This window comes from Boleophthalmus pectinirostris, unplaced genomic scaffold (assembly GCF_026225935.1).
Source record: "Boleophthalmus pectinirostris isolate CB_2022bp ecotype Guang Dong unplaced genomic scaffold, ASM2622593v1 HiC_scaffold_2, whole genome shotgun sequence".
Taxonomy (NCBI): Eukaryota; Metazoa; Chordata; class Actinopteri; order Gobiiformes; family Gobiidae; genus Boleophthalmus; species Boleophthalmus pectinirostris.
The window spans coordinates 18712338-18784426 of record NW_026571152.1 but is presented as its reverse complement, the minus strand read 5'-3'; the positions used below and the strand labels follow the sequence as shown (position 1 = coordinate 18784426).

At 42.3% G+C, this 72089-nt stretch overlaps 4 protein-coding genes and 1 pseudogene across 4 annotated transcripts in view; 2 read left to right on the top strand and 3 right to left on the bottom strand.

Annotated features, from left to right (window-relative positions):
* Nucleotides 1–18462, bottom strand: part of LOC110166779 (cytochrome P450 2F3-like) — a 24339-nt pseudogene extending 5877 nt beyond the window's left edge.
* A 21225-nt stretch (nt 18463–39687) lies between these two features.
* LOC129409512 (cytochrome P450 2D17-like) lies at nt 39688–42060 on the top strand. Its single transcript, XM_055155861.1, is given in 6 exon segments — nt 39688–39717; nt 39812–39950; nt 40441–40526; nt 41468–41569; nt 41656–41797; nt 41882–42060. Coding segments are annotated over 6 exon segments (678 nt in total).
* A 1641-nt stretch (nt 42061–43701) lies between these two features.
* LOC110166752 (uncharacterized) lies at nt 43702–61172 on the top strand. The gene is made up of 22 exons (XM_020932046.2): nt 43702–43865; nt 44816–44978; nt 45089–45241; nt 45840–46000; nt 46073–46141; nt 46291–46395; nt 46489–46627; nt 52050–52135; nt 52202–52303; nt 52390–52531; nt 52616–52779; nt 54820–55017; nt 57800–57962; nt 58378–58530; nt 58640–58800; nt 58878–58946; nt 59061–59165; nt 59232–59370; nt 59666–59751; nt 60036–60137; nt 60444–60585; nt 60680–61172. The coding sequence occupies exons 1-22, from the start codon at nt 43704–43706 to the stop codon at nt 60865–60867; spliced, it is 2952 nt and encodes a 983-aa protein (XP_020787705.2). The 5' UTR covers nt 43702–43703; the 3' UTR covers nt 60868–61172.
* A 242-nt stretch (nt 61173–61414) lies between these two features.
* myod1 (myogenic differentiation 1) lies at nt 61415–64902 on the bottom strand. Its single transcript, XM_020932114.2, has 3 exons — nt 64101–64902; nt 63145–63226; nt 61415–62637 (listed from the first exon to the last, which is right to left on the bottom strand). Exons 1-3 carry the CDS (start codon nt 64695–64697, stop codon nt 62417–62419), a joined length of 900 nt encoding a protein of 299 aa, XP_020787773.1. The 5' UTR covers nt 64698–64902; the 3' UTR covers nt 61415–62416.
* Nucleotides 64903–67570: 2668 nt separating this feature from the next.
* Nucleotides 67571–72089, bottom strand: part of zgc:172145 (Ferritin light chain, oocyte isoform-like) — a 9575-nt gene continuing 5056 nt past the window's right edge. The window contains exon 3 of the mRNA XM_020932083.2: nt 67571–68976. Coding sequence (XP_020787742.2) covers nt 68686–68976 — 291 coding nt within the window. The 3' untranslated portion in view covers nt 67571–68685. The remainder of the gene's footprint in view (nt 68977–72089) is intronic.

Genomic DNA, 72089 nt, shown 5'->3' with positions numbered 1-72089 from the left:
CCCTAAACCTAAGGGGAAGGGACATTTAGCCTTCCCCGCGCAAACTTAACTGAACAAAAGGAAATACACTGGTTATTACTGATCCGACCCCAACAGTCCAACTGGGACTTTGGACTAGAGAGGACAGATAAACATGGAGACAGAGCAGCTCCTTATGTTCTCTGCTGGGCAAAGAACATTCCAGAGACAATGCCCAAGAATTTAAAACTTCCGGTTCTCTTTTCCAGATTTGTGCCTGTCTTTTGATGTGTTTTTATCCAAATTTCTGTATCTGATCTGTTTGAAAGCAAAGCTTTCACATTTTTCCAAATTTAAATATTTGCAATTTTGTAGTCAATAGTAGTGGAGCTGTTAAGGACCAAAATAGTGCCCAGTTGTTCACTTTAATGGTACAAGTATGAAACTTTGCCAGATTATTAACAGGACCATCATTTTTGGATATGGAACCAAGCCCAAGTTGACCCTGGAACCGAGTACTGCGCATGTCACAAAATGGCTGACATGTAAATGAGGCTGGGAGCTAAATTACTGCTTAAACTGCCTTTTTTGGAAAATAATGTTAAAATTATCATATAGGTTATAAAGAAGAATATGTATTCTCAAGATACTATAGCTACTGCAAATCAGTTTTCTTTTCTGGTCTCCATGGAGATGTTATTGCAAGGGTGCTCACACTTTTTCAGCATACGAGCTACTTACAAAATGACCAAGTCATAAAGATCTACCTAATACAAAGCCAAGCAAACTGCACTGAAACACTCTGTGCCCCTTTTTTGGACCCTCACCCACACTTTGAGAACCCCTTCTTTAACCTGTTACCATCCACCTAATTTGATGTATGCACAATAGCATTACATACCCAAATGCCCGAGCTTATTAAAAGAAAACCTTAGAACCCACATGCTTGTGTGAGGCACCATTTTAAAGCTTAGGCCTTCTAGTTTCTGTAGATATGCATATGACTGTGAGTGCTGCCTAACCTACAGTACAGTCAATTAAAAATTGTATTTTTTTTGCTTCAAAAAAACAATTGAAAAAAATAAAGGTCTTAGCTCGGGCATACTTCATGCTAGGCATTTGTGACTCACTACACTCATTGTTCAAGTTGTTGGCAACAACTGTGTAGAATTTCAGATCTCTAGGACAAAGGGTTTTGATGCTGTGAGCCTTTGTGTATACAAAATGACAATTCGGCACAAGATTGCCAAAATAATAATAATAATAATATAATAATAATAATTATTATTATTATAGTACTAATTCTTCTGAGCTTTAGGCGTGTTTTCTCAAGAAAAAAACCTAAAAGTAACCAAAATTGTCTTCCAAGTGCCAGGTGTGCCCTTTATGGCCCCTCCCGAACCGCTTGTCTGTGTCTCTCCTGTTGCGCTTGTAAACACAGCGCCCGTTTCAAAGACTGTCTGCATGTCCCACCCACTGTTTGAAAGCTCTGGTGATAGGCTAAAACAATATGTCAATCACTTTCTGGAAGATCCAATGACTGAAGAGATTTCCCGTAAACAAACTGATGACGCGTGCGGAAAGCCAGGAAGTACGTGAGTGCGTTAGCTTCTTCAGCGGCTTGTCCCAGCCGCCGGCACCGACAACAGCGGGGAGGGTCTCATTTTGAAGCTAAGAGTGTGAGGAAAACAAGCGTACCCAAGAGCGCCAAGAGAAACAGAACCCAGAGAGGGAGAAGGCTCGGAAAGGCAACATATATTTTGATTCATCCATTCATACTGATGAGGATTTTCTGGATTATTTACCCACATGGAATTATTTTATGGAAAAAACAACTTGATATTCTTTTTCTGTGGATTATTACAGACTTATTGAGTACAACCTTTCATGGATTGAACGCGTTTTGGACCAACAAAACCGGCTCAAAGGTAAGAAACGCGTATCTTATTCTTTGATTATGATGTGAATTTTTAAGTTATTGTGTTTTAGGCTCGTTGTACGGCATAAAATGAATGATATGCTTGTTTTATTGGGAAATTAAGCTTTCAAACGATGTATGGCATGCCAGTAGTGAAAACAATAATGATGGTGAATATACAGAGTGAAAATTTTTTATTGGAAAATCGCCCGCCGGCGGGCGAGTGGATGGTAAGTGGTTTTAAGAGAACTTCCTCTGGCACTTTACACAAAACTGTGAAAAAAGTGAAGGAAGATTTTTAAACCTGTTTTTTAAAGTTCCAAACTGGAGTTGCATTTTTTTTCTGGTTTTGCAATGATATTTACCAGCCTCTGCACGTTTACCAAACCAAACGCACATCGTGACAAACACAGATGCATTTGTACACTTTTGTTAGGCAAACTTCAGCCAAATGTGGCAGTAGGTCTGTTCTGTAGGTCTGCTCTATGCTGTAGGCCTGCTTTGTGCCAACACTGTAACACAATTTAGGCTGCGTTCAGACTGTGTGACGGAGCAGACTCCTCCCTAAGAACGGCGTCCCTGGGGAGGGCACGTGAAGACGCGCGCACCACTCACCGTACCATTTCATACCTAAATCACTGTTTATAATTAAAAAATTCCCAACACCTCCTGCGTGTCTTGCCGCGACTAAGGGTGCACTCTTAGAAGTGTTCAATTCATCTAAAGCACGCTTAACCAGACATTTACTTACCCTTGCGCCGCTGCCTTCGCCCTCCTACCGTGGGGTGTTCCGGCAAACCCGGACACATCCGCGCTGGGAGCTTAAATCCTGTCGTTGCGCGGGTTCAGGGGATCAGGTGAGCAACAATTCATTTGCATGGCCAATTAAATGTATTGTCTGTCTCACAGACCTCATATACAAAACCTATTCATTCTGGGCGCAAGCTATTACCCGATCTTTTAATGACGGCACAGATCCGATTTTTTTCAAATGCGACCCAGGCCACTTGGATATGTGGTCCTGAAACCGATACATATCCGATCTTTTGACATGCGACTTCAGTCTGAACGGCCAAAGCGCATCCATCCGACCTACACGTCATCAACAAGCAACAAACGTCACTATTCTGCGCTGAAGCAGGCGGAAACCGGAACTGTAAAATCACCAGGTGCTCAATGCTTGCGTCCATGTTTGGACAACTTCCGTAAACACAGAGCATGCTCGCTGCGGTTGACGCATGGGGTTGACGTCATCGTGTCCTCCAGTGCGCATGTGGGACACTTTCGGGCCATTTACTGTTCACACTGGAGTCACAGACAAGTCGCATTTAATTGGAAATGTGAACGACCTCGCAAAAACATCGGATTTCACAAAAAAATCGGAATTGAGCATTAAGCCCTGCAGTCTGAACGTAGACTTGGACCCGTTATTGCTTCACGTTTCGTCTTGCTCTTCTAATGGAAGGGGCTTGTACGAAGGAGGGAGAGCGTGAAAAAGCGAGGGGCGGCGTGCTGACGTGAGGCAGATGGACAGGTAGGATGTTTAGGAAGTTTAATCTGCCCTGTGATGCAGGCTGGTACACGAGGGCACACGCTGTGCATAGGGAGCGTGTGTATTTGCGATGTGCCGTAGAGTCTCCGCTGCACTGAGACGCCCCACATGCTCCTGCACCCCGGTACAAGTTTATTGCCAACAGCAGCGGCCGTAATGAAATATGATCGCACTTGTTGAGTGTCAGACCTTGAGTGAAAGACAAGACCGAGTCCAAACGCGAGTCCGAGACGAGACACGGCGATCTACCCACATGACCTTGGCGATCGACTGGTAGATCGCGATCGACGTATTGAGCACCCCTGTGTTATTGCTTCATCTGGAATATTTCACAGTATGGCCCTAAACTTTTCTATCTTCATAGATACTAAATCAGACTAAGTTACAGGTCAGATCTGTGGAGAGGCGACCCCAGTCATAGTCAGAATGCCTGTTTTTCTAGGTATTTTTGAGCTATAGAATCACCTGTAATTGAATACATGTAAAGTGGAGCTGTTTAATTTCACACAGTGGCAAATGTTTTGGCAATTTTAGAGCAAACTAGGTACATTTGCAAAATATGTGTGTGTGTGTGTGTGTGTGTGTGTGAACTTCAGTAGCCTCTGATTACAGCCAGGTGTTTCTGTTTATAAATCCCTGGCTATAGGGGCAGAGTTTGTAGTGTGGATACCTGTTAGATCAATCACACTGTTCCTTATACCCCCTAGCCCCGCCCCTCTCTCTTTTCACCCTTTAGTCCTCCAGGTAACACTCAGTTTATCAGCTCGATTTGAAATGTGTTTGTGGGCAGAGTTTAGGTGTTTAGTTCGACTTTAAGGCAAATGTAAAACTTCATGAAAATGGTTTTGTGTAGGTTTGATTTTCTATCTTCATTTCTCTGTCCTCCTCCTCTTTCTTTAGTCTATATTTTCAATGGTTAAATCAGCTCTTCGGTCTTCCTTTAAGTTTCCTGGTTCAAATGGTGAGAAGACAACTGAAAATCTGTGAGTTAAAGTACAGTTACATAGCAAAACATCTACACATATACATGTACTACTGCAAAACTTGTACTTAAAGTAAAAGTAGTAAAAGTATAAACTCGTGCATATAAAAACTACTAACTACACAGGTGATTAGCATTTTATATAAAGCTTTGTATATAAAACCTGAAGCTGACTTAATTTTCTTTAATGCATTCTTGTTATGGACATTACGCCTGCTTGCTACCATGGAGATTTCATTGCTTTGCCTGAAATATTTGTCAGTATATCATTAAACATATTTATATAACCTTGATTTTATTTTGGGTGTTTTTGTTGCTCAAAAATACCTTGAAATGAACATGAATTCTTATTGTGAGTGGAATCACCTCTCCATTTATCTGACCTGTAAACATGGCCTGGTGGCACCACTGTCTCCAAGGAGATAAACAAGTTTAATGCCATACTGATCTGATACTTATCGCTGCCAGCAAAAAAGTTACATAGCACATCTTTAATACTATTAACAAATGTATGCACAAAAAATCTCTATGCAGTAATATTCGGATTGCCAATGTGTAAATGATCTTGCATTTTATTATCCTTACCATAATAAATTAATGTTAGATTAGCAGCATCTGCTCTTACCTTGTCTTTTAAGGGGTCACGGTGACAGATTTAAATTTGGCGTGTACCACAAATAAACCACAACCATCACCAAATTAATTTACCCCCCTAAAACACATCACATTATCATAATAATAACAACAACAGCAGAGTTGGACTGCTCATTCCAGTAATCCCACACCAGATTGAGAACACCTTTGAAACTGTGGAGATGGTGATTTGGGATTATTACCAAATTAAGGCGAGATTTGACCAGGTTTTGTGATGGTGTCATATTTTCATTGTGATCTCTCAGTCTGGAATGACCTGTAGATGTTCAGACTATAATCTACAACCCCAATTCCAATGAAGTTGGGACACTGTGTAAAACTAAAAAAATACAGAATACCATGATTTGCAAATCCTTTTCAACTTATATTGAACTGAATAAACTACAAAGACATGATATTTAATGTTCAAACTGATAAACTTTATTGTTTTTATGCAAATATTCACTCATTTTCAATTTGATGCCTGCAACATGTTCCAATAAAGATGGGACAGGGGCAACAAAAGAAAGGGAAAGTTGAGGAATGTTTAAAATCCACCTGTTTGGAACATTCCACAGGTGAACAGGTTCATTGGAAACAGGTGAGTGTCATGATTGGGTATAAAAGGAATTTCCCTGAAGGGCTCAGTCATTCTCGCCAGCAAGGACAGTGCGAGGTTCACCACTTTCTTCTTTTATTTATTTTTTCAATTATTTGTTTATTCATTTTCCAAGACAATAATTACACTTACACATATGCAAATATTGTTTAAGGATCAAACATTATCTTAAATTTAATCTTAAAAAAACAAAAACAAAAAAAAACTGATTTTTACTATTATATTGAAAAGAGAGAAAGGAGAAAAAAAAATAAAAAAAATAAAAATAAAAAAACAAACCTAAAACTCAATCTGGTAGCGAACAGAACATTGGGGAAATGAGCACTCAAATAAAATCCAAACCTATCGTTTTAACAAAACTCAGCCTACCCTTCCATATCTTTTCAAATTTCTCTGTTTCTAATCTTAGAGCATAAGTTAATTTCTCCAGAACATAAATATTATGAATTACATCAACCCAGTTGTCTTTTGTCGGTGCTTCAGCTTTTAACCATTTCCTTGTAATACCTTTTTTTTGCTGCTAGCATCATGACTTTAAATATCTTAAAATTAATTTTGTTTTTAACTTTTGCCTCTAATTTGCCAAATAAAAGACTTCACAGGTAAAAGGGAGGTCAATATGTAGAACCTCGTCCATAACGTTCTTCGGTTCTTTCCAATAACATTGTATTAGGGGACATGTCCAGAAAATATGTATATGGCTTGCCACCATTTCCCCGCACTATCTCCAACATCTTGTGTCTCGATATTTTGTCTGAGCTGGTGCTCTGAAAACTCTCACCAGATTTTTCCACCCATATTCCCTCCACATTAAAGATGATGTAGTTTTCCAAATATTATGAGTAATCTCTTCCCAATCTTCTTCTGTTAGGCTAATATTAGCTTCCACATTCCATTTCCTCCTTATGTATTGCATATCATCCCTTTTTAAATTTTCCAACCCAATATATATCTTTGAAATCTTTTTTTTTATTTTATTTTTTTTTACTTAGTTTAAACTTGGGAGCTATTATAAACAAATTAATAATTTCTGGTTCTCCTTCATAGTTATCCCTTATTATGTCATGCTCCAAATAATGCCTTAATTGTAAGAATCTGTAGAAATCTTGATTTGATAGCCCGAATTGTTCTTTGATCTCTTGAAAACCTTTGCATTTTTTATTCATCAATACTTCCCACCACATACGTGGACCATGTTCCCATGTTTTAAATCGCTGATCATTCCTATTGGGTATAAAATCTGAATCGTATCCCACCCATCTTAACAACTTACTAAACTGTATCAAGTTATTCTTTTTAGCTATCTCAAATCATACTTTCAATGAAATTAGCACAAATTGATTAATTTTACCACTAACTTGATTGTATAGTTTGTTATCCCCAAATAGTGCTTGAACGGATATTCCCTGTATTTTATTGCTTTCAATTTCTTTCCATCATGCACGATATGATGGATTACTCCAATTTAGCAAATATTTAATTTGAGCTGCCTGGTAATAACTTTTTAAACAGGGTAGAGCTAATCCTCCTTTTCCCTTCGACAATTGTAGTGTTCTGTATTTTATTCTCGGTATTTTCGCTTGCCAAATATACAAAGTGCGACCGACGTTTACCTGTTGTTTTGACGACGATGATAGAAACATTCAGAGCAGCAGTCGCATTTCTTCTGATCGTGCATACGAGCACTCAAAACAGCAGCATGTAGAACTTTGTACGCAACTCACCGCACATCAACCCGGAGCTGAAGCTCTGAGCTCGGGCAGCAGCACCAAACACACAGGAGCAGTCAGCGCGCAGCCCCTCAAGACGGGGCTGGGGGTCCAGTGTTGGTCAGATCGGTCCGGAGGCTTTGTCCTCCATGTCCTGGTTCCAGACGGGGGCGAGCAAGACCAGCGTCCAAAGAACTGGGTCCAAGTGCTTCAGTGCCGTCATCTGTGCGCTGGTTCCGTGCGGGAAAAGGGAGAATGCACTGTGGACCACAGGCCCGGGCGGGCTGCTCCGGTCCTCCGCGCTCGACCGCGGCTGTTTCCGAGGTGGTGCAAAGCATCCGGACAGAAGCGCGAATCCCGTTTGGTTCGTTATATGTTGTTCTGAGCGGTCCGTCTGCGCACGTGTTTTTTGGGGTTTTTTTTCGGGGAAAGCGCTCTGTGTTTGCATTTGCACACAGCTGATGGATCAGATCCATGACTAGAGATGAATGAAGGTTTTACCCCTGAAGAAACCATATTAAAACAACAACAACAAAAAATCATTCCTTTTCCATTTTCACTCATTTTTGAAAAAGCTCCAGGGAGTCACTAGAGGACGGTTCGCTCTCTGCCAGCTGCGTTATGGTGTTTAGCTCGGGCAGCTTGTTCCCTTCTTCGACGTCGTTTACTGGGTTACTTTCAGCTTTTCTTGGTCTTCTGCTATTCATATTACAGATCCCCTTGGTAAAGTTTAATCTTGAATTTAGTAAGATTCGAAAATAATTTGGTATTTGAGGGCTTTTTGACTTTTAGTCGGAGAGCTGACCCACTACACAGGTGCCATGTCTGTGTCTCAACCGGAAGTCGCGAGGTTCACCACTTTGTGAACAACTGCGTGAGCAAATAGTCCAACAGTTGAAGAACAACATTTCTCAACATACAATTGCAAGGAATTTAGGGATTTCATCATCTACGGTCCATAATATCATCAAAAGATTCAGAGAATCTGGAGAAATCTCTGCACGTAGGCAGCAAGGCCGAAAACCAACACTGAATGCCTGCGACCTTCGATCACTCAGGCGGTACTGTATTAAAAAACCGACATGAATGCGTAAAGGATATTACCACATTGGCTTAGGAACACTTCAGGAAACCATTGTCAGTTAACACAGTTGTTACATCTCCAAGTGCAAGTTAAACCTGTACCATGCAAAGCGAAAGCCATATATCAACAATGCCCAGAAACACTTCTATGGGCCCGAGCTCACCTGAGATGGACTGACGCAAAGTGGAAAAGTGTGCTGTGGTCTGATGGGTCCACATTTCAAATTGTTTTTGGAAATTATAGACGTCGTGTCCTGCGGGCCAAAGAGGAAAAGGACCATCCGGATTGTTATCAGCGGAAAGTTCAAAAGCCAACATCTGTGATGGTCTGGGGGTGTGGTAGTGCCCATGGCAGGGGTAACTTGCACATCTGTGAAGGCACCATTAATGCTGAAAGGTACATACAGATTTTGGAGCAAAATATGCTGCCATCCAAGCAACATCTTTTTCAGGGACGTCCCTGCTTATTTCAGCAAGACAATGCCAAGCCACATTCTGCACGTGTTACAACAGCGTGGCTTCGTAGAAAAAGAGTGCAGGTACTAGACTGGCCTGCCTGCAGTCCACACCTGTCTCCTACTGAAAATGTGTGGCACATTATGAAGCGCAAAATACGACAATGGAGACCCCGGAATGTTGAGCAACTGAAGTTGTACATTCAACAAGAATGGAAAAGGATTCCTCCTGCAAAGCTTCAACAATTAGTGTCCTCAGTTCCCAAACGCTTATTGACTGTTGTTAAAAGGAAAGGTGATGTAACTCAGTGGTAAACATGTCCCTGTCCCAACTTTATTGGAATGTGTTGCAGGTATCAAATTGAAAATGGGTGAATATTTGCATAAAACTATAAATTTTATCAGTTTGAACATTAAATATCATGTGTTTGTAGTTTATTTGGGTCAATATAGGTTGAAAAGGATTTGCACATCATTGTATTCTGTATTTTTTTGAGTTTTACACAGCATCCCAACTTGGAATTGGGGTTGTAAAGAGGAAGCTCTGTTCACATCGGTACTACAGTGAGACATGGATTGTAATGAAGATATAAACCCATTATTAAGACCATAAATTTACTAAGTTTTAGCTTCAAATACTAAAATTAAAGTCTAATTAAATAAATATTAGCTTAAACTGGTGAAATAATGTTTTTTTTGGAAGGTGAGATACCTGCTTGTCTCCAAGGAGATGTTATTGCTTTGCTTTAACAGTATGACATTAACTTTATCCATCTCGCTGTTGACAAGCAAGAGACCCTACTAAATGTAAGAATGTCTGCATTTTAGATATTTGAGCAATAAACACATGTTCAGTCCTTAACTGAATAAACACAAGACTGATATGTTTAATGCCATACAGTGGAACATTCCAGCCAAAGTTATAACATCTTCATGAAAGAAGCAGGTTGTGGACCCCCACCAGAAATGCTATAATGCACCATTAAGAATTTTAGTATTTTAAGACACCAGATCTACCCAGCCCCTGCAGATTGGGTATGGAAGTGTGACTGCAGTCACTGGTTACCATTGTGGACCACGCTTCCCCAGGCAAAGGACACATGCTATGAACTTACCAAGTGTGGATGCAGAGTATCGCCTGTGCTGGGTGATGCAAGTGTGCAAAGACAAATTTGGCCTGTAAAGATTTATGCAAATGTGGCAGCAGCAGCACTTAAGACCACATTGAACACATTTAACAATTTAAGGTAGATCTCTGTTCTGTGTTTTGGGGTTAAGCCTCGCTTCCATGCAGCATTTAATTATCATTATGAAATATGATATGGCACTTACAGATTTAGAGATGGTTAAGTTTTTGTTATCAAAAACCCAGTAAATATGGCTTTGAAAGATTTTATTGGATTAACTTGGATTTCAACCACAGGGAACCCACACAAGATTTACATTCTTGAGGAAAATGGTCAAAAGCGAACTATTTTAGTCCTTAACAGCTCCACTATAGTCTTGCTTTAATTGGCCTTAATCTGTGACAGTGCTGCTCTTCAGACCTCATGGACACTAGGAAGTGTCTTCTCCTCCTCTTTAAACAGAGGATACAGTGTTCCTTCAGCCTGAGCCTGGAGTTATTTTTCTTCAGACCTGACACCTGACTTCAGACCTCCAAACAATCGGACCCCTGTACCACAGCTTGAAAACATCACTGGCCGTATGTGCACACTTCACAGACTGGCTTAAATGATCAATTTAGACACAACACGTTGTAGCCCAGGCAACATAAACTAATTAACTAGCCCAAGTAACTGTATCTTCTTATCAGTTTTTGATTTTAACTAGGTACATAACTGCATTACTAAAAAGTAATCTGATCCCTACTTTAAACAAGTTACTCCACAACACTGATGGACAGTGCTCCACAAGGCCATATTACAGGTGTACATCTCCCTGGAGACAAGCAAGTAGCAGACCCTTCATCAGGAAAAGTTACAAAGTGCACAGTAACAAGCCCGATCAATAAATAACATCTTGTTGAAAATCATTATTTTGATTTGTCACTGATTTGATCCAACAGGGAGACACATAACCATTGCGCCCCCGTGCACTTTCATATGGCAGAGGACTCCAGTAGATCATAGATGATCAGTAGATCATTTAAACATGCAGGTGTTTTACCCCGAATATGTGGTCTGGCCATGAGGTAGAGGAAGCCAAACAGCAATGTATTGGATGTAGTGTCTGTCCCTGCCAAGTGTAGGAGCAGGCAGTACATCAGCAGTTCCTCAGAGGAAAATGAGGAACCGGCATTGCCTCTCTGTTGAAAGAGATCATTAAATACAAGTTCAGCATGACAGTTTTGGGGTAAATAATTTGGGGGAGTACATTTAAAAAATAATCTGGTCGCACACCTCCAGTTCATCCAGATAGCTGTCCACAAAGTCCCGAGGTTCTCCTGGCACTCTGGTCTTCTTGTGTTCCTCAATCACTGGGATAGTCATGTTTTTTAGTCTCTGAGACATAAAAAGAACAAAACACATGACTCTTAAAGAATAAGAGCTCATGTGCTAAATGTTAAATGCAACAACAACAAGATGAAATACAAGTTTGATGATGGAACAATTTTATAACTTGGTTAAAACCTCAAAAATATCTTCCAATGTAGTAGTTATTTGTCTAATCGTTGATGCTTAAATATGAATAACAGATTTACCTGCATTGCATCAAATGCTTTAGTAAAAGGCAATGGCAAGCAGCGGACCCAATGGAAACTGCTATAAAGCTAATGGGGAAAATCACATATTAAGCATTATAACAACACCTTTTACAATCAATTTATTTACAAACAGTTGCCAGCTTTAGTCACTCACCAAAGCCCAGGGTCGGTTGCCCATTTTAGTAATCTCACAGAAAGAGTTCACAAGTGTTATAATAAACTCCTCATTATGCTCATATCGTCTATTGAACAGAACTTGGCAGACCACATTTGAGGTGACTGTATGAAACATGATTTGGGGGCTCAGAATTTTTCCTAAAAAACAAAAAAGCAAGTTTACGTGGCATCTAATGGATACGTCTTTCAATACACCTGAAAGACTGGCTTGTTTTGGGTAGAATAAATAATCTACCAATGCAGTCATCGATGGGTAATAGGGCTTAACAATTTGAGAAAAATATCTAACTGCGATTTTTCTGACAAGTACTGTGATAGTATGAAGCCCCTAAAGGCCCCCTAAAATCTTATCTTTTTAAAATCTTATTTTATTTTTACCCCTCCTTGAACCGTCACCTTATCGTGGTGGAGGGGTTTGAGTGCCCGAATGATCCCGGGAGCTATGTTGTCGGGGGCTTCATGCCCCTGGTAGGGTCACCCAAGGCAAACAGGTCCGGGGGGACGGGTCAGACGAAGAACGGTTCAGAAGCCCCTATGATGAGTGTACGAGCAAGGCCAGTTACGTCGCCCGGATTGGCGTCACCGGGGCCTCACCCTGGAGCCAGGCCTGGGGTGGGTGCTCGCCAGCGAGCGCCTGGTGGCCGAGCCTCCCCCCACGGGGCTCGGCCGGGCTCAGCCCGAAGGAGCGACGTGGGGCCGTCCTCACGTGGGCCCACCACCCGCAGGAGGATCCATATGGGGCCGGTGCAGAGAGATCTGGGCAGCAGTCGACGGCGGGGGCCTCGGCGACCGGATCTCCGGACATGGAGACTAGCTCTGGGGACATGGAATGTCACCTCGCTGGGGGGGAAGGAGCCTGAGCTTGTGCGGGAGGTTGAGCGTTACCGACTAGATATAGTCGGCCTCACCTCCACGCACAGTTTGGGCTCTGGAACCCAACTCCTTGAGAGGGGCTGGACTCTCCATTTCTCTGGCGTTGGCCGCGGGGAGCGGCGGCGGGCTGGTGTGGGCCTGCTCATTGCCCCACAGCTCAGCCGCTGTGTGTTGGAGTTCACCCCGGTGAACGAGAGGGTCGCGTCCCTGCGCCTTCGGGTCGGGGACAGGTCTCTCACTGTGGTGTCGGCCTACGGGCCGAACAGCAGTGCTGAGTACCCGGCCTTCTTGGAGTCCTTGGGAGGGGTACTAGACAGTGCACCGACCGGGGACTCCGTTGTTCTCCTGGGGGACTTCAACGCCCACGTGGGCAACGACAGTGACACTTGGAGAGGGGTGATTGGGAGGAACGGCCTCCCCGATCTGAACCCGAGTGGTGTTTTGTTATTGGACTTCTGTGCTAGTCACAGTTTGTCCATAACAAACACCATGTTCGAGCACAAGGGTGTCCATAAGTGCACGTGGCACCAGGACACCCTAGGCCGGAGGTCGATGATCGACTTTGTCGTCGTGTCATCTGATCTCCGGCCGCGTGTCTTGGACACTCGGGTGAAGAGAGGGGCTGAGCTGTCAACTGATCACCACCTGGTCGTGAGTTGGGTTCGCTGGCGGAGGAGGAAGCCGGAAAGACCTGGCAGACCCAAGCGTGTAGTGAGGGTCTGTTGGGAACGTCTGGCGGAGCCCTCTGTCAGAGGGACCTTCAACTCGCACCTCCGGGAGGACTTCTCCCGGATTCCGGGGGAGGCTGGAGATATGGAGTCCGAGTGGGCTTCATTCTCGGCCTCTATTGTCAATGCAGCTGCTCGGAGCTGTGGGCGTAAGGTCTGTGGTGCCTGTCGCGGCGGCAACCCCAGAACCCGGTGGTGGACACCGGAAGTAAGGGATGCTGTCAAGCTGAAGAAGGAGTCCTATCGGGCCTTGCTGGCTCGGGGGACTCCTGAGGCAGCTGACAGGTACCGGCGGGCCAAGCGTGCTGCAGCCCGTGTGGTCGCGGAGGCAAAAACTCGGAGCTGGGAGGAGTTCGGGGAGGCCATGGAGAAGGACTATCGGACGGCCTCAAAGAGATTCTGGCAAACCGTCCGGCGCCTCAGGAGGGGAAAGCAGTTCTTCACCAACACTGTTTACAGTGCGGGGGGAGAGCTGTTGACCTCGACTGGGGACGTTGTCCGGCGGTGGAAGGAATACTTTGAGGATCTCCTCAATCCCACCGTCACGTCCTCCGAGGAGGAGGCCGAGGCTGGGGACTCGGAGGCGGACTCATCCATCACCCTGGCCGAAGTCACTGAGGTGGTTGGCAAGCTCCTTGGTGGCAAGGCTCCGGGGTTGGATGAGATCCGTCCTGAGTACCTGAAGTCTCTGGATGTTGTGGGGGCTGTCTTGGCTGACACGCCTCTTCAACATCGCGTGGCGGTCGGGGACAGTACCTCTGGACTGGCAAACCGGGGTGGTGGTCCCTCTGTATAAGAAGGGGACCGGAGGGTGTGTTCCAACTATAGGGGGATCACACTTCTCAGCCTTCCCGGTAAGGTCTATGCCAGGGTACTGGAGAGGAGAATCCGGCCGATAGTCGAACCTCGGATTCAGGAGGAGCAGTGTGGTTTTCGTCCTGGCCGTGGAACACTGGACCAGCTCTACACTCTCCATAGGGTGCTCGAGGGTTCATGGGAGTTTGCCCAACCAGTCCACATGTGTTTTGTGGATCTGGAGAAGGCATTCGACCGTGTCCCTCGTGGTGTCCTGTGGGGGGTGCTCTGGGAGTATGGGGTCCGGGGCCCTTTGCTAAGGGCTGTCCGGTCCCTGTATGACCGGAGCAGGAGCTGTGTTCGCATTGCCGGCAGTAAGTCAGACCTGTTCCCGGTGCATGTTGGACTCCGCCAGGGCTGCCCTTTGTCACCGGTTCTGTTCATTGTATTTATGGACAGAATTTCTAGGCGCAGTCAGGGGCCGGAGGGGGTCCGGTTTGGGGACCACAGGATTTCATCTCTGCTGTTTGCGGACGATGTTGTCCTGTTGGCTTCATCGAACCAGGACCTGCAATGTGCACTGGGGCGGTTTGCAGCCGAGTGTGAAGCGGCTGGGATGAAGATCAGCTCTTCCAAGTCCGAGGCCATGGTTCTCGACCGGAAAAAGGTGGCTTGCCCTCTCCGGGTGGGTGGGGAGTCTTTGCCTCAAGTGGAGGAGTTCAAGTATCTCGGGGTCTTGTTCACGAGTGAGGGAAGGACGGAACGTGAGATTGACAGGCGGATCGGTGCAGCTTCGGCAGTGATGCGGTCGCTGTATCGGACCGTTGTGGTGAAGAGGGAGCTGAGTCGAAAGGCGAAGCTCTCGATTTACCGGTCAGTCTTCGTTCCTACTCTCACCTATGGTCATGAGCTCTGGGTAGTGACCGAAAGGACGAGATCGCGGATACAAGCGCTCGAAATGAGTTTCCTCCGCAGGGTGGCTGGGCGCTCCCTTAGAGATAGGGTGAGGAGCTCAGTCACACGGGAGGAGCTCGGAGTAGAGCCGCTGCTCCTCCACGTCGAGAGGAGCCAGTTGAGGTGGCTCGGGCATCTGTTCCGGATGCCTCCTGGGCGCCTCCCTCGGGAGGTGTTCCGGGCATGTCCCGCCGGGAGGAGGCCCCGGGGAAGACCCAGGACACGCTGGAGGGACTATGTCTCTCGGCTGGCCTGGGAACGCCTCGGGGTCCCCCCGGAGGAGCTGGAGGACGTGTCTGGGGTGAAGGAAGTCTGGGAGTCCCTGCTTAGGCTGCTCCCCCCGCGACCCGGCCCCGGATAAGCGGACGAAAATGGATGGATGGATGGATGGATGGATGGATGGATTTTATTTTTAAGGGGCTACATACTATCACAACTTAATACTGAAACACGAATTGAAAATTAAAGCCACAAGTGGCGTTGAATGGCCATCGCCCAGCGCATCTGCCACACCTTGCTAACGCCACCTCCTCCCAAATGCCGCATCCCACAAATGCCACGCCTTGCAAATGCCCTGCCCCACACTAACCCGAATATCCATAAACCCTAAGCATGACTCTAACCCCTAGCCTCAACCCTAACCCTAACCCTAGCCTACATCAATCTTTTCAGAGTTGGGTGTGCACCAATGATTAAAATTTTTATCTTCTCACGGTCAGCGTGTGAACCCATGATTAAATTTTGAGTGAAATCAGGCAAAGTTTGCAAAAAATATCAGACTGCAGCAAGGGGCATGGCCAGTGATGTGTGGGTTTTTTAAAATTTAATTTAATTAAGGGGGTACGCGAGTCATCGACGACGTCCCCACTCAATTCCGAATTGAATATTTTGCCAACAATGGCCAATACAGGGAAAGTAATACACGAAGATCAGAGCAAGTACCAATGTACAAACGTTTTCGCTCCTGAACACCAAGACCTGCACACTCAGAGAGATCCCGGTGTTCCACGTTTTTACATGGCAACCAGCCTTTGTTATTTTAGGCTATTAATTAACCAAATAATATTATGGCAATAGGCAATAGCCTATTCAATTGATTCAACTTCAAAAATGCCCCCGTCTAGAACCAGCACATGGAGGACGGCGCCTCTGGACCTATCTGACGAACGCACTCGCAGGACAGCACAAGACCAAGGACTGGACCCCCAACGTCAGCAAAAATCTGAGTCAGTCAGACAATTTCAATCCAAGATGGCTCCCTTCTGGTTTGTCAGGGGGCATGGCATAATAATATTTTTTGTTTATCTTCACATGATGAACATGTGTACCAAATTTTGTGGCTTTACAACAAAGTTGATGTCGGGACATAGGCCTTGAGTTTTCAAGGTGGCGCAGTGCCCATGCATGCAACCTTTATTTTATGGAATTATCGAATTTTTCATGACTTCTCAATTTTGGGCAGAGTTTGGTGAGTTTTTGAATGCTTTTAAGGGGTCAAATTTGAAGCTCAGAGGGCATAATAATAATCATCATCATCATAATTTTTTCCAAAAACAATATATCTGTTAACATGGGAACAGCATATTATAAATTTTTTGAAAGCTCTCGACCTTTCCCATGTCACATGGGGTCATTGGTGAATAACGAATGCATCTGCACCATCTTGTTGTGACTTCCATTCATTTTAGCAGCAATAAATAAGGCCAAGGAATTGGGTGTGGTTTATTGGGATACTGCTGTTCATGCTGGGGGTGACCAAAGTTGCACGACGTCCTCTCACATTCGCCCATGCGCTCATCTTTGCCCAGGCATTCATAGTAGCGAAAATTATATACATAATTAGGCCCAAGCCCTGTTGGATAGGACAGGATATTTTGTTATTTATGGAGAAAATTATTATACTTTAAAAATTGCAGCCTTTGCCATTTCCGTCCATTCAAATTGCAGTTTAAATTTGATTGTGATTCATCTTGCAGCCCTCACTCAAACTCTGCAAAAGTATGACTGAGCTGGTGTATTTCAGACTTCATTCATGACTGAAATGGTAGATTATTCTTTTAGACTAGCAGAGGTAGAGAGCATATTCTGCTTTCTTTACTTTTATTACTCACCACTATTCTTCTCCAGATGATCAATGGTGTACTGTAGTTCTCCCAGAATCCTCTGCTCCATCAACTGTTTGCCCAAACCAAAGTTCCTCATGGTCATTATTGCAAAGCGACGATGCTCCTTCCAGGATGGACCGTAGTCAGAAAAAATTACACCTACAGCAGAGCATAATATTATTATGCTTTTGGCTAAATCTCACAAAATAGAAATAGAGACCATGCTAGGTATTGACTGAAACGTAGATTCTCAGTTCTTAGCGTTACCTCTCCTCTCAGTGACATGATGTATGAACATGTCCTGAGGTCGTCCAGCAAAGTCCACAGCCTTGTTCTCCAGAGCCTCCTTTAGAGCCTGGGTCCCACTCACCACCACAGCAGCTTTGCGCCCAAAGTACACACTGTAGATGTTCCCATAAGTTCTCCTCAACTGGAGATCAAAACAACAACCATTTATTGTACAAGACCCTCTGTGCAAATGTGTGATTCTGTTCATTGTGACAGTGTCCTAGCGAGGTTTGTAAAATAATGTATTGTATGATCTTAAAGGTGCACCATATCATGTAATATATCTAATGAGGGATTTTCCACCTGCTTGTCTCCATGGAGATGTTATTACTTTGCCTGAAATGTTCCTCATCATGACATTAAACATCTTGTGTGTTCATACCCTGATCATTTTTATTGCCCTGAAAAACATGCATTCTGGTCCTCACCTCTCCACAGATCAGGCCTGACATGCAGCTGACACCCTCAGGCAAGGTTACATTGAACATTCATGCCCATCGTTATCGTTATTTGTGCAGCACTGTTTTGTTGATGTAGTGTATTTATAGAGCACATTTATCAACCAGTAAAGTCAAATAAAAGCAAACCCATAAAATAGAATAAATAAAACCAATAGATATAAACATTTTAAAAATGGATTGGAATAATTGAGAAAAACCATTGAATAGTGACATTTCTTCTCATGATAATCTCTAAAATTTGATATCACCACATCACTAGCTACAAGTGTGCATAATCTACAAATAAAGTTGTAAAAACAGATGTCATACCTGCTCATAGTCACCCAGGGGATTGCTGGAGTATACAGAGAGCACAGTCCCCAGCAGAGGCAGCAGTCTGGGTCCAGGAGGGAAGCTTTTGGGCCTTCAAGGTGTGGCCAGTTTGAAAAACAAGCAGAGACATATCCACAGCAGCAACAGAAACATGGTGAAAGTGAGACAGGAGAATAGGGTAGTGCAGTTTCAAAGGGTGTTTAGCTCCACCCCAAATCATTTGTTTGCTTTATAAAATAAAGCATCAAAATACCGTATTTTCTGCACACTGGGGTGCACTTAAAAGCCTTTAATTTCATCAAAAAACAACTGCACGCCTTATACTCCAGAACACCTTAAATATTAATTTATTCAGGTGTCTTAGTACAACTTTAGTAAACTAAAAGCCGCACCACTTGCAGGATTAGGGCTACCATAGTCAGGAGCATAGCGAAGTAATACATACAAGAGACACACTTACAAAGTCGACTTTAAACTCAAGGCTATTATAAAGTTAAAATGTGAGCTGCGTGGGGGTAGTGGATGAGAGAAGGCAAACAAACATTCACCAAGACAGGGAGACAGCGCCGAGCGACTTCCGCCACAATCTGCCAATGGATCGTGGACGCTTGGGCTAAGGTACCAGTATCAACTGTGGTCCAAGTTTCACGAAGACCGGAATCATCACTGAACTGCCAAGGAACAGTAACGACACTGACCTGGATAATGACGAGGGGGATGCAGCCATGCTGGATGCCGTAATCGCCCAGCTGTTTGAACAATTACGAGTTATTGTGAATACGCTAACAATTTAGTGGTCTCAGACAGTATGTTTTTTACACATAACAACTGAACAAAGTTGAGAGTGAACGCGTTAAATAAGGTTTGACTGACTTATCTAACTCTTGTGTTTAGTTTAATGCGCTTTATAGTCCAGTGCGGTTTATATGTGAAAAAAGTAAAAAAATAGATCATTCAATGACAGTGCACCTTATAATCCAAAACACCCTATAGTGCGGAAAATACGGTACTGGAATTCCACTGTGACTTTAATCTATCTGTGTGAAGAGGCAAACACACTAACAGTGCATCCAAAATAGGTCAAATGCTTATCATGGCTCGTCAGCCATGATAATGTTGCTCCTCTGACCAGTGGTTCAGAGGACATATGCCTCAGTGAAGTAAGCTTGTTAATAAAAGAATAGACAGAGCACGTTTTGAGCTGCTTTACTTCACAACAGAAGATTGCTTCTTCTTCTTATGCACATAACATTACATGTAATCCAAGTGACATGAATCCCTAAATAATAACATTTGTACATATTGGTAAAACACTGTAGATACATCCTTTTAAATCTTTTTAACCATTCACAATTACATAAATGAATTACTGTTTTTATCTCTATTTATATCTAACTCATTTGAACTTCTACAGATATTTATATTTTTAACCATAACCCATGAAATACTAGATAAATGAAATCACTATGTTCAATTCAGTGAGTGTCCACAAGATGGCGCTGGTCTCTCCAAACTCACATGACCAACATGTGCTTATTACACATTTACAATAGCATTTTTGGTACTTTGTAATAAACTCAAAATGTACACTTTTAATGTGACATACATTCCAGCAAATGCACTATTGCATGAAAAATATTTCCTAAATGTCCTTAAAGAATATAATTCAAGTGGTTCCTTGCGCTTTAGACTGATTTATGTTAGCTTTAGCTTAGCCACGTTGTACTTTCCTTACTTATTATTGTTATTATATTATATACTTGTTATTTTAATAGATCCATGTCCTTACACTTGACCACTAGCTTAGCAGGTTAGCTTACAACACGATAACAACTCCCTCAGAAACCCTTTACAGACTTTGCTCCACTTTCTTCCTACTGTGCACGGAGTAACCTTTGACATCTAATAACTTTGACAATTGACATAAAACTTGTCATTTTAGTGTTACCAAAATGTTAATAAAAGAATAGACAGAGCACGTTTTGAGCTGCTTTACTTCACAAGAAGATTGCTTCTTCTTCTGCAGCGCTCAGTCTACTCTCTACCAACGTTGCGACATGCGCCATCTACTGGTCAGTAAAGGAATTGCACGTTAACTCAATAGAGATAATAGAACCACATGAATTATATACAATGAAATAAAAATAAAATACTCAAATAAGAAAGTAAAATTTGAGGGGTGTCTGATTTCTAGTTGGCATTTTTCCAGCCTCTACACCCTACTTAAAATAAATGTCTCCCGACATTTCCCGTACTAGGAAGACTGAACTTATGAGAGTGTACCAGTTATAACCATAAGGTTGGGGTTGAAAGGGGTATGGGAATGGGATAAAGTTCTGAGGTGCTTGCACATTTGTGGGGAGTAAGAGAGGTCTTACATCTGCGTTCCAAGGTTGGAATGACGGTTGTCCCAATGTATCATAAGTAAGTCTCTCTATGGGCCTTACTCTCCTTTGTGTCCTTCTCATTTCCTCCTGTTCTCCATTATTCCCATCCATTTCCATGTGTCCTTGTTCCTCCTGCAGCAAAGCTGGTCCATCCATTTGTTCCTCAATAACCTGTTGTGTGGGTACATTATCCTGTCTCTCAGGTGGGCAAAACTCTCTGGCTGTGGCATTGAGCCTGTTCTGGTTTTGAGGGGTTTGCTCTAGCCTGACAGGTACTGGTTGCTGAGTGTTTTGGTTTGAACGGATGGGTTCTGTTTGCTGGCAGTTCACAAATCTGTACACTGGACTCTCGCTGCGGAGGTTGTAACGATATGTATACTCTTCTTCATCCTCCAAGCTTTCACTTTCTGTTTTGTCTCTGTCTAGATTTGTCTCTGTTCTTTTGGGTCTGTTTTGTTGTTTTGTCTTTTTGACTAAGGGCAGATCTTCTTCTAAAGGCAAATCATTTACAGGCAACAGTAGGTTTCTGTGTAATACACGCATAACTTTATTGCCTCTCTCTGCTTGTACTTTAGAGACCGGCCCCTCTCCTACTCTCTCGACTACGCGATGTACTGCTGACTCCCAGTAAGCGCGCAATTTCCCTGGACCGCCTCTTTCAGAAAGATTTTTCACTAAGACCCTGTCACCTGGTTGGAGTGTGACACCTCTTATGCGTTTGTCGTACTGCTTTTTGCCTTTATCTGACGACTTTTGACTATTATCTGCTGCTATTTTGTAAGCTACATGCATCCTATCAGCCCACTTTTTAGCGTATGTCTGGTGGTTGTGTACTTCTGTTTCGTTTTTGTGTTCAAAAAGTAGGTCAACTGGCAACCTTGGGGTTCTGCCATTCAAGAGGAAAAATGGTGAATATCCTGTAGACTCGTGCCTTGTGCAGTTGTAGGCATGCACTATTTGAGGTAGATGATCTTTCCATTCACTTTTTTTCTCCTCCTGTAGAGTGCGGAGCATTTGGAGTAGTGTACGATTCAGGCGTTCCACAGGGTTGCACTGCGGATGATACAGAGTGGTTCGTGAGTGAGCGATACCAGACAGTTGTTGTAACCTTTGGAAAAGACTGTTCTCAAACTCACGTCCCTGATCGTGATGTAACTTTTCTGGGTAACCGAAACGTGGTATAAAGTCTTGAAAAATCTTTTCTGCAGCTGTTTTACCTGACTTATTTCTTGTAGGATATGCCTGCGCGAAACAAGTAAAATAGTCAACAAGCACTAAAATATACTCGTACCCTCCCTTACTTGGCTCAAGATGCAAGTAATCGATGGAAATTAACTCAAAAGGAGCACTAGTTGTGATATTTCCCATAGGAGCTCTCTGAGGCATGTTCGGGCGTTTTTGTTTGATGCAGAGACATTTCTTTGTTACGTAGTCTTCAATGTCTTGTTGCATATACGGCCAATAAAAACGCTCACGGGCCAAATGAATCACTGTCGTAGCCAACATGACCCATATCATTGTGCAAGCTCTTAAGCACTAGAGACCTTAACTGTTCAAGGAGAACAAGCTGCTTGTTGCGTTCCGTTTTTCTGTACAATAGTCCATTGTCAACTTCCAACTTATTCCACTCGTACAAAAGTCTCCTTGTTTGTTTACTCATTGTCCGTTTTTCTTTCTCGTTTGGTGTCCATCCTTTGAGTTTGAGTGAGATCACTTCTTTGATTGACGCATCTTTCTGTTGAGCAGTTTTAATGTCTTTGGGTGTTATGCTCAATACACTGTCTGTGTGCATATGATTTTCTTTTGAACTCAGTTGTAATGCAGCTATCCAAGGCACATCATTGTTTTGGGCTACCTTACTACCCTGCCACACTGCAAACACAACTTCCGGCAAAACTGTTTCTGTGTACTCGCCCATCTGCTGGTCAAGATCTAATGGGTGTCTGGACAACATGTCAGCATCTGCATTCCTTTTCCCTGGTCTATACTTGATATCAAAATGAAAGTTGGCTAACTCCCCAACCCACCTATGACCCACTGCGTTTAATCTGGCTGAACTGAGTACATAGATTAAGGGATTGTTATCGGTATAGACAGTAAAGGTTGGAGCGTAGTACAGATAGTCACGAAACTTATCGCAGATGGCCCATTTAAGAGCTAAGAACTCGAGTTTACCAGAATGTAAGTGATAATTTTTCTCAGCCGGTGTATAAGTTCGTGAGCCATAGCCAATAACTTTGAGTCTGTTTTCTTGTTTTTGGTATACAACTGCTCCCAAGCCACTGTTTGATGCATCGGTGTGTAAAACAAAAGGGAGGTCAAAATCGGGATAGGCTAGAATGGGCGGGTTTGTTAGGATACCCACAAACTTTGACACTATCTCCTGATGTTCACTTGTCCAGATTATTGGTGTGCAAGAAGGTAGCTGATTTTTGTCTGTTTTCTTTGTTTGTCCTTTATTCCTTTTTGGTGCGGGTTTGTTTTCACTGTTTGTGTCCTTAGAGCTCTGGAGAAGTTCAAACAAGGGCCGTGCCAGTCGTGAGAAATCTTGGATAAACGAACGGTAATAACTCAGGAATCCCAATAGTGTCCTGAGCTCTCCGACTGTGCAAGGTTTCTTATCTTTCAGAGCGATTACAGCATCCAAGTCTTTTGGGTCTATCTGTACCCCTTCACCTGAGACTAGCCTACCAAGGTAACAAATCTGCTTTTTGAATATTTCACACTTGGCTGGGTGAAGTTTTATGCCATGTTGTCTCATTCTACAGAGGACTTGTCTAAAATGCTCTACATGTTCATCAAAGGTTTTAGAGTAACACAGTACATCATCTAAGTAAGGCACGTGTAGCAGGTATCGGGCTACATATCGGGCTATATTTTAAACTGCTGGCAGTTTAAAATATTTGTGTGGGGAGAGATTGGTTCTGAAATAAACAAATGGAGACGGAGACGTTATTAGCTGTGGCCTCTGCTTTCTGCTACCGCCGAGTAACAGGAAACAGAAGCCAGAGCGCCCCCAAACCATCTCACCGCATGCTCTGCCATCTAATGGACAAAATTGAAATTGCTTCCCAAAACTAAAACACCACTATTCCTTATATACAGAATTTCATTACATTAAATAAAAACAATGTGACCACACTTTGTGGGCGTCACACGCTCCCTGACAAAAGAAAAGATGGCTCCCGACATAAAACAAAATATTACTTTCCCCCACCAGTCCACATTTCAACAATATTTTACTTTACATTTATATTTAACAGCTTTCATGAAAAATGTATTTAAAGCAGTAATAGTCTATAAGGTGAACACCATAGATTACATGAAAACAGGTGAGTGTAAAGGTGCCTGGTAAGCAAAAGGCGAGTAGGCAGCTAGAGGACTGTATGTACTAGGTGAGTATGGCATGTACATAGGTGGCACGTAGGTCAGTAACTGGTATGTACTTGGAGTGTGCATAATAGGTAAGGGCTGCAAACACGATCCTTCTCCTGATGAAATAAACAGAATGATGTTTGAACGACTAAAAGGAGCTCTTGGTTTCTTCATTAAGGCTCAGACAAGTTAACTGTTGTTCGTGAAGGCTGACCTAATGACTCATATGTGAATACCTGACGAGGTTTTCTATCACGCGTGGACCTTCTAACCTTTGTGTGCTCTACAGGGTGAGTAGGTAGTGTTTGCTCTTGGTCTGCTGGCATGTAGTCCTCAGGCGGATTGTCCTGTGGTGCCTCCCCTCTCGACGGCGTGCAAGCTGCAGCAGGTGGATCCTCTCCGGCAGGTGAGTAGGCTGGTGAAACTAGCGTGTCCTCTCTGGTAGTTGTCACAGGTAAGTATCTGGTTTGTCCATCTGCAGGCTCTCTGAAGTGCGCTGGTACTGTCTTTGGTTGAGATGGAGGCTGCTCATTACTCTGCATTGTTCTCCCAATAGGTATCCACAACCAATAGCCTGAACTGCTCCCTTCATCTGAGTCACTTTCAGAGTTGTCACTTTGATTTGTCTGTTGCTGTGTCTCTGTTAATCTATTCTTGGTCTGTTTACTCTTGGGTTTTTGTCACTTTTGGGTTTTGCAGGGCGGGTGTTGATCTCAACAGGTAAGTCATTTACTAACAGCAGAAGGTTACGATGCAGCGTCCGAGTTTTTCTTTTTTCTCCACTCTCTGGACAAACAACATACACTGGGTTTTGGCCAAGCTGTTCTTTACTATGTAAACAGTCTTTTCCCAATAGGACCTCAGCTTGCCGGGCCCTCCACGTTCACTGAGGTTTCGCACTAGGACTCGGTCTCCTGGCTGTAGTACAACACCTTTCATTTTCTTGTCATATGTCACTTTTCCTCTTGCACTGGATTTTTGACTGTTTTCACTGGCAATGCGGTAAGCCTCCGTCATGCGCTCTGCCCACTTTTCTGCATATCCCCTTGGTGAATATGTTTCTCCCTCCTCAGCTAATCCAAATAGCAAATCCACCGGGAGGCGGGGATTTCGGCCATAGAGCAGAAAAAAAAAGGAGAGTACCCAGTGGCCTCGTGACGTGTGCAGTTATATGCATGTACAATGTGTGGGAGGTGGTCTTTCCACCACAACTTTTCAGTGTCTGTCAGAGTTCTTAACATTTGCAGTATGGTTCTATTGAACCACTCGGCGGGGTTATTTTGGGGATGGTATGGGGACGTACGTGAACCAGACGTACACCAGACAAAGTCTGTAGTGTCTTAAACAGTTCATTTTCAAATTCACGCCCCTGGTCGTGATGCAGTTTTTGAGGATATCCAAACCGGGGAATGAAGTCTTGGAAGATGCGCTCAGCTGCTGTGCGCCCACTCTTGTTCTTTGTTGGATAGGCCTGAGCAAATCTAGTGAAGTGGTCGACTACCACTAGAATGTACTCATAACCTCCACGGCTGGCTTCTAAATGTAAATACAAACAAGCTCTAGAGGGGAACTGGTAGATATGCTACCCATAGGAGCTCGGACATGTGTCACAGGTTTCTTGGACATAATACAGGGACATTTCTGTGTAACATATGTCTCCACTTCTTTTGCCATAAAGGGCCAATAGAATCTTTCTCTGGCAAGATGGAGCACTCGTTCGGTACCGACATGGCCCATTTCATTGTGTAACTGCTGTAGAGCCAGGTTTCTATATTTTGCAGGGAGTACTAGCTGCTTTCTCTCTTTTGTTTTTCTGTATAGGAGGTCATTTTCAATATGAAGCTTAGTCCATTCATGTAACAGTTTGTGCGCGGCTCCACTTACAGTCTTACGTACCTCATCCGTCAGTTTTATCTGTGACTCTTTCAACTTGATGATCTGGCTGATGGCAGCATCCTCTCGTTGAGCTATGATCAGATCACTGTGGCTGATGCTCCGTAGGCTGGCATGAAGCGGCTGGTGCAAGTCTGGGGCAGTGGTATTGAGAGCAGCGACCCAGGCAATGTCTTTCTGCTTGGCTGCTTGAGTCCCGTCCCAGGTAGCTCGTACTGTCTCATCTGAAAAAGTCTCTGTACACTCAGAAACATACTTTTCAATGTCTAACGGTAGACGTGATAGTGTCTGCATCAATGTTAGTTCTCCCAGGTCTGTACTTTATGTCAGACCTAAAGTCAGAGAGCTCCCCAACCCACCTATGTCCAACTGCATTAAGTTTTGCTGTACTCATGACATATGTCAATGGGTTGTTATCAGTGTAAATAGTGAAATGGGGTGCATAATACAAATAGTCTCGGAATTTTTCACACACAGCCCATTTCAAGGCAAGGAACTCTAATTTCCAACTATGTAAATGGTAGTTCAGCCTGTGTCAAAGTCCGAGAGCCGTAACCTATGATGCGCAATTTGCCTTTTTGACACTGATAAAGAACAGCTCCTAACCCTTTGTCTGAAGCATCTGTGTGAAGTGTGAAAGGTAAGTCAAAGTCTGGATAAGCTAGTACAGGGGGACTAGTGAGGAGAGTGACTAGCTGTTCTAAAGCGTCCTGGTGTACAAATGTCCATGTGACAGGCTCTTTGGAGGGTAACTGTGCGCGTTTACTGTTTTTGTTAGAGGTAGGACTCTGGGTGGGGCCTAGCTTAGTCTGGAGCAGTTCATAGATAGGCCTGGCTATTTTTGAAAAGTCCTGGATGTAAGAGCGGTAATAACCCAGAAACCCTGTTAGTTTCCTCACTTCTCCTACTGTCTTTAGTGTCTTGGCTGTCAGTGTCTTTACAGCCTCCAGGTCACGTGGGTCTATTTTGACTCCTTCAGCTGACACAATCTTGCCCACATATCTCACTTCATTTTTGAAAAGTTCACACTTCTCTGGTCTCAGCTTTACACCATGTTGCTGTAGGGCACGAAGAACTTTTCTGAGGCACTCGACATGTTCATCAAAACTTTTTGCATAGCACAATATATCGTCCAAATAAGGTAGGCAACATTCATCTCTGAGGGGGCCAAGCATTTCTTCCATGCTCCTTTGGAAGGCTGCAGGGGCATTAGTCAGTCCAAATGGGATACGGACCCATTCATATAGTCCCCAGGGAGTGATGAAGGCAGTGAATTGGCGGGACCCCTTTGCAACAAAACCCTGGTGATATGCCTTCCCCTGGTCAAGGATGCTGAACCAGGCATAACCACCAAGTGTGTCTGTCAAGTCTTGTATTCTGGGAAGTGGATGTCTATCAGGGACAGTCTTTTTGTTAAGTAGCCGATAGTCAATACATAACCTTAAGCTGCCATCTTTTTTTCTCACACATACAACAGGAGCGGCGTATGGGGACTTAGACTTTACTATCCACCCTTTCAACAGCAGTTCTTGTATGTAGTCCTTAACCTCCCTGAAAAGTGGCTTTGGTATTGACGAGTAGGCTCTTTGAACTGGGATATCATCCATGAGATTAATTGACATTTGCAGGGTTGGTATACATCCAATGTACGTACTGTCCTGTGCAAAAGCTGCCGATTCTTCATAAAGCATTTTGTTAACCTTTGCTTGCTGTTCATCAGTGAGGTGACTTAAATCAACAGGTGGTTGCCATGGTGATAGCTCAGTTGCAGGAGTGGAGGTTGTGCTGCTTGTCACTGTGGGCTCAAGATCTTTTGGTGAGTCCATCTTTATTACTTTGTTAACACTCTGGATACTACCAAGGGCAGTTTTTCTTTGTAGTGTTACTGCATGTTTAGTGTTGTTGCCCACAGGTACCAAAACATAGGGGTTCTTCAGATTTTGTACCTCCACAAGCCCCTCACCAATGTCAAGTTCTGCAAGACGTGTGTTAGTTTCATCAGGTTCAAACAGAAAAACAGTCTCTGACAGGTTCATATCAGGGGACACATTACACTTGATCCAAGCAACTTGACCAGCTGATATAATGGTGTCACATCTGCCTGTGCGTATTCTTTCATTTTGAACAGAGGGTTTGTCAGTCTGAATAAAGTTCACAAGCAGCTCTGCTTTTTCTGTCGGGATAGACATAGCATTACAGAGTAGGCTGGTGAGTGTTGGAATAAATCTCTCAGGTTGCTTTTGAATCACCTCTTCTAGTACATTGAAACCTAATATTGGTCTTTCCAGAGCAAAACTACTAATGAGGAAAGGCACAGTGATTGACAAGTTGGGGTCTACATTGCCCACCAGGTTAACTGTTATAGCGACCCAACCCTCAAATGGAAGAATGTCCCCATTTACAGCATGCAGTCTTAAGTCATCCTCCTCACTGATAATCTCACTGATGGGTCTCACTAAAATGTCAGGTAAGTATCTATTTTTCCACTCTTTATCAATGATGCTTACTTGGGCCCCTGTGTCTAATAGTGCACTGACTGCTAAACCATTTAGATTACACTGGGTGAGAGCTTTCTTCCCAATAAGCTTCGCAAGTTTTTCACTTTTTACATCAGGTAAGTCTGTAGCCACTGTGTTGACATGTTTGGTTTGGGTTTGTTGTTCTTTTTGCTGTCCTTTGTCTTTACTAATGGCAAGTTGGGACGAAGGAGGGGACCCGATCACTGTTTGTCCCGTGACAATGACCGGCTCCAGTTTCCCTGACACGGCGGCTTCTTGAGGCAGCCCACTGCTCGATGTCCTTCATTTCCGCAGTAAAAACAGTGAGGACAATCAGGACGATCCTGTGCAAGACATGTGACACAACCATGGCGTTTTGGTTTCTGATAATTTGCTTTAGTTTTCATGTACTGATTTGTCTGTTCTACTTTTTGTGACTGCAAATGTTCAACCATATTTGTTAACTTTTCAACCTTGTCAACTAGCTGTTGGATGATGTCAGTCTTTTTATCAGTTTGTCTTTTCACAACAGTGTCCTCTTTTACAGAGATACCCTGTGCCACATTTACATCAGTTGTTGCACTGTACGCATTGATACCTCTGGGGCGTGACACTGGACCAAGAAGACGCTGTCTTTCACTCTCATCACTCATTACTTTTTTTAGATGTTTGAGTATAGCTTCATCAGTGACTGAAGGGTCGGCTAGTAATGGTTTGATTTCTCTGCGAATGTCACTGTGTTTGTGTCCTAGACCCTGGTATACTGTGTGAAGAAACACATCTTGAACCGTGCTAGCACTGTACTTAACATCTGTGGCAATATGCTTTGAGGCAAGCAGGATCTTTTGCTTTAGGCCTATGACTCGATAAAGGAACTGCTGGGGTGTCTCACTGTCATTTTGCTTAGTGCACATTAATTCTTGGAAAAGCTCAGTGTTGTTCTGTTCACCAAGATGGGAGTGCAAAAAGTCTTTCAGTTCTTCTACAGTTAGTTCATCTTTATTCATCAGCATGTCTTTGAAATGACCTGGTTTGATGACTCTTAAGACAGCTCGGACTATTTCAGCATCACTAAACTGCTCTTTGAATCCTTCTTCAATCTGGCAACAAATGTTGTTGTAACTGATGTCTGACCCTTGGTCTCCTATCTGACCACCTTGTATTTTGAACGCTCTCCGATGAAGGTAAGAGAGATCTCTGAGTGACACAACTTTCTCATATGCGGTGGAGTTGACAGGGTTACTTTGGGCTCTAAACTGTGACCTCGACTGTGGCTGTACAGGTGACTGACGGGCAGACGGAATAGCATCTGAGGGCATGTACAGTGCTACCTTTTGACTTAACTCCTCATAACTGTGAAGCAGCTCCCGCAGCTCTGCGTCATTTGAGCTCACATGTTGGGACTCAGAACCATAAATTTTCTCTTTTTCAGAGTGATTTTGGCTTTGTACAGTGTCATTAAGTTGTGTGTCTGGGGACTGGGCATTTGAATAATTCATGACAACACTGGTTGTCAATCCACGGCTTTGTATGATTTGTTCAATCACATCTTGTAGCTGTAGTAAATGTGACATCCCCTGATCCTCAGATTCCAGTAAAGCGTTGCTGCACATAACACCACTGATGTACTGAAAACAGCTCTCTTCGTCCCCTGGCATAAGATGTGACTCGTCCACTCCAGGCATGGTCCCCAGTGATTTGGCGAGCTGGAATATTTCATTTGCTGAGGGTGAACAGGCTCCTCTTGATGCTCCACACCAAGCTTTTCCTTTCACCTTCTGCTGACTCCATTTCCTTTCACCTGGTTCACACCAATGTTGGTCCTTTTTCACTCTTTTGTTCTTGACAGGTGTTGTTTCAGTACACCGTAGCTTTCACTTTACTCAGCACCACTGGCGTAATGGTGTCGACTCTTCATCAGTAGGCAGCAGCTATCTCTCTGGTCACCGCTGGGCTCATCAGGGTTGACCAATACTCTCCCCGTACGGACCACCAAGAAACTGTAGCAGGTATCGGGCCGGCACAACCACTGCTGGCAGTTTAAAATATTTGTGTGGGGAGAGATTGGTTCTGAAATAAACAAATGGAGACGGAGACGTTATTAGCTGTGGCCTCTGCTTTCTGCTACCGCCGAGTAATAGGAAACAGAAGCCAGAGCGCCCCCAAACCATCTCACCGCATGCTCTGCCATCTAGTGGACAAAATTGAAATTGCTTCCCAAAACTAAAACACCACTATTCCTTATATACAGAATTTCATTACATTAAATAAAAACAATGTGACCACACTTTGTGGGCGTCACACACGCAATACTCATCTCTGATTCCTTCTAACACCCCCTCCATGCACTTTTGGAATGCGGCTGGTGCGTTAGTTAAACCAAACGGAATCCGCACCCACTCGTACAGACCCCAGGGTGTGCTAAAAGCAGTTAAGTGCCTTGACTCCTCACTAACGAAACCCTGATGATATGCACTGCCCTGGTCCAAGATGGAGAACCAGGAGTTTCCTCCAAGACTATCCAAGAGATCCTGTATCCGTGGCAACGGATGTCTGTCGGGTACAGTTTTTCGATTGAGCTCACGAAAATCGACACATAAGCATAGAGTATTGTCCTTTTTACGCACGCACACTACTGGTGACGAATGAGCGGAGACTGATTTCCTGATCCAGCCCCTGTTTAAGAGGTTTTGAACATACTCCTTTACTTCATTATACAGTGGTCTGGGAATGGAGTTGTAACTTTTTTGCACAGGGATGTTGTCACTGGTGTTGATTTTTAGCTGCAGTCCGGGAATGCATCCAATATCCCCTTCCTCATGAGCAAACACATCAGACTGTTCATAGAGCATTTGGCGGACAACTTCTTGATCAGTCTCTGAGAGATGGTCTAAGTTAACATTCGGATGCCACCTCAAATGTGACGGAGCAGCACTCAAAGTCTCTTTGCCCTCACTTCGACTGTCACATGACACTTGAGTTGTGCAACAAAATGTTGGGTCGGTTTGTTTTACATTTTCAGGACTAATATTTATAGGTTTGTATTCAGAAACCTCTTCAATAAGCCCTAACACAGTCTTTGGGTGTAGGAAAATGTTATGTTTGGTCGAGTTCTGGATCGGGATTTTTACAGTCTTTGAAGCACCAGGGGGTACATTAATAAGAGCTGGGAACAACTCCGATCCATCTGGTAAGTTACATTTGACAGCTGGTTCAAACAACATTTCACCCCCACCTGGAAATGCTCTGGTGTGACATTTGACCATACAGATTTGGTTACTGTGGACAGTGAGTCCTTTTTTCCCTACTCTGACTACTGTACTTTCTGGTTCTTTTTCAATGGACTTTGTGTGAATGGCAGAGATAAGTGATTCAACATTACACTTCTGGACCTTAAGGGTCTCTGACAGTAAGTCTACTAGGCTAATACTGTCACTTTTGTCCATTATTATCTCTTGTATGACATTGAAGCCCAGGAGAGGAGCGCTTACACTTTGTTGGCTGACAAGCATTGGGACATGGAGGGATACTGAACCATAATGTGAACTGGTAATCTCAAGTAGAACTTCTACCCACCCTTCAAAGGGAACATCTGTCCCATTTGCTGCAGTGACTTTGAGTGGATGGTTTGAGAATAAACTTTCGAGTGGCTGTATTTTCACATTTGGCAGAGCTGTTTGTACCCATGACTTTTCCACAATGCTAACCTGTGCCCCACTGTCTAATAACATCTGTAGTGGTACTCCATTTAACTGGCAACTGATCATACATCTACCGCCAATAAGTTGTGCCATACACGTTTTGTGGTTTACTTTGTGTGATTTCTGGGACATGGCAGTACTTGTTTGTTCGGCTTTCAGTTTTTCAGTGTTGTGGGACTCTACTGACAGTACAGTCACTGGTGGTCCCTTCCCAGTGACCTTCTCAAGTTTCCCGACACATTGCTTTTATGGAGACAGCCTACTGCTCTGTGCCCCTCCTTTCCGCATCTGAAACAGTGAGTACAGTGTTCAGTCTCTTGGGTGATATACTTTTGGCACTTTCCTTTAACCTTAGGTTTTGAACTTGGCTGTTTCGAGGTAGGGGCAGTTGAGCGGGTGTTGTCAGTTACAGTATTAACCATTGGGGTAAGGGCCTTTTCTAAACTTTTAGTTAGAGAGGACACCTGAGCTGTCAGTTCTTGTATAGCAGCACGATTGGCTTGGACTTCAGTTTGTACTGCATTAGCCTGGACAGTTTTTGGTTTCTGACATTGCCCCAGTCTACTCTGTCTCTCTGCATCCTCATTGATAGCTTTAGTAATTAGGTCCAAGATGGAGTCATCTGTGACACCCAAGTCTGAGATATGAGGTTTAAGGTCTCGTCTTACAAATGAACATTTTTCATTCATACCCTGATACAGTGAATGAAGGAACACACCTTGTACCAACTGACTGTCGTAATGAAAACCACAGCTGTTTTTAGATGCGATCAGCACGCGCTGTTTTAAACCCATAAGCCTATACATAAACTGCTGTGGCGTTTCTTTGTCAGGTTGCTTAGCACTGCTCAGCTCCTGAAATAATTCAGTGCTGCTTTTCTCCCTTAGGTGTGCCTTTAGGAAACGTTTTAACTCAGGTACAGTAAGGCTATCTTTAGTGACAAGCATGTCTTTAAAGGTACCAGGCTTGATTATCCTTAACACTGTTCTAATAATCTCAGTCTCTGTGAACCCTTCATTTAGACAGCTTGACTAAACCTGTAACTGGATCAGCTACTACTGACGGTGATGGCGACTTCACAGTGACGACAGAAGGTGCAGCCTCCTCACAGGTCATAGGGGCCACAACGACAGCTTCACTGTCCGGCAATACCACCGTGGCCTCCTCTACAGCTGGTCGTGGCGACTGCAGTTCTCCGATGAGGTCACAGACAGCGAGCAGGCGAGACATCCCCTGATCCTCGAGGCCCTTCAGTTGTGAACTTCTCAGAAAGTCAACAATGAAGTCGTAGAGTTCCACTTCAGTTGATTCTGCAAATGGTAATTCTTCTTCCACCTCATCTTTGAATGACTCGGCCAGCTTGTAGAGCAGATCTCGATTGCGGGCAATGGTCAGCTGGTGAAGTTCTTGTTGAATATCCCATCTCAAGTCACGTAGCACAGCCATATCTCTCAAAATTCTGTCGCTTGGATCGGCTCAGAACAGGTTGTCAGCTTCCCTTGGTTCTTCAGTGATTAGCACCGGACAGCAGATGGCGCTAATCCCGGACGAGCCCCCAAAATTGTTGCTCCTCTGACCAGTGGTTCAGAGGGCATATGCCTCAGTGAAGTAAGCCTGTTAATAAAAGAATAGACAGAGCACGTTTTGAGCTGCTTTACTTCACAACAGAAGATTGCTTCTTCTTCTGCAGCGCTCAGTCTACTCTCTACCAATGTTGCGACATGCGCCATCTACTGGTCAGTGAAGGAATTGCACGTTAACTCAAGAGAGATAATAGAACCACATGAATTATATACAATGAAATAAAAATAAAATACTCAAATAAGAAAGTAAAATTTGAGGGGTGTCTGATTTCTAGTTGGCATTTTTCCAGCCTCTACAATAAGGACCTTTCAAATTCATCAATGAAGTTAGGAAGAAGTAAGGAAAGGAGCAATTATGCTTCCTTTCATACTTAACCAGTGGTAAGGAGCTATGAAGCAAACTACATGGATTCTAGAAATGTGCCCTCTGCTCCTTTGTATCAGAGGAGATGCTGTTCTCTCAGCCTGACGCAGCCAGAGCCTGGAAGTATTGTTTAGATCACGTGGCCTTCTTCCGTTTCATCACGTTTGATTCTTCAGAACCGACATCCTGAGAAACTCGAACCTTCATTGAACCTAACAGAACCACATGGTGACTGGACATCGCCATGCTCCCCGGGTTGTATGCGCACTGTCACATAATGGCTGACTTTATCAATTTAGGCTCAACACCGAAGTTAACGGTTAAAGTTGTGCCTAACCTCAGATCTCTAGACAACAGTTTAGAACAACCTACACTCATTTGCATATTTGATAATGAAGTCAGTTTAACTCCGTCAATAAATGTTCATAAAGCACATTTTGCTTTGGTGAATAGTGATGGTATTTCCAGTGATGTCATTTCCAGATAAGGGTCACTGATATGTACAACAATTTATGAACCTTCAGATCAATTGTTTAATTCTTAATTATCTTAGTTAATTGATAATATTGTATTGTTAATATTTCTCAACATTTGTTTAGTGGTGCTCCAAATTTACTTCTAGTCAGAGCCAAACACTCACAAAGGCCGCGTGAGTGCTGCTGTAACTTAGAACTCTTAAATTTCAATCTTTAATATCAGTTACCCCTCTTTTAACTAAGGGACCCTTTCCTTAATCTCACTACAACTGATTACTATAAATTATTTTCAGTTACTCAACAAGCACTGTACAGTACTCCTTAAACCAGCTGTTTTGGTTTAGAGTTGATCTGCCAGACACCAGAAGAGAACATCCTGTGCTTTTAATCTTTAACTTGTTTTATGACACAATTCTAGTAGATAACTCACATTTTGGCAGGGAATCCCAACTAAAAGACAGATTTTTTTCAAAATAAAACAAAATAATAATAAATCATTGTGGCAACCGAGGGGTTCAACACTCCGGGAAATGTTAAGTTTTATAATAAGTTGTTGCAACAATGCCACCCCAAATCTAGTTTGGGGAAATAAAGTCTAAATGTAAGGCACACAAGTAAGCATGTCATTGAGGGAGAGGGAGCCAGTTTCCGTCATTTACACAATCTTTATTCTCTCCATTTTAAAAGACAGTTTTAGGTTATTTAAAAGTAGCTACATCCATAAAAATAGGCAAACAGTACAACACTACAGTGGGAGAATAGGTGCACAATATTGAAAATACCAAACGAAACCCCAAAACCAGAAGTAAAACAAAACAAAAATAAAGCAGCGCAAGAGTAAAACAAAACAAAACAATGAAGCAAACAACACAGCAGTGAAACAAAGCAAGCAAAACAATAAAGGAAAACTAAAGCAAAACAAAACAGCAAAACAGAACAAGCAAGACCAAACAAAGCAAACATAAAGCAAAACAAAATAGCTAAATAAAACAAGCAAAACAAACGTAAAACAAAACGGCAAAGCAGCAGAGGGTGTGCTCACGCCGCTGCAGGCCCCCGCTGACACCTGGAAAGTTAAGTTTTGGGATTAAAATCTGAGCCTGCAGTGCAAGGATCTGGGCTAAACACATACCGTGGTTGGAGTGACAGTCCGCAATCCCCAGGCTGAATCAAAGGTAACTTTACACAGAATAACTGCGTCCAGACGTGGTCCAAACAACGTGGACCGGCACACGCTATAAACATACAATTTAGAGAGTTGGTTGGCACAGGTAGCACGTGGTAGTAGCGTTTTGGTTACCTGCCGCCGCGGTTTAAGGGACGGTGGCGCACAGCCTAGCGCAATGGCGAGTGACTCACTCGGCTCACCCGTGGAGCTAAAGAGAGACACCGGTAAGAGTATGGGCATGGATGAATGAGTGGAGGAGTATCGGGCGTGCATTACCTTGTCGGCGGAGATGAAAGCGCGCCCTACGTGCTCCGTGATTCGGAGGACCGAGGGACTGATGCGGTGCGGAGCATCGGCCAAGCAGCGGCCAAACAGGGGGCACTAAAAGGAGACATGATTGGAAATTTGGATGTAGCGGGCATGGAACTTACGAAGTGGAAGTTACCTGAGCTTGAGGACAAAGCGGCCACAAGGAGAGGCCCGAAAGAGCGTGTGAGCCAAAAGCGGAACGACTGAGAAGGGAGCGCTTAAATAGCCCACCAGCGCAGCGCCACGGAACGCCAGGTAAGAGCACCCGCAACCTAGACCCTCAAAGCCGGTCTTGCCACATCATCATAAAAGTCTAAAAAAAGTGGCTAAGCTTGCTGGAATAATAGAGTAAACATGGGACTCCATCCTTTAATGAAGAGCTCTCTGATGTCTTAATAATGATTTGCTCCATCTGACAGATCTCTCCATCAAATAATAAGTGGGCGGATCAGGGAACAACAATTTAATAGTAATATACTTATATAATATATACAGTATATATAGTAATATACTGTACTGAGAGCTGTAAAAACATCACTCCAGAATAGACTAATCTTTGGACAAGTTCAGAATATGTGAGTATGAATTCCTAGGTAAGAATCACAGTTTTGCCAAAAGGTTTCAGGATTTACAGGATTCATTTTTGCTGTTATCTCTGGTGTCCTGAGAAATGTTGTGATGACTTTCCATTTAAACTCCCTCCACAGACCAGAATTTGTCACCAGGTGTGCTTCAGTGCAAGTATCTCCCCACTTTTCATCAGTCATTTGAGTACCAATCTCAGTTTCCCATCTTCCTTTTGTATTTAGTATTATTATTAAAATCTGAAAATGCTTTAAAAGAGGCATATTGCTTTTGGAATGCCAAAAGCCCTGTTGAAGCTTTAATAGCAGTTCCTCAAAAAGTGAGGGTTCTAGAAATTTCTTTCATTATTTGTGTTTTGTAAATGAATTTTTTTTTTTTTAAATAAATGAGGGGACAGCCCTGGAGGGAGGAGATATTTGAAAAAACTTAAATTTTGTTTGGAAGACCAAACACTGCTTTATTTTCCACCAGATCTTCAACATAACTCTGGTCCACCCACTCATCCACACATCTTTAATTAGAACATTTGAGAAAGGCAGAGCCCCTAATGAGCAATCAAATAAACCTTTTTCAATATGGAGTCAATGAGTGTGAGACACGTCCTGCATCCAAACAATCAAAGGTCTTATTTGAGCTGCCAAAAAATATGTTTAAGGTTTAGGACTGCAAGTCCTCCTTGTGATTTTTTTTTATGTTTGCAGCTTGATCTTTAGGCGTTTGCCTTGCATATATATATATATATATATATATATATATATATATATATATATATATATATATATATATATATATACACACCAATGAAAAAGCATGTACCCAAGAGGTACAACCAGATGCCCATACCTGAAGCACTCGAAACTGCCAAACGAAGGCTCCAAGCCTTGGCCAGCCGCCTAAAGAGGTACACACGAGATAACGAAGCCAGACAAATAAACCGGCTGTTCGCAACACAACCAGCGAAAGTGTACGCTCAGTGGCAGGGTAATAACACCAGAGCAGATCCACCAAAGCTGGAGACTGAGAGGCACTGGAAAGGCATATGGGAGAGGGAGGCATCACATAACACAGATGCACAGTGGCTGGTGGATCTGAGAGAAGACCACAGCAACCTCCCTGAACAGAATCCAGTCACCATCACAGTGGCAGAAAGAGTCTTAGGTATGAAAAGCTGGACTGCACCGGGCCCTGACATGATCCACGCATACTGGCTAAAGAAGCTCACTGCTCTCCATGAGCACTTGGCAGCACAAATGAACCAGCAAACTCGATGCGGTTGTGAAAAACCACCCTTGAAGCCAATGGGAAGCCACTTGCACAAGTGTCCATCAAATGTGGCATATACCAAGGAGACTCACCGTCCCCACTGCTGTTCTGCATAGGTCTGAACCCCCTCAGCCAAATAATCGACCGCACTGGCTATGGATACCGACTCAGAAACGGGGCCACCATCAGTCACCTCCTCTACATGGATGACATCAAGCTGTACGCTAAGAGCGAGCGAGACATCGACTCACTGATCCACACCACAAGGATCTACAGCACAGACATTGGGATGTCATTCGGGCTTGAGAAATGTAGCAGGATGGTGACAAAGAGAGGGAAGGTAGTCCACACAGAGGGGGTCTCACTCCGAGAGGGAACAATAGCAGACGTTGAGGACAGTTACATGTACCTTGGTATCCCACAAGCAAATGGCAACCTTGAAGAGGCAACAAGGAAAGCGGCTACGGCCAAATACCTGCAAAGAGTGAGGCAAGTCCTAAGAAGCCAGCTCAATGGCAAGAACAAGGTGCAGGCAATCAACAGCTACGCCCTGCTAGTAATCAGATACCCAGCAGGAATCGTAAGCTGGCCAAAGGAGGAGATACAGACCAGAGATGTTAAGACATGAAACACTCAGGAGCAGGCCCTGGGCACTCGAGCAATAGAGGCCCAGAACTACCACCCCAGACAAGACCCACGGTGTAGGCTGTGCAAAGAGGCTCCTGAGACAGTCCAGCACATAACTGCAGGGTGTAAGATGCTGTCAGGGAAAGCATACATGGAGCGACATAACCAAGTGGCGGGCATAGTGTACAGAAACATTTGTGCAGAGTATGGGCTGGAGACCCCAAGATCAAGGTGGGAAACACCTCCAAAGGTTGTGGAGAACAACCAAGCCAAGATCCTGTGGGACTTCCAGATACAGACAGAATGGTGATGGCGAACCAACCAGACATAGTGGTGGTGGATAAGAAACAGAGCAGAGCCATGGTGGTGGACATCGCAATACCAAGCGATGGTGATATCAGGAAAAAGGAACATGAGAAACTAGAGAAATACCAGGGGCTCAAGGAGGAGCTGGAGAGAGCCTGGAAAGTAAAGGCATCAGTGGTGCCTGTGGTGATCGGAGCACTCGGGACTGTAACCCCCAAACTGGAAGAGTGGCTACAACAGATACCGGGAAAAACAACAGACATCTCAGTCCAGAAAAGTGCAGTACTGGGGACAGCAAAGATACTGCGCAGAACTCTCAAGCTCCCAGGCCTCTGGTAGAGGACCCGAGCTGAATGAGGGACCTACCACCGTGGAAGGTGAGAAACACATTTAGGGCAATAACGTCTTTTCCCTTGATAAAATTCACCAAACATTCTCTTTGTTCCAGCTTTAAATCCTCGATCTCAGGAATCGATGCCAACACAGAATGCATGGTTTCGTTTACATCCATCTCGACGGCTTCGTTTATCACAAAGGGACCCAGACAGGCGCTTGAGTTTGACGTCATGGCTTCACAACTCACAGCTGATTGTGCGGTGCGCGGTCAACGTCTGGGGTTCTTGCAAACCGTCTAGTGTATTCCGATTCCTGACCTAGTCACTGGAGAGAAATGAAATTCAGCAGAAGTACTAGGTGGCGGCGCCAGCCTGGCCGGAGGAAAGTAGATGTAGAAGATGAATGATGTACCATCAACCAGGTTCCACCTGATTGTTTTCTCCTGGGTTATCCATGCTGGAAACTTGGGTTTATCAAACCCTGAGCCATACCTGTCACTGGGATGCTATGGACAGCTATCTGGATGAACTGGAGAAGGTATGTGACCAGATTATTTTTTAAATCTACTCCACCAAATTATTTACCCCAAAACTGTCATGCTGAACTTGTATTTAATGATCTCTTTCAACAGAGATGCAATGACAATTCTTCATTTTCCTCTGAGGAACTGCTGATGTACTGCCTGCTCCTACACCTGGCAGGGACAGACACTACATCCAATACGTTGCTGTTTGGCTTCCTCTACCTCATGGCCAGACCACATATTCAGGGTAAAACACCTGCATGTTTAAATATGATCTACTGGAGTCCTCTGCCATATGAAAGTGTACGGGGGCGCAATGGTTATGTGTCTCCCTGTTGGATCAAATCAGTGGCAAAACAAGATAATGATTTTCAACAAGATGTTATTTATTGATCGGGCTTGTTACTGTGCACTTTGAAACTTTTCCTGATGAGGGTCTGCTACTTGCTTGTCTCAGTAGTCAGTAGTATCAGTAGTCATTAATTCGATTAATTTTGTAAAGTAATCTGGCCAACACTGTGTCATACCCTGGAACATTTCAGAAAAAACAATAAGTTCTTGATGGACATAAGCAAAATGCAGATCTCCACCAGAAAAATGACATGATGGACCTTTAAGGTCAGCCTGTCTTTTTGACAGATTTTGGGGACATGAAGCCCCTATATATGTAGCTGCTAGGATCATTTGCGTACTCCAAACTCTTCACCAAATTAAAAGTTTCTCTTTTCCCCATGTAGAACGCTGTCAGCAGGAGATAGACCGAGTCCGCGAGGGGAAGGACTCTGTCACATTTGAAGACAGACACAACATGCCTTATGTCCAGGTGTAGCAGAGCGGCATATTTGTAAGTGTACTTCAAGGTAGTAAAGTTGCCAACAACACCACCTGGTAATACCAGGACACAGTGTTTTTCACCACCCACTATACAAACACAGGTTCGTTGACTGAATATGGCATGAGACTTGAATATACTTTACATTGAATTTATTATCCATTTTTTTGCAAAGGGTTAATCACATACATCCTCGACCAGTCCTGTGCATTCATTGTCCATTGGATCGCATGGCCTTGTTGCTTGGAATTACCTTAGGACCATTATCAGAAGAATATTGTGCCTCTTGGAGACTCGCAGTAGGGCTTTCCACAAAACGGAGACTTCAGAGAGCGAGTCCTTTCACCAAGGGCCACGACCACCGAACAGACCGGGTACACGGTGAAAGAAAAAGAGAAAAGGGGAGGCTTCCCGCCAGCAGGAGCCTAAATATAACATGTTACATGTAACATACAATACACACGACAAAGAGGAACACAAAATAAACCATAGCGACATACCGTGTAGAATTCACCGCGGCACGCCACCCAAACACGCAGAGGACCGCCCAGCGCCGAGACACAAATGCTACAAAACACAACCCGCGTTAACCTCACGCACGGCGTTACTGAGCCAGCAAGACGATTTCCCCACTTACGCCCACGATGCCCGCACACTCTCTGCAATTACTGTGCTGAACACCTTGCAACAGTAAACTTAGTGCGCCTAAACGTGGTCCACTCGAGGCCTCGCATCTTGCGGCCATGACAGCTTAGCTCCGCCAGCTTGCGACGTCAGCGGTCGGAGTTCAGGAGGGAGGGGCGAGCGTAGCGCATAGCGCCCCTTTTATAGGTAGGTTTGTGACCTATAAACCCGATACTATCACATTAAAAAATTAGCAACTATACTGAAAATAAATACTGTGTTCAAACTGCTATCATCTACTTTTTTAGGCAGTTATTCACGAAGTTCAGAGAACTGCCAACACTGTTCCTCTCGGCCCATTCCATTCAACCACCAGAGACACAGAGCTTATGGGCTACTCTATTCCTAAAGTAAGCAGATACTTGTCCACAAATACAACTGCACATATTCTAAACGAGACAGATGAAATAATAAAATCATTCGACTTTGGTCCTAGGGCACTATTGTCATCCCCAACCTGTCGTCAGCGCTCAGTGAGGAGGGACAGTGGAAGTTTCCTCATGAATTCAACCCTGAAAATTTTCTCAACCACAAGGGAGAGTTTGTCAAACCAGATGCCTTCCTGCCCTTCTCTGCTGGTACAGAAGTTCAAACAGCACTAAAACATGGACAATTGTAAGTATAAGTATATTTTTTAGGTAATGTTCTATGTTTTTGTCCAGGTCTTCGAGTGTGTTTGGGAGAAGGCCTGGCCCGTATGGAGCTCTTCCTCATCATGGTGACTCTTCTGAGGAAGTTTAGCTTCATTTGGCCTTAGGATGCAGGAGAGCCTGACTTTACTCCAGTGTTTGGCATCACCATGACGCCAAGACCGTACAACATGAAAGTAGAGATCAGATGAAAAAGTTTGGTTAACATGATGGGATAGCAGATCATATTTCATTGAACTGTAGGGCAACTTGGAATACAATTTCCCTTAAAGGCCATGCACCCCATTTTTCTCATGTGATAGCATTAAGTAAAAGCTTATTATAGAGCATTTTATTCATCAGGAAACAGGAAGTGTGTCATTAGCATACTAGTTATTATTAGTTGTCATACTAGTTGTTATTGTGATTCTACTCTGGTCTCTCAAATTTGTGAAAAATAAACTAATTGCAGTAAATATAGGATGCTCAGATGCTATGTAGGTAAGTGAGCAATACATTTGTAAAATGGTTTAAAATTAACTATTTTTATTTTTCACTTTTTTTAAGTTTCAAATTTTAAATGTTTTAATTTAATATGTTTCGGGTTTTTTTGTATTGTTTTGTTTTTAATTGAAGCAACAGTATACTCTTACATTTCATAATTTCATTTTGTAAGTCCTCAAGGCGATTCATAAACTTACACACAAAGTTTCTGATCACAGCATTCAACGTGGGAAGAATTTTCTGCACAAACAGCAAACTGGCCCTGGTCCATTGAGGGATTTTCAGTTGCTTGAGTAGTAGTTTCCCAAATACTTTTGTTGAACCAAAGTCAAATGATTTAATTTTACTATATAAGGCTATTCTGCCCATGTCTGATTATAAAATATTTAGAATAAGTTTAGAGCAGGTTTACAGTGGAATGAGTTTATTTGGTCCTTTATATTCAGCCTGTTCTTTGCTCACTTATGTGAACCAATTTATTAGAATGAATCAGTGACCAGCATCAGCACACTGCTAGTTTTGGTAAGAGTGGCGCTATCATGTGTTCATTTGAAGTAACTGCAGTAAGAGAAGAATTATTGAGTGCATCTGCGGTGAGACCGGAGTTGTGTAGGTCTCCCGTGCCATAGACTGATAAAAAACTTTACTGAACAAACTTACAAATTAATGTGCCAGTAAAAGACAGGTTAGACTATTAATTTCCTTAATACATAGTTCATTAGATTCAAGGTTTTAATGAAAACATTACCTATGATCTTTAGTTTTGTAATTTTACTTACTGGTTGGTATGGGTATGAGGTATATGAGATATGTTAACAACCATATTAACAAGTGCCAAAACTTGTCTACATTACGCAATCGTTATGATTTGACAATTAAAAATAAATTACATCACCTTTATTTAATTCAATTTTTAAAGAAAAAATGTTTTGTGTGTAAATTGTTTCTGCCTTTTGAATGGAATTGACGAAGGTTAATAACAAAGATAGTGGGATTCCATTTTAGGACTCACTGCTCCTTCCTGTGTTCGATAATTTTTTTGTTTTAGACTTTTCTTCACAAATTGCTGCTAGCTGGTTAGATATGCCAATTTATATATTCAGTTTATGATTGACATGGAGACTAATCATAGACTCCCACACATCGTTTTGCACCAGTCTCTCACAAGGCTACATAGTTGCTCTGAATCTCTCCCTTCACATTAGAATTTCCCTTTTTATTGCAAACTGTAGACTACCACAGGAGGCAGGACTTTACAGACTGTTTTGAACCTTCCCAGTCTCTCTTCATACAGAGCTGACTTCACTGGTCGACTCTCCTCTCTCCAATCTCTCCTCTATCTCCTGTCACGATGATTGTCTCTGTGCTGCTGTTGGGCATCATCATAGTCTTCCTCATCATACATCTTAAGTCTCGACGACCCAAGAACTTCCCTCCTGGACCTATCGTGCTGCCATTTTTGGGAAACATGCACAATCTGTTCTCAAGTAACCCTTTGAATGACATAGAGAAGGTATGAGGTTTGTTTTCATTTCTCAGAATCATACATTGCATTTCATAACCCATTTTCAACATGTTTTATAGCTTTCTTTTATTATTATTAGTTTTTTATTCTTTTAATTTAGATTGTATCACTTAGGTACACTATAAAACTTCTGCTGGTGTTACTCACTTGCCTGTCTTCAAAGAGATGGAAAAAAGCAATGCATTCACCATGGAGACAAACATGTAGTGGGATTTTCATGAGAAAAGTTACATGGTGCAACTTTAATGAGCAAACCATGCATGCACTCAAAAAGTTCCTCGTTTACTATGGCATTTCAGATTTGTTTCACTGCCAGGCATTTGAGCAAATTATATATTTATATTTCTGTAAGATAATGTCTTATATATTTTCGAAAACCAGGGCTTCAACTTACATAATATTAATATTACATAACAGTAGCTAGTTGAATGTGCAATCTATATTTGTTTTGGCTGTTTGTTTAGTCCTGTTTTCTTGGTCCAGCCCATGTAACCTCAAACGCACCCTTCCACTTTTCACTTCCTGCAGTTCACAAAATCATAAAGCGTTTTTATCATTACCAACTGTGGCTGGTGTGTTGTTAGAATTAAGTGACCACAAATTGGAATGCTAGAAATGCATATTGAAAATGAGTTACTTTGGACCACTGCAAACCTTTTAACATGAACTGCTTCAGTTTTTCATGTTTTTAAGGCAGTAAAAATTAACAAACCTACAGCACCTTTAAAGCGAGGTTTGTGAGTTTGTTGAATGTCTCTTCACACTCTTTCGTGATATAGTACAGTATGTCACCTAAAACTTGTATCAGGGTTTAGAAACTTTTGTTGTTGATAAGGATGAAAATTGAAATTTTGTAGCTATCTGTCATCATTTACTATCTGATGAGGGAGAGAGCAGAATTGTTAATGTTTGCTTCATGGGTTTGGTATTGTTTCCAGTTGAGGAGAACTTATGGAAACATCTACAGCCTGTACATGGGGCCCAAAGCTGCTGTGGTGGTGAGTGGGACCCAGACTCTGAAGGAGGCTCTAGTTAACAAAGCTGTGGACTTTGCCGGACGACCTCAGGACACGTTCATGACCAATATCACTGAGAGGAGAGGTAACGCTAAGAACTGAGAATCTTTACATTTCAGTCAATAACTAGCATGGTCTCTATTTTTATTTTGTGAGATTTAGCCAAAAGCATAATAATACTATGGTCTGCTGTAGGTGTACTTCTTGCTGACTACGGTCCGTCCTGGAAGGAGCATCGTCGCTTTGCAATAATGACCATGAGGAACTTTGGTTTGGGCAAACAGTCAATGGAGCAGAGGATTCTGGGAGAACTACAGTACACCATTGATCATCTGGAGAAGAATAGTGGTGAGTAATAAAAGTAAAGAAAGCAGAATATGCTCTCTACCTCTGCTAGTCTAAAAGAATAATCTACCATGTCAGTCATGAATGAAGTCTGAAATACACCAGCTCAGTCATACTTTTGCAGAGTTTGAGTGAGGGCTGCAAGATGACGCACAATCAAATCTAAATTGCTATATGAATGGACAGAAATGGCAAAGGCTGCAATTTGTAAACTATAATAATTTCCTCCGTAAACAACAAAATATCCTGTCTTCTTCTGCATAAAAACTGCTAACCCTGTTGTTTAAATCTGTACAAACACGTTCTTATATACATAATTTTCAGTTTGTGTTTAAGTATTAAGTTGTGGTAGTATGGAGCCCCTAAAAAAATAAAATAGTATTGAAAAATATAAGATTTTAGGGGCCTTTAGGGACTCCATGCTATCCCAATGCATGTCAGAAAAATCGCAGTTAGATATTTTTCTCAAATTGTTAAGCCCTATTACCCATCGATGACTGCATTGGTAGATTATTTATTCTACCCAAAACAAGCCAGTCTTTCAGGTGTATTGAAAGACGTATCCATTAGATGCCACCCAAACTTGTTTTTTGTTTTTTAGGAAAAATTCTGAGCCCCGAAATCATGTTTCATACAGTCGCCTCAAATGTGGTCTGCCAAGTTCTGTTCAATAGACGATATGAGCATAATGAGGAGTTTATTATAACACTTGTGAACTCTTTCTGTGAGATTACCAAAATGGCCAACGGACCCTGGGCTTTGGTGAGTGACTAAAGTTTGCAACTGTTTGTAAATAAATTTTATGTAAACATTGTTACATTTTTTTCCCATTAGCTTCATGACAGTTTCCATTGGGTTCGCAGCTTGCCATTGCCCTTTACTAAAGCGTTTGATGCAATGCAGGTAAGTCTGTTCTTCAAACTTAAGTATTAATCATTATACAAATAATTATACAATACAATATCATCAAATTTGTACTTTATATATGTGTGTGTGTGTGTGTGTGTGTGTGTGTCTGTGTGTGTGTGCATTTTGTTGTTTGTATGTCTCAGAGAGTAAAAAACATGACTATCCCAGTGATTGAGGAACACAAGAAGACCAGAGTGCCAGGAGAACCTCGGGACTTTGTGGACAGCTATCTGGATGAACTGGAGAAGGTTTGTGACCATATTATTTTTAAATGTACTCTGCCAAATTATTTACCCCAAAACTGTAATGCTGAGCTTTTATTTAATGATCCTTTTCAACAGAGATGCAATGACAATTCTTCATTTTCCTCTGAGGAACTGCTGATGTACTGCCTGCTCCTATATGTGGGAGGGACAGACACTACATCCAATACATTGCTGTTTGGCTTCCTCTACCTCATGGCCAGACCACATATTCAGGGTAAAACACCTGCATGTTTAAATATGATCTACTGGAGTCCTCTGCCATATGAAAGAGCATGGGCGCAATGGTTATGCGTCCTCCTGTTGGATCAAATCATTGACAAAACAATATAATGATTTTCAACAAGATCCATCCATCCATCCATTTTCGTCCGCTTATCCGGGGCCGGGTCGCAGGGGCAGCAGCCTAAGCAGGGACTCCCAGATTTCCCTCACCCCAGACACGTCCTCCAGCTCCTCCGGGGGAACCCCGAGACGTTCCCAGGCCAGCCGAGAGACATAGTCCCTCCAGCGTGTCCTGGGTCTTCCCCGGGGCCTCCTCCCGGTGGGACATGCCCGGAACACCTCCCGAGGGAGGCGTCCAGGAGGCATCCGGAACAGATGCCCAAGCCACCTCAACTGGCTCCTCTCGACGTGGAGGAGGAGCGGCTCTACTCCGAGCTCCTCCCGTGTGACTGAGCTCCTCACCCTATCTCTAAGGGAGCGCCCAGCCATCCTGCGGAGGAAACTCATTTCGAGCGCTTGTATCCACAATCTCGTCCTTTCGGTCACTACCCAGAGCTCATGACCATAGGTGAGAGTAGGAACGAAGACTGACCAGTAAATCAAGAGCTTCGCCTTTCGGCTCAGCTCCCCCTTCACCACAACGGTCCGATACAGCGACCGCATCACTGCCGAAGTTGCACCGATCCGCCTGTCAATCTCACGTTCCGTCCTCCCCTCACTCGTGAACAAGACCCCGAAATACTTGAACTCCTCCACTTGAGGCAGGGACTCTCCACCCACCCGGAGAGGGCAAGCCACCTTTTTCCGGTCGAGAACCATGGCCTCGGACTTGGAAGAGCTGATCTTCATCCAAGCCGCTTCACACTCAGGTGCAAACCGCCCCAGTGCACATTGCAGGTCCTGGCCCGATGAAGCCAACAGAACAACATCGTCCGCAAACAGCAGAGCTGAGATCCTGTGGTCCCCAAACCGGACCCCCTCCGGCCCCTGACTGCGCCTAGAAATTCTGTCCTTAAATACAATGAACAGAACCGGTGACAAAGGGCAGCCCTGGCGAAGTCCAACATGCACCGGGAACAGGTCTGACTTACTGCCGGCAATGCGAACACAGCTCCTGCTCCGGTTATACAGGGACTGGACAGCCCTTAGCAAAGGGCCCCGGACCCCATTCTCCCAGAGCACCCCCCACAGGACACCACGAGGGACACGGTCGAATGCCTTCTCCAGATCCACAAACACATGTGGACTGGTTGGGCAAACTCCCATGAACCCTCGAGCACCCGATGGAGAGTGTAGAGCTGGTCCAGTGTTCCACGGCCAGTGCAAAAACCACGCTGCTCCTCCTGGATCTGAGGTTCGACTATCGGCCGGATTCTCCTCTCCAGTACCCTGGCATAGACCTTACCGGGAAGGCTGAGAAGTGTGATTCCCCTGTAGTTGGAACACACCCTCCGGTCCCCCTTCTTATACAGAGGGACCACCACCCCGGTTTGCCAGTCCAGAGGTACTGTCCCCGACCGCCACGCGATGTTGAAGAGGCGTGTCAGCCAAGACAGCCCCACAACATCCAGAGACTTAAGGTACTCAGGACGGATCTCATCCACCCCCGGAGCCTTGCCACCAAGGAGCTTGCCAACCACCTCAGTGACTTCAGCCAGGGTGATGGATGAGTCCGCCTCCGAGTCCCCAGCCTCGGCTTCCTCCTCGGAAGACGTGACGGTAGGATTGAGGAGATCCTCAAAGTATTCCTTCCACCGCCGGACAACGTCCCCAGTCGAGGTCAACAGCTCTCCCCCCGCACTGTAAACAGTGTTGGTGAAGAACTGCTTTCCCCTCCTGAGGCGCCGGACGGTTTGCCAGAATCTCTTTGAGGCCGTCCGATAGTCCTTCTCCATGGCCTCCCCGAACTCCTCCCAGCTCCGAGTTTTTGCCTCCGCGACCACACGGGCTGCAGCACGCTTTGCCCGCTGGTATCCATCAGCTGCCTCAGGAGTCCCCCGAGCCAGCAAGGCCCGATAGGACTCCTTCTTCAGCTTGACAGCATCCCTTACTTCCGGTGTCCACCACCGGGTTCTGGGGTTGCTGCCGCGAAAGGCACCACAGACCTTACGCCCATAGCTCCGAGCAGCCGCATTGACAATAGAGGCCGAGAATGAAGCCCACTCGGACTCCATATCTCCGGCCTCCCCCGGAATCCGGGAGAAGTCCTCCCGGAGGCTGTTGGAAGTTGAAAGTCCCTCCGACAGAGGGCTCCGCCAGACGTTCCCAACAGACCCTCACTACACGCTTGGGCCTGCCAGGTCTTTCTGGCTTCCTCCTTCGCCAGCGAACCCAACTCACAACTAGGTGGTGATCAGTTGACAGCTCAGCCCCTCTCTTCACCCGAGTGTCCAAGACACGCGGCCGGAGATCAGATGACACAACTACAAAGTCGATCACCGACTTTCCGGCCTAGGGTGTCCTGGTGCCACGTGCACTTATGGACACCCTTGTGCTCGAACATGGTGTTTGTTATTGACAAACTGTGACTAGCACAGAAGTCCAATAACAAAACACCACTCGGGTTCAGATCAGGGAGGCCGTTCCTCCCAATCACCCCTCTCCAAGTGTCACTGTCATTGCCCACGTGGGCGTTGAAGTCCCCCAAGAGAACAACGGAGTCCCCGGTCGGTGCACTGTCTAGTACCCCTCCCAAGGACTCCAAGAAGGCCGGGTACTCTGCTCTGCTGTTCGGCCCATAGGCCGACACCACAGTGAGAAACCTGTCCCCAACCCGAAGGCGCAGGGACGCGACCCTCTCGTTCACCGGGGTGAACTCCAACACACGGCGGCTGAGCTGTGGGGCAATGAGCAGGCCCACACCAGCCCGCCGCCGCTCCCCGCGGCCAACGCCAGAGAAATGGAGAGTCCAGCCCCTCTCAAGGAGTTGGGTTCCAGAGCCCAAACTGTGCGTGGAGGTGAGGCTATATCTAGTCGGTAACGCTCAACCTCCCGCACAAGCTCAGGCTCCTTCCCCCCCAGCGAGGTGACTCCATGTCCCCAGAGCTAGTCTCCATGTCCGGAGATCCGGTCGTCGAGGCCCCCGCCGTCGACTGCTGCCCAGATCTCTCTGCACCGGCCCCATATGGATCCTCCCACGGGTGGTGTGCCCACTTGAGGACGGCCTTACGTCGCTCCTTCGGGCTGAGCCCGGCCGGGCCCCATGGGGGGAGGCCCGGCCACCAGGCGCTCGCTGGCGAACACCCACCCCAGGCCTGGCTCCAGGGTGAGGCCCCGGTGACGCCAATCCGGGCGACGTAACTGGCCTTGCTGGTGTAGTCATCATATAGGGCTTCTGAACCATTCCCCCCAGACCTGTTTGCCTTGGGTGACCCTAGCAGGGGCATGAAGCCCCCAACAACATAGCTCCCGGGATCATTCGGGCACTCAAACCCCTCCACCATAATAAGGTGACGATTCAAGGAGGGGGATTTTCAACAAGATGGCAAATGGAAAAATTCTATTTGTCAACTGGACAAACGTTTATTTGGTCAAATGCATTCAATGAAACTCCTCTGAAACTAACACATCTACTTGTTTACAATTTCTGTTAGTTAGCTAAGCCTATTGATCTTGCATTGAGTGTGGGGTCTAATTATTATAATCATTCAGGGCCATAAAGGGTGCTTTCACACCTCTGGACCTGACCTGGCTATCGCTATTGTTTTCTTTGCTTGTTTTGATTTAGGTTTGAGGATGGAGTTGTAAATAGGAGATAGGTGGTGTCTGAGCCCCCATTTCTGTTCAAAGGTGGATTGTCTTTCCTAACAAAAATAGCTTCTTTAACTCCCCTCTCAAACCAGTTCTTTTCTCTGGCTAGGATCTGTACCTCACAGGCTTTTAGATGGAGATGTACAGCAGACTGAGGTCCACTATTGCTCTCTCATCTGTGTTGGTACATCCTCTTGATAAGTGGCTGTTTTGTTTCTCCAGTGTAGTGCTTACTGTAGTTTGCACTTCACTGAATGGAGTAGACCACATTGCTTTGTTTGTGGCTCAGTGTTTTCTCCTTTGAGTGGACCAGTTTCTGTCTTAAAGTGTTTGTAGGTTTGAAATAGACTGGGATTTTATGTTTATGTCTGAAAATCCTCTGTAATTTTTCAGAAACACCAGCCACGTAAGGAATAGTTATTCCATCTTCAAACCTATTGTATTTTCCAGGCTATTAGGCGCACTGGATTATAAGGTGCACTGTCATTAAAAGGTCTATTTTCTAACTTTTTTCACAAATAAACCGCACCGTATTTTAAATGAAACACAACAGTTAGATGACTCTGTCGGACTTTGTTTGGTGCTTTCACGGTAACTCTCGGCTTTGTTCAGTTGTGGCACGTTCACAGTGACTCAGTTGTTCAGTTGTGGCTTAGAGTGGCACATTGCACTCGCTTGTTCAGTTCGTTTCTCCATTCCATTCCTCATCCGCATGGAGTGATGAGTGTGGCTGTGAGTGTGTTTCGCTGTGCGGTTGCTGTCTGCTCCATGCATGTTTGCATGCGCAGCAGGTGGTGCGAATTTGTAGTTTACTGAAGTCGTGGGTCGTGGGCTGGGACACCCGAGTGGATTCGTGTATGGGGCGTTCTGGATTGCGGGGCGCGCAATCGTTTTTTGATGGGGTTGGAGGCTTAAGAGCGCATCTAATAGCCCGGAAAATATAGTAAATCAAAACAAGGAAAACAATAGGGATCGCCAGGTCAGGCCCAATTAATCGGGCTTGTTACTGTGCACTCTAACTTTTCCTGATGAAGGGTCTGCTACTTGCTTGTCTCCAGGGAGATGTACATCTGTAATATGGCCTTGTGGAGCACTGTCCATCAGTGTTGTGGAGTAACTAGTAGATTACACTTACTTGGACTAGCAACTTTTAGTTACTTTTTCCCTGCCATAAATGTGGGTAATCTACTAGAACTGTGTCATAAAACAGTAATGATTAACAAGCGCAGGATCTTCTCCTCTTCAGGCAAATCAGCTGTAAACCAAAACAGCATAAATATTGGTTTAAGGAGTACTGTGCACGTCGCCTCTGCTTGAGTAACTGAAAGTAACTTATAGTAGTCATTTTGAAACTAATTAATTAGAGTAGTAATTACGTTACTTTTAAAAGGAGTAATCAGCAATCAGTAATTTAACTACTTATGCAAAGTAATTTGGCCAACATTGTGTAATACTCTGGAACATTCCAGAAAAAACAGTAAGTTCTTGATGGACATAAGCAAAATGCAGATCTCCACCAGAAAAATGACATGATGGACCTTTAAGCCCAGCCTGTCTTTTTGACAGATTTTGGGGACATGAAGCCCCTATATATGTAGCTGCTAGGACCATTTGGGTATTCCAGCCTCTTCACCAAATTAAAAGTTTCTCTTTTCCCCATGTAGAACGCTGTCAGCAGGAGATAGACCGAGTCCTCGAGGGGAAGGACTTAGTCACATTTGAAGACAGACACAACATGCCTTATGTCCAGGTAAAAATTTAGCAACTATACTGAAAATAAATACTGTGTTCAAACTGCTATCATCTACTTTTTTAGGCAGTTATTCACGAAGTTCAGAGAACTGCCAACACTGTTCCTCTCGGCCCATTCCATTCAACCACCAGAGACACAGAGCTTATGGGCTACTCTATTCCTAAAGTAAGCAGATACTTGTCCACAAATACAACTGCACATATTCTAAACGAGACAGATGAAATAATAAAATCATTCGACTTTGGTCCTAGGGCACTATTGTCATCCCCAACCTGTCGTCAGCGCTCAGTGAGGAGGGACAGTGGAAGTTTCCTCATGAATTCAACCCTGAAAATTTTCTCAACCACAAGGGAGAGTTTGTCAAACCAGATGCCTTCCTGCCCTTCTCTGCTGGTACAGAAGTTCAATCAGCACTAAAACATGGACAATTGTAAGTATAAGTATATCTTTTAGGTAATGTTCTATGTTTTTGTCCAGGTCTTCGAGTGTGTTTGGGAGAAGGCCTGGCCCGTATGGAGCTCTTCCTCATCATGGTGACTCTTCTGAGGAAGTTTAGGTTCATTTGGCCTGAGGATGCAGGAGAGCCTGACTTTACTCCAGTGTTTGGCATCACCATGACGCCAAAACCATACAACATGAAAGTGGAGATTAGATGAAAAAGTTTGGTTAACATGATGGGATAACAGATCATATTTCATTGAACTGTAGGGCAACTTGGAATACAATTTCCCTTAAAGGCCATGCACCCCATTTTTCTCATGTGATAGCATTAAGTAAAAGCTTATTATAGAGCATTTTATTTATCAGGAAACAGGAAGTGTTCCATTAGCATACTAGTTATTATTAGTTGTCATACTAGTTGTTATTGTGATTCTACTCTGGTCTCTCAAATTTGTGAAAAATAAACTAATTGCAGTAAATATAGGATGCTCAGATGCTATGTAGGTAAGTGAGCAATACATTTGTAAAATGGTTTAAAATTAACTATTTTTATTTTTCACTTTTTTTTTTTAAGTTTCAAATTTTAAATGTTTTCATTTAATATGTTTCGGGGTTTTTTGTTTTGTTTTGTTTTTAATTGAAGCAACAGTATACTCTTACCTGAGTAAACATTTTGGTTACTCTCCTGACTGTGAGTAAACCTACAAGTGACAAAAGCTTTTTATTGACAATAATGATAATGAAATGATGTGAACATTTGTGTTTCTTACAATTCTTCAGATATGGATTTTGTCTCTATCCTTTAAAAATACCAGATTTTGTGCATTATTAAATTAAATTAAATTAACTTCAGGTCAACTTAAAGTTATTGTTGATCAGGCAATCAGTCAAGCTTTATTTCAGACTGCAGGGGATCCATATAGAACATTTAAAAAACAGAAGACGCACAATACAACAATAATATTTAAGCATATCTTTTTAAGTAGTTCCTCCAGTGCCTCCAGAGTTCAGAGATGTACCTACCTGACACTGTTCTGCTCAGGCATTATTATTAAAACTTTCATAATTTCATTTTGTAAGTCCTCAAGGCGATTCATAAACTTACACACAAAGTTTCTGATCACAGCATTCAACGTGGGAAGAATTTTCTGCACAAACAGCAAACTGGCCCTGGTCCATTGAGGGATTTTCAGTTGCTTGAGTAGTAGTTTCCCCAAATACTTTTGTTGAACCACTACTTTGTACTTCTACCTGAGTCAAATGATTTAATTTTACTATATAAGGCTATTCTGCCCATGTCTGATTATAAATTATTTAGAATAAGTTTAGGGCAGGTTTACAGTGGAATGAGTTTATTTGGTCCTTTATATTCAGCCTGTTCTTTGCTCACTTATGTGAACCAATTTATTAGACTGAATCAGTGACCAGTATCAGCACACTGCTAGTTTTGGTAAGAGTGGCGCTATCATGTGTTCATTTGAAGTAACTGCAGTAAGAGAAGAATTATTGAGTGCATCTGCGGTGAGACTGGAGTTGTGTAGGTCTCCCGTGCCATAGACTGATAAAAAACTTTACTGAACAAACTTACAAATTAATGTGCAGTAAAAGACAGGTTAGACTATTAATTTCCCTAATACATAGTTCATTAGATTCAAGGTTTTAATGAAACATTACCTATGATCTTTAGTTTTGTAATTTTACTTACTGGTTGGTATGGGTATGAGGTATATGAGATATGTTAACAACCATATTAACAAGTGACAAAACTTGTCTACATTACGCAATCATTATGATTTGACAATTAAAAATAAATTGCATCATCTTTATTTAATTCAATATTTAAAGAAAAATGTTTTGTGTGTAAATTGTTTCTGCCTTTTGAATGGAATTGACGAAGGTTAATAACAAAGATAGTGGGATTCCATTTTAGGACTCACTGCTCCTTCCTGTGTTCGATAATTTTTTTGTTTTAGACTTTTCTTCACAAATTGCTGCTAGCTGGTTAGATATGCCAATTTATATATTCAGTTTATGATTGACATGGAGACTAATCATAGACTCCCACACATCGTTTTGCACCAGTCTCTCACAAGGCTACATAGTTGCTCTGAATCTCTCCCTTCACATTAGAATTTCCCTTTTTATCACAAACTGTAGACTACCACAGGAGGCGGGGCTTTACAGACTGTTTTGAACCTTCCCAGTCTCTCTTCATACAGAGCTGACTTCACTGATCGACTCTCCTCTCTCCAATCTCTCCTCTATCTCCTGTCACGATGATTGTCTCTGTGCTGCTGTTGGGCATCATCATAGTCTTCCTCATCATACATCTTAAGACTCAACGACCCAAGAACTTCCCTCCTGGACCTATCGTGCTGCCATTTTCCGGGAACATGCACAATCTGAGACCTAGTAACCCTTTGGATGACATAGAGAAGGTATGAGAGCACATTGAAATCCTTGTATTCTCCAAACTGCATTTTTTTTGGTCAAGTCTATGACATTTTTATAACTTTGAACCATATAGACTTTAGTGTTTTTTATTTCTATTTACCCTAAAGCATGCATTATATTTTACAACCCATTTTTTATCATGTTTCAATTAGGTGCACTATAAAGTTTCTGGCGTCACTTGCCTGTCTTCAAAGAGATAGAAAAAAAACATTAGAGTTTTCAGGAAAAACAACACAGTTACCATTGAGACAAACATGGGGTGGGCCCTTCATCAGAATTGTAACATAGTGCAACTTTAACCGTGCATGCACTCCAAAAAAATTTAATTTCAGGCTTGTTTCTCAGCCAGTCATTTAAGAAAATTCTAAATTTTTCCCAATAATTGTTCTAATATCTTGCAATGTTTTATAGATTTTTAGAAAACCACTACTTCAGCTTATAATATTACGTAACTCTAGCTAGTTGAATGCACAGCCTGTATTTGTTTTGTCTTTCATAGTCCTGTTTTAACATGCACAACACTCTTTGGTCCAGCCCATGTAACCTCAAATGCACTCTTCCACTTTCCACTTCCTGCAATTCACAAAAACAATCAAATTAGACTGTGGAATGTATTGTTGACCACATTGCAGAAATGTGCCAAATCAGATGCAGACCACATATAGGGCGCTGTCCCATTCAAGTTCTGTTTTGTCAAAGATCAATCGACTTCAAAAGTTCATTGTGTTGCAGTGACGTGACGCAGGGGGTGTTCTAGTTACCAGGGTGATGCAATGCACACATTAGCAAACACTGTCAAAGTTTTAAAATTGTCTGGAACCTCAAAATGGTTTTAAACAACACATTTTCAGGAGCCTGTGACCCATATGAATGTTCATGGTCCTTCAACAAAAAGGTGAGAGTGACTAAAAACGAATGTGACTGTAATTGTTTGCACTAATCTGCTCACCTGTTCTGGTTCCAACTAAGTCAGTTATTTCTAGTAAGAAAACACAGATTAATGTCTCACTTGAGTAACAAAGCCTCAGACAGAGTAGATCCTACAGTTAGCATCACACCCCCCAGGGAATTTTGATGGAACCAGCTGCGAAGTGTTAAAAGAGATATTGCTTTGTCTACAATGTTCACACTATATGCAAAATTGTGAGCAGGATCACCTCTCCACAGATCTGATCCGTAACTTGGCCTGGTGGTGCAACTTGCTCATCTCCATGAAGATAGGTACACTTAATGTCATATTGTGGAACATTTTTTGCAAAGGAAAATGAGCAAGTAGTGAACCCTATACCTGGACAGAAAAGTTACACAGTGCACGTTTAAGCTTCCCATGTAGCTCAGTTGTAGTTTAGTTGGAGATGCAATCTCCCTAGAACCCAAAGGTTGATAGTTCAATCCACACTTCTTCTGGTACACACTGCTGTTGTGTTCTTGGGAAAGAGACGCCTCAACCACACTGTCTCCAATGTCTATGCACAAAGGGGGTTATAACGTGTGTGTGCGTTTAGTACCTTGATGTAAAAGTGCTTTCAATTTCCATAGACACTGATTTTTTTTTACTTTGAGAAACTTTTTGACCTTAGATGTTAATACATTATTCTTATTGTTTGCCTTCTTTAATATGTTTGGTGATTCGTATTTTTTATAATGTTACTAACTACTAACTTGTTCTCCATATATTTATGCAAGCTTATCAAGTCCTCTATGATGCTGTTTTGGGGCATAGGAATAGTTTTGACTGTTTTAAGAAGTATCTAATTATGAAGCATTTTTATCATTGCCAAGTAAGAAGTAAGGCTGGTGCGATAAATTAGGATGGTAGAAATGTGTCATGAAAGTGAGTAACTTTGGACCACTAGAAACCTTTTAAAATGAACTAAAGTTAGTACTGTTTTCACATAGGTAAGACAGTGAAAGAAGAATGGAGAAGTAAGTTTTTCTTTATTTAGCACTTTTCACAGACATATGACACAAATACGCTTTACAGAGCATTGGCCATTCACTCCATACCTGGTGAAGGTAAGCTACTATTGTAGCCACAGCTGCCCTGACTGACGGAAGTGCGACTGCCAATCTGTCCCATCGGTCCCTCTGACCACCAACATCACTCACGCACACACCACTTTCATACTAGGCAATGTGGGTGAAATGCCTTGCCTAAGGACGCAACAGCAGTTTTTGTGGCTGGTGCCCCACTGTGGCACCTGGGATTCCCTCCAGTCTCTCATCCAAGTGCTACCCAGGCCCGGCCCTGCTTAGCTTCTGAGATCTGATGAGATCAGGCTATAACAAGCCGGTATGGCCACACAAGCCAGTACAGAATACAGGATTGCATTAAATAAATAATAATTAAATCTTGCATATTTAGGTTATTCTCTCAGACAGAAAACATTGTTCCACCTTGTGATGTTTTGTGACAATACAAGAAGTGCTCCACTATGTTTTTAAACTCTATACACCTTCACTAGAATCATTTGGATCATTTCAGCCCTGTAATTCCCTATCTCTACTGAACTAAAGGTAAAGGGTAGCTGCACTTTGAGCACTTTGAGCTTTGGAGATGTACAGATTAATAAAGGTTTACTCAAACATGTCATAATGAAACTAAATATATTCTAACAGGGCTTAAAGTGAGAATCAGTTGTGTGTAATATACAGTAGGACCTCTACATTTTTCAAGTATCTGTCATAATTTTATATCTGATGAGGGAGAGCAGAAGTCAGAACAAATCGCTAATGCTTGTTTCATGGGTTTGGTATTGTTGTCAGTTGAGGAAGACTTATGGGAACATCTACAGCCTGTACATGGGGCCCAGAGCTGCTGTGGTGGTGAGTGGGACCCAGGCTCTGAAGGAGGCTCTAGTTAACAAGGCTGTGGACTTTGCCGGACGACCTCAGGACATGTTCATGAACGACGTCGTAGAGAGAAGAGGTAGGTGTCGGTATCCAACAGTTTAGGCTATGGAGCTCAGTGGGTGGGTTAATTTTTCACATTGTTGACGCTCTGACATTTTTAACTGCTTTTTAAAACATTGACACAATAAGCTTTTATATAAGCATTATAATATTCATTGTTTCCTATTAGTTATTATTAATAATATTGCAAAGTAAAATTTCTTAATAAGGAAATATAAAGTCCAGATCAAGCCTAATTTTTATTTTATTTTATGTTTTGGGGGGGGGGGTAAGGAGAAAACAGGAATTTTCTGAGCAGGACAAAGTAGGATTACTCAAACAATAAATTACTCAAAATAAAACTTTGAGTAAGCTAATGATGAAGGAACACCTTTATAATATGGTTAAAAGCTAATTAAAATATATCCCCTTTAACTGTAGCATTGTTTTAGGGGTGATTTTGGCTGACTATGGTCCCGCCTGGAAGGAGCATCGTCGCTTTGCTTTAACCACCATGAGGAACTTTGGAATGGGCAAACAGTCAATGGAGGAGAGGATTCTGGGAGAACTAGAGTACACCATAGATTTTCTGGAGAAGAATACTGGTGAGTGAATGCATTTGAACCAACATTTAGTTATAAAAATGAACTACAATTATAGATACAGACACTAAATGGTGCCATAATTGCACATTTCTGTTTTGTTTTCATTTAGGTAAAACTATAAGCCCTAACGTAATGTTCCATAGTATTTCCTCCAATGTGGTGTCCCTGGTTTTGTTCAGCACACGATATGAGCATAACGATACATTCATGATTAAACTTGTGAACTGCTTTGATGATGTAAACAAAACTTTAAATGGACCCTGGGCTTTTGTAAGTTACAGAAATTAGTTACATTTGACTTTAGCTTCACTTTAAGTGTAATGTTGTAATGTATATGTTTTTCACAGCTGTATGATTCTTTTCACTGGGTGCGGTACTTGCCATTACCATTCACCAGAGCTTTTAAGGCAAGACAGGTATGGACTGTACTACTACTGCTACTACTATTTTGTTTTCACATAAAGTTCAAATTAAATCTCCATCATTTTAAGGCTGTGGATGTGATTTGTCTTTGTGTTTCTGCTTTTCAGAGAGTTAAAGATATTTTAATTCCGATTATAAATGAACACAAGAAGAACAGAGTGCCAGGCGAACCACAGGACTTGGTCGACTGCTATTTGGATGAGCTGGAGAAGGTGAGGTATAGCACATAAATTTATTAAACGATATCGATAATGACTTCCTCTTTATATAATTAACAGAGAGGCGATGATGGCTCTTCGTTTTGTCCAGAGGAACTGTTTATGTTTTGTCTCAGTCTTTATGGAGCAGGGACGGACACCGTATCCAGCACGCTGCTCACTGGGTTCCTCTACCTCATGACCAAGCCTCACATCCAGGGTAAGACATATTGTGTACAGTAAATGTTAGAAGTAGTAGTAAAATTACAATAATACAGTTACACTAGAATATATATATATATATATATATATATATATATTATATATATATATATATATATATATATATATATATATATATATAATAAATGTGTTTCTTTCTGCGCAGTATCTTTGCTGTTCCCAGTACTGCACTTTTCTGGACTTAGATATCCATTGTTTTTCCCGGTATCTGTTGTAGCCATCTCGAAATGGGAAAGATATATACATATATATGTCTTTTCTCTCCTCCTCAGAACGCTGTCAGCAAGAGATAGACCAAGTGCTGGAGGGAAAGGACTTAGTAACTTTTGAAGAAAGACACAACATGCCTTATGTTCAGGTACTCGATGTGGTAGTTAACAGTAGTTGTCCCACTAATTTCTTCATGGCTTGATCATTGTCCTTAATTATTTGCAGTCAGTACTCCATGCTATTGCTGTGTCTTTGGCCAAGACACTTCAGTCTAGATGCCTGTATGAGTGTACCTGATTGGTGGGGGTTAGAGAGAGTCCTGTAAGGTTTCTGGTGAAGGGCCTCGCGCTTCCTTGGAGATGTAGACTCTCGCCAGAATAGTGAGGTTGTGCCATTTTAAATCTAATGCTTCTCTTATTGCATGTATTTCAGGCTGTAATTCATGAAATTCAGAGGATTGCCAACATTGTCCCCCTTAGTGTTTTCCATGCCACCACCAAAGACACACAGCTCATGGGTTACTCCATTCCTAAAGTAAGTTAGAGATTTGTTTATTTCAAAAGCATAGATGATCTGTCTATTAGATCTATTTGATAGCATACTTTGGGATGGACTTATTATGGGAACCTAGGTCTTGTGTTTTTATTATAGTTAAAATTAATTACTCAAATTTTAGTCATTCAGCACAATACAAAGAATTTCAAGGGTTGGCAAGTTGGCAGTTACATTGAAAGGGGTATAGGTTAGAGACCCCTGCTACAGGCTGGAGACTCTCTATCTAAACTGTAGCACATTAATTTCTGGTAAATGTATCCTGTATCTCTGATAATGTGGTCCTAGGGCACTATTATCATCCCCAACCTGTCGTCAGCGCTTAGTGAGGAAGGACAGTGGAAGTTTCCTCATGAATTCAACCCTGAAAACTTCCTTAACCACAAGGGGGAGTTTGTCAAACCAGATGCCTTCCTGCCCTTCTCTGCTGGTACAGAATCTAGCCAACAGAAAAAAAATAAAAATAATAAAAAATTGCCATGTCATGCAAAGTTTCTATAATAATGTTTTCTATATTTGTCCAGGTCCTCGAGTGTGTCTGGGAGAAGGCCTGGCCCGTATGGAGCTCTTCCTCATCATGGTGACTCTTCTGAGGAGGTTTAAGTTCATTTGGCCTGAGGATGCAGGAGAGCCTGACTATGAGCTGGAGTTTGGAATCACTGTGACGCCTAAACCGTACAATATGAAAGTGGAGCTGAGGGTTGCAGAATAATTGCAGTTTACTAGATTTCCACAAGAGGGCGATCCTGCTCCTGACACTTACGCCACGGTCCACATTTCTATAGACTAATAGAGGAAACTATATAGAAATCGTTGTAGAGTTAATTGTTATTAAATATAATCTGGGTAACACTTTACAGTTACTACACTTTGATTATTTACAGTAATGCTCAAATAGTCATAGTAATGCGTAAATACTTAATATTTATTCAGGTTTAGAGGTTAGGGTCAGGAGTATTATATAAGTAATTATAATATAATAAATAATATAAGTTGTTACTAATTTGTTAATTATGAATTAAGTCTTTGTTTAATTCTTGTTTATTTTTTATTTTTATTTTTTTTTCATATTGCTAGTTATATGGCAAAATGTTTCTACTTCAACCATGTACAGAATCAGTTTTTGTAAATTATTATTATTATTATTATTATTATTATTATTATTACTATATAATTATATAACATAATTTTCAGCATGTTAGATAAAAAATGTAAAAGCTTCACAAATTTTTTTGTACATGTTTTTACTATATGTTTTTACTATATTAAAATGCATAATCTATATTTTTGTACTGGAAAAATAATACATAAGGAGTCTTGTTTTAGTATAAATAAGTATTTCATTTATTTATCAATAGACAGTCACTCCGTTTCCAGATGTATAAATATAAAGTTGAACATTTCTCACAACAAACAGCACGAACGGACGACACAAACATTAAATACATAATTAATACTTTCAGTTTGGAACAAATCAGCTCTTATTTACAACATATTTACAGACAGAAAAATGGTCCTCCGCTGGATGAATGAATGAAATCAAATGAGATTTTTTTTGGTTTTGTTTTTCTTTCAAAATGGGAATAATAAAGTATTTTATGGTGAGAGGGGAGCATTCAGGGAAAAATTGACTTTTTCTTGGTATCCTTTGGTGGGATTAAGATTTTTTTTTTTTTTTTGTGAACAGCTGTTGAGTTGGGATGTCCGATGGATCAAAGTGGAGGAATGTAAATGGACGGTTTTTGGCCTGCGTCCTTTCACCAAATCCACTACACACTGGACAGGAACCCCTTCTGACAGTATAGGCTACTTCTATATAACTTATTACAATTAAATATAATGCTATAATGCTATCCCTGCTACGGTACAATTAGCCTACTAAAGCTATTTTGTTTCTGGTTGGGACAAAATGTTTATGTTGACAATCAGGCAGCTTAGTGATAAATAATATGACGACAAGTCCATACATGTAAGAAATAAATTAATAAAGAATAAGTAATATTAAATGTGATGCAATGTTATAGTCATGTGTTTACATAGTACAGTAGTAGCTGATGGGTTGAAATGGGAGACCTATACTTAAAACTGCATCTCATGGTCTTGTTCACTCGTGTTTTTTCCTCAGTAAATATAAAAGTGTATAAAAATCTTAATTATAAAAAAGTGGCAAAAGGTGAGATACAGCTCAAAGTTTAAGAGAAGATCATTTTTAGAGTGTTTTGAGTGTGTAAAAGTCCAGGGTGCTTCGATAATACTGGAGTCTATAGCACTTGGTAAATGAGACTGGGGTCCACTGGTGTAGGGGACGGCACCTGGACGGAGCCCCCCTGTGCTGGTGACTGATTGGCCGGTTCGGTGGGTGGAGAGGCAGGGCTTTCGGGGGCTGGCATCAGGCTGTTGGTGTCGGTGGAGATGCGTTCGACGATACTGGACAGACAGTCCAGACTGGAGACTACAGAGCTGCGGTCGCTCTTTACACCGCCTGAAACAAGCAATCACAATAATATTATCATTAAGTGAAACTATTGTAATGCTATCAGTGCAACTATTATCATGAATGAAATAGAACAATCATTTCTGAAAAAGAAGTTAGACCAAAACTGTGTGTCAGAAATAAAGAAAAAAAAAATTAATTAAATACCTAAATTAAAAATATGTAGCCTAATTGGTTATAAAACAGCTCAAAGTTAAATGAGCTAATCTAAGTATTCGTGTTTATAAATTGAACCTAAAAGAATGACACTGACATTTCAAATCTCTACAAATCGTACAAATTATACTAAATAAAACACTTGATTTGGAAAAAATGGAACAACACTGTTATTAGGCTTTAATCTTGGCGAAAGAGTAAAGGAGCAGTCAGATTTTATTCTTTTGTTGGCTCATTAGCTCGTGTTTACTTTCTCTTGAACTGCTTTTGGGACCCTTGGTCAATGGCTCAATTACGCTCTAATTACCAAAATGAAGTGTTGTTAGAGACAGTACGTACCGTTTGGAGTCTCCGAGAAATAAGAGCTGCTGTCGTAACTTCCTCTCCGGGTGGATTGGCAGGTCGGCCCGCTGAAGTCCGCCTGGAACAAGCAAGGGGGGGATTATTATTACCATTAGGATTATTAGTGTTAAAGATGATATAATATAAAACTATAAACAGTAGGCTAAGAATGTACTAGGCCATTCAAATCTTTAAACGCTATTAATGCTCTGGCGTTGATGTATCTAAATGTTACAACAATGGTGAAGCTGTAGAAATAAATAATTTTAAATTCATAAATGCATATTATCTAGAAATTAAAGTAATATTAAGTAAATTCAAACACTTCATGCTTTAAATCCACATGCAAGATGTCGGCTCCCCGTAAGAGATCACACTTGAGGCCTAAAATTTAGATTTCGAAGTCAAATATAATAATAAAGACAACAGCCGGAATCTTAAAATGCATAAGATATTTGTTTATTTATTTTTGTATATTTTTATTTTTGTGATCTACAAAGACATCAGGCATAAACCCCGAGCGTAAAAGTGCGTGTATAAGTTCTCCCTTACGCGCTTTGAAGAGAAGGACATTTGTTCAAAGTCAACATGGAGGTGCGACACAAACACGCTCATAGCCGCGTTACATTAACACTAGTGTCACTATAATGGATCTTAAAACTGTTTCAGCATATGAAAAGTGGAAATGAGCATCAGGATGTTATAATCAACGCGATTTTGTTGTGCGTAAAGGCCTTACGTGGGGCCCGTGGGACAAACTGCTGTTCATTAGTATCTATGTGAGTTTTGCCAAAACACAAAAGTAAATAGGCCTAAATTAAAAGCAGAAAAAGCAGACCCTCAGGGAAACGGGCCTATGGTTTCATGTTACAAATATCCTCATTACTGCCAAAAAATGTATGCGCCCCCCATTTTCCTGACTGCCCCAGTGTGACAGGTGTCAGCGGACTCACCATGCCGTCTGAGCAGTTGGAGCGAGGGCTGGAGGCGTCTGAGTCCCCGCTGTAGTGCTCCAGTACCGGGTAGAAGCTGTCGTCCTGACCGCCGCGGAGCAGCGCTTGCAGAGACTCAATGTAGCTGATGGCGTTGCGGAGGATCTCCACTTTGGGCAGCCGCTGGTTGGGGTTTGCGGTCGTACAGCGCTTGAGCGTCTCAAAGGCGTCATTGACTTTGCTGAGTCGCCTGCGCTCGCGCAGAGTGGCAGCCTTTCTGCGGTCTGCGTTGGTTGTCTTTCTCTTGCATGCTTTGCACGCCCACAGCAGACAGCGGCCTGCCTGGTGGTGCCCGCTGGGTGCACGGACATGCTCGTCATCCTCGACCTCGTGGTGGTGATGGAGGTGCAGAAGAGAATTTGGTGATGGAGAGGAGGACGGAGGAGAGGAAGAGCCGGAGGACGGGGAAGACGCATGCTCGTCTGGTTTCAGCAGACTAACGTGCACAAGCCGTGGGTCCAGATCCTCGAAGAAGTGCATGTCACTGGTGTTGAAGCAAGGATCATCGTAGAAGTCATCCGCAGAGGGGAGAGGGAACGAGATATCCGACAGCTCCATGGTTCCAGCGGTAGTCACGTTAGAATGGGACAGGACGTAGGGCGCGTGAGGGGCAGTGAGGGGAATGTAAGTCCTGTCACAAACTGTTCTGTCTCCTGCTCGCTCCTCGGGCCTCTTAAACCACGGACAGCACCCCGGGGCGGGGCGCAGGCCTCAGCGACCACCGCTCTACAGCCAATCAGGGAGCAACAGGAGGGGTTTACAACTTCACGGTAATTAGTGTACAATTACCCCTAACAGAGCAGTTACACAGTAATATAGTGCTCTGCGTGTGCACTAAGTTGTGCGCGCACACGTGGGAACACTGTGTATCGTGGGCAGTGGATGTACGTGAGTATACGTAAATTAAATGATGAGGCCCGTACGTGTGTGGGCCCGGGCCTTTTGGTCCAATGTTTGGCCTGTCCCTCTGTCCCTGAAGGATGCTTGACCTTTGTGTAAATACAGTAGGCTACGTTTGGAAAGCACACACAAACCTACTTAATAACACCTGCATCATATTATTGTTTTATTGCTGATATTATATAAAGTAGGAAGGTCTAGTGCATTACTCCCAGTAGTTCATCAAAACGTTAGAGAAATACAAACCATTGGTTTTGGCCAATATGTGTCTTTTTATTTAACAGCAACAGCAATATAATTTAATGTATATGCAGGCAATATGTTCCCACTATAATAAAGAATGTACATATGGCTATAAATCTATAACACACAAATAGAGGAAAAAATATTCCAAATCATGTGTAGGCTGTAGTTTTGGACAGTATATATAAACTATACATTTTACAGTAAGAGCAACTGTCCTAAATACCTGTGAGATTTAAATGAGCAAAAAAAAAACAGTTAATTTTATTTGTATATTTGTTTCTAAATTAATCATCAAAACAAACCTATTATATCTCTTCCACCCCACACATTGGGCAAAGTATGCATGATAGGACTAATCGGAGCCTTAATATACCCCTATATCAGATGTCATATTGTGTGAGTGGCCATTGCTCAGCACATTTATTCAGACAGAGGCATGTTTCCATATCCAGCCCTCTGACTTCTGACCCCTGACCTCATAACTACTGCTTGTTTTGTGGCATGGCAGGCACGGACGGCTCAGGTTAAGACAGACAGCATTGAATCATGCGTAAAAACACTTTACGCTTAACATTATAGACAACTTAAATAGAATTTTTGTTAACATACAACACAATATCATAACAATTGATGACTAATACATTGTTTTTTATCTTTGCATGACCCAAATCATGTATTAATAGTTTCCACAATGTTCAAATAGCTGTGTTATTTCCAGGCTGTAGGCTGTATGTTTTGATTAAAATGTTTATTTTTTGATTAATTACCTTATTTCATGTGGACAATGGACATAGTAATTACACTAGACAAACCAAATGCATTGTTTCAAGTGGTGTATTAAAAAGATAATTTTTCGATGCCTCTCCTTACAAGATTTAAAAGAAAATAAACAAGAATAACTAAGTGCCAAAGTTCATACGTGAATAACTTAAGGCCTTAATGTTCCCTTGAATTAATACCACTGAAAAGAACTCAAAAATTATACTGTATTACACTTTGTCTTGTTTACAACTAACTATATATCTTAAAACAAAGTAGGTTATATTAATAGGCTATATAAACTCCAAGATAGGACAAAATGACAAAAAGGCCTAGCTACAAACAACAAAAGGAATCAATAGTATAGTCCTATTAATAACAAAAGGCATTTTTTCTACTTTTTAAAAACGTAATATTCTTGTGTTTGCCTTGTCCAAAGTCCAGGTGTAAATAGTAGCCTACATTCAAAGTGTGTGAACCCAGTAATCAAGTTAAATGTCATAGGGTTATTTTTAGCTGGGGAGCAGTGGTCATTCGGTGGAGCGGGGTTAGGTTTTCAGACTTGTTGTTTTGAGTGTATCAGATGTCTGTGCACCCTGAACTCTTACATATAAATAAAAATCACCTCAAATCTTCATTTTTCACAACATTCACATTTTTTCACAGCAGTCGTAGTTACAAAATGCTGTCACTAGAGGGAGCAGGAGGGTGGACAGAGGACTAAGATCAGTTAAGCAGGTCTAGGTGCCTTCAGAAGTCACATGGGTAGAAGCTACAAGTGCTAGAGATGTCTGAGGAAATATTCAAGAGATTAGCACTAGCAAAAGTGATTGACAGGTGTTATGATAATGTCATCAACTAAGCCTTTTTTGTATTTGGTGGAGCTTAAATTGCGCAGAGTAGGAGTTGGGGTACTGTCAGTGAATCTGCCCAGGGACTATGGGTGGAAATTAGCACTGATGCTACAACCAGATGTACAATGCATCTCTCCTGTTAAAGTTAATGCAAAAATTGTGCGCTGTCCCTGTCTCAAATAAATAACTAAATAAATAAATAAAATAAATAAAAATATATAGGCTATAATCATTAAAAGGGCTGTCAAAAGTAGCAATACCCAGATATGAATTATTACTAACACAAATTAAACAGATTTGGGCTTTTCCTGAATATTTTTTGAATGGTCATTGTTTAGTATCAGACAGCGTGGTAATATTAAATAAGTAAATAAAAAGTAAATAAAATCTACAATATCAAGTTTCCGTAAAGTCTGAAAGTTTAGTATTGTAACAACCCTGTCATAAAGGTTAATTTTTGACAAAAAGTATTTTGACATTTGAAATATCATAACACGACACCCAGAATGCACAAATGTAATGACAGAATCTAAGCTACAGCCATAACATAGTAATCTACTTAAGTAATAGTAAAAAGTTGGCAATAAATAATAGGTCAGTCATTTAATTTCACAATGTAGCATAAATACAAGATGCACTGACAACAATAATCTCTGACAGTAGATTGTACATAAATGGGTTTCTTTAACTATAACATATAAAATAATAAAATAATTTTCTGTTACTAACATAAATACAGTAGTGAAACCTTGAAAGCGGAATGACTACTTCATGTTGACTACTTCATTATAGTACAGATACTTTGATCCCTGGAGTTTGTAGTGTTTTAAAAGTGTACCTTTATACAAAAACCCTATCTGAATGCCCCTTTACTATAGGATAGGTGCTACAAAAACATAAAGCATAAAACAATTTGTCTTAAGCTTTGACAACATTTAAAATTATTAATTGTAATATAACGTGATGTGTGAGCTACTGTGTTCAAGTAATTTACCGTGTGGATCAATAAAGTCTGTCTAAAGGCTGCTACACACTACAGGAATGTGCGATGAAAAGCCCACATCGCAGATAAGAGGATAATCTGATGATATTTTAAATCTCTGACTGCAAAAACTGCATATGGCTGCATAAAGCAGTCTAAAGTTGTGAGCACATCTTGCGTAATCTGTTTCCTGTCCACAGTAAGACCACTCGCTTTGAGACTCTCAAAACCGTGTTATTATTATGTATGAATTTTGGTGCAATACTTCAGATACATTATGTTTAATGCACAGAAGGTTTGTGATAAAGTACACAGGAAGTAGTCTTGATCTCTATTGTGCAGCTTCACCCCAATCCGCACACTGTATGGATGTACACAGATGCACATGAGGAACTACTCTTGACTTTTTACTTTTAAAGAATGCTTCAAACTGGATTAACAGCACTGTTTTGTGGACTAGGCGTCATTTATTTAAAAAGGACAAATTCTATGAATAACGTGTATGAGATGCTGCAGTTTAAATTTACAACTTTCAGAGGTAAGTAATAATTATTTTCACTATTTACTGAGTTTGTATCCTGTGCCTCCGTCTGCCCCTGACATTGTTTTATTTACTGATGTTTGGTAGTTAAGATCAGACAGAGCAGCTCAGAGTCACAAAGACACCACACACGAGGAGCGCAACAGCTTCAAAATTGCACACGAAGACACAAAGTCTGCTCATGCCTCCCCTAACTCAGAGAGAAGCCAATTTTTTTTTCCATTTCCATTCCAACATTGTGCAGCCCTAGACACTAATATTTATCTAATCTTTCAGCTCATCTTGTAGCTCATTGAGAAGGTACTCCCCAAAGCGCCCCCTTGTGTCTGTGGTGCACCCCAGTCTGCGTGCGTTACTCAACAGGTCTCCTATCTGTTTGAGGCGTTCCACTCGAGGGTTCAGGAGGAGAGTCTGGACCATGGACCAGGTCTGAGGGTCTGCATGGTCCCGGAACAGTCCCTGTAGCTCCACCAGGACCCCTACCTCCTCCCTGAGCAGCAGACCGAGGAGCTCCAGGGCAGCCAGGACAGAGCACACCGTCTCACAATCTGGTCTCTGTAACACAAATTTTCTTGTATTATATACAGTATGTGCATAGTAATGTGCATGGCAATAATAGAGGATGTATTGATACAAGAATACACAAATAATAGTGGATAGAACTGCTGCTGTTTGGCCTATGGGTTAGGTCAGTGCACAAGCTGGTCCCCATTGAAAACAAGATGCTATATCTCAAGAGGCTTTCCATTAATACAATTCATTAAATACTAGATGAGAGATTGCTGAGAATACCAAGTGCCATAGTGAAGTGGCAGTGCATAGTGACATTGCATACCTAACCCTGCCTCTAGTGTTCATGTACGCTGTCGCTGGTGTATGAACAATTTGGCATGTTTACAGCATGTAGGCCTATATCATATTCATTAACATGGGCAGTTTACTGAATGCCTTTCTCCACTCTTCATCCCATTTTAGACATGCACAGAACTACACAAAATTTTACACTGGGAGAAAATCAAGTCAGTTTGAACTGTTGCACCCCATGTTTCCAACACTATTATTTTCTGCAGTCATTAGACAACACAATATCCTATACAAGATGCAATGTAGTAAAGAGAGGTCATTATCTCTTATTATAGAAATCCTTGTGTCTCATCTTCAGTAGAAATGACAATAAATTAGCCCCATGTCCTTAACGGCCCCGAAAGAGGAGTCCAGGACATTAGAGACTGTAGTGTACATTTGACAAATGAGTGTGTGGCTCATAAAGGCCTTTACAAACCCAAAAAGAGAGGCGTCCTGACAGCTGAGGTGGCAGCTTTCACACCAGCTGCCTGTTGTAAAGCACTCATTACAGGTCATTAGTCCTGAGAGAAGCCTTAGGTAAACAGCTCCGAGTGGGACAGTCCACAATGTTCAAAGAGCTGCAGTGTTCACACACATCACACACGACTACTGTCTGCCATTGTAGGGTCAGGGATGGTTTACAGTCACTACAAATACATCCACACTGGGAAACAAAACTATTACTGCCTAATCGACTGAGAGCTCATAGCCTGAATGTCTCTGATCTGATTAGGGCAATTGGAGAACTCTGATTGTACAGAATACCACTGCATGTATAGTATGCTGTGCTTCATGCATTCAACAGCACTGTGCAAAGACAGATAGGAAATTATGGAAATCATGTGGTACATGCCTATCTACGCAAAATATAAATATGTTCAAATCATCAGAACATCTCATTGTGAGTAGGCACGGCACAGTTCAACAGGTTGAAACTGAGCTGGATGGTAGAGGAGAGTTCTATGATAAAACTGTCCTTGTCCACTTTTAGACTGGCAATGGCAAATTATAGTCCCTCCGCCTAGGCACAGGATGATACTGAAATTTTGTGTCATGTGTCCGATTATCATAGCCAAATAATTGTAGTCAACCATACTATCACAATATCCTTTATAAAACTACTTTGGAAATATATTCAAATTACTCTGTTACTATGTTTAACATAAATCAATATTTTATTATTAAGAATAAAATAATTGGTGTTTAGTATTACAGAATGGTCATTTGTTGTAACAACAAGAATCTAATCTGTGATGTATAATCTGTGATTATATATTTTATTGTCTTCATTTTTAATGCAATTAAAATGTTTGATACTGGTAGTTCAATAATACCTGCTTTATGGTACTGATATTTGAATTATACTTTTTATATTACCCACCTAAACTATGTAAAGGTTTTGAAAGGCATGTGATTCTTATATTGGTTTATCAGTTAATATTCTAGTCTTGTCTCAAGTCTTCATGCTGTGTTTAAAATGTGCACCATATGTCTAAATTAAAGTTATCTTAATAATGGTCTGAAAAAAAAATAAGATATTTCCAATATCATAGCCAAGTCCAATAGTGACAAAACTATATTGGACACACAGACATCCAGCTACTATGTCCCTGTGAGTGACATGACTCATTAACATTGCAGCACTTATCAGGGACAGCACAGCACGCCTTTACACAATGTGACATACAGTACTACTAGCAACTTTGTGCATGTATCACACTGTACTCACACTTCTTAATTGGAGCCTCAGGTAGCTAACCACATAAAATATAAGTATGTTAAAATCATCAGAACATCTCACTGGGAGTAGGGTTGGGCTCATATTCACATTCTAAAAGATTTATCTTTTAAAACTGGGCTGAAGGGGTGAGTTCTGTAGTAAAATTGGCCTTTAATGATTTTCCTTTACTATTAATATATATCCACACGAAACATACTGTTTCATTTCATAGTCATAGTTGTCACAGTTCTAATGTCAAAGATCCCAATAACACATATGGAGAAGTCAGTACATACTCGTGTACCGTTGCAAGTAACAGCGTAGTCCGCATTACGTATACATATATCCAGAGTAGATGATGCATTCAACTGTGTCGTAAAAAACAGACAGGAAAATATTAGGCATGTGTTTAGAACGTGTACTCACTTAAGATCAGCACAGATGGCAAACAGCCCCTCCAATGTGTACTAGTTTTGTTTTGTTTTGGTTCACTATGTTTAAGTGAAGATGAACATAACAGAGCAAATACCTTCAGTACCATATTTCACAACATTTCTAAAAATCAAATGCTCAGTGAAAAATTTGATTATCATTAGTCTCCCAAATGTGTTCTTATAGCTATGATAGTTGTTAGTAGAAATTAAAGTTGCAAAAGTTTAGTGCTAAAGCTACACACCTCATAACCCATTTGCACTTTCAGTTCTTTAACCTTCATGTAGCCTGGGACAAAGTGGCTTTGGGGCAAAGACAATTGGAATTTTGTTGTTTAGCGCAATCAGAGTTCTCTGAGCATGTAAACAAAGTGAATGTATCACGTATCAAACATAAGACACAACCTTGGATTTCACAACCCAAGAACATGTTTACACGGCTGCTGTTTTGCAGTTGGATGTTCTTACAATGGCCCATATATGTTGATATGTTATACTATGGCTTTCCCAGAAAACCCACTGGACTCAATCCAATGCATCTCACTTGCACTTAAATCTAGACTCGAGCTGAGGTCGGATCTTCTGGTGCATGTTGGTGCCATGGGTATGTTCTGTCCCATGAAATATTTCATGCAGCCATATGTATTACTATTAATGGAGACTACATGGAG

Coding starts and splice junctions, on each gene's coding strand:
- myod1 (XM_020932114.2), bottom strand. CDS start 64,697: ATGGAGCTGTCGGATATCTCGTTCCCTCTCCCCTCTGCGGATGACTTC. Junction 63,227..64,100: donor CCAACTGCTCAGACGGCATG/GTGAGTCCGCTG, acceptor TGCTTGTTCCAG/GCGGACTTCAGCGGGCCGAC. Junction 62,638..63,144: donor TTTCTCGGAGACTCCAAACG/GTACGTACTGTC, acceptor TGCTTGTTTCAG/GCGGTGTAAAGAGCGACCGC.
- LOC110166752 (XM_020932046.2), top strand. CDS start 43,704: ATGATTGTCTCTGTGCTGCTGTTGGGCATCATCATAGTCTTCCTCATC. Junction 43,866..44,815: donor CTTTGAATGACATAGAGAAG/GTATGAGGTTTG, acceptor TATTGTTTCCAG/TTGAGGAGAACTTATGGAAA. Junction 52,532..52,615: donor CTTCCTGCCCTTCTCTGCTG/GTACAGAAGTTC, acceptor GTTTTTGTCCAG/GTCTTCGAGTGTGTTTGGGA.